Source organism: Eleutherodactylus coqui, chromosome 6 (genome assembly GCF_035609145.1).
Source record: "Eleutherodactylus coqui strain aEleCoq1 chromosome 6, aEleCoq1.hap1, whole genome shotgun sequence".
NCBI classification, from domain to species: Eukaryota; Metazoa; Chordata; class Amphibia; order Anura; family Eleutherodactylidae; genus Eleutherodactylus; species Eleutherodactylus coqui.
This window is the reverse complement of record NC_089842.1, coordinates 69439580-69511668: the sequence shown is the minus strand read 5'-3', so window position 1 is coordinate 69511668 and position 72089 is coordinate 69439580. Positions and strand designations below refer to the sequence as shown.

Below are 72089 nucleotides of genomic sequence, written 5' to 3'. Positions count from 1 at the left end.
CTATTTACGCTGATGATTTCTTCTATGAAATTCATCCCAGAAATGCAAGGGTTAAATCCTGCAGCAAATTTACTTCAAAAACTGCTATCAAATTCCCACCTTAGCCTGCTCTCACACAGCCCGCTTTTTACTGCGATTATCGAGGCTTTCCAAGTTACAAATCAGCCCCATTTGCCCACCTCCATTTGAAACCAATGGGAAACACTTGTGTTTCTCTGCCGCATGTTAAACATTCACCTAAGGATAGCCATTTCCCAGAAGTGATGAGGTGTTTTTGAATTTAAAAAAAAAAAAGCCTCGCTTCAATGCGAAAACCGTGCTCGCCCGTGTAAATGTAGTCTTTAGGCCTCCTCCACACAGGCGATAGCAATTTCGATGCGAGAAAAATCACATCGCTGCTATGCGCTTTTCTCACCTCAGAGATAAGATTTTCTTGCAAATCGCATCGCATGTGGTCTCAATTTTCTCGTGCATTTTTTATAGCGCAAGAGAATTATCAGGCAGGTGTGAAGTGAACTGTCTCTGATCCAGCTTCTCATTCTTGTTATACCCCTGTGCAACTGTTACTTTGGGTGCTGCGCACATGAAAATCTTCTCAGCATGCCCCAAAGAATGGGCCAGGTGCCCAACTCCGCTACCATCAGCTGATTGTTTACTCCTGGAGTTGACATTTCCTGAAGATTGCTGCTGTAACTCCTTACAGTTCTTGCTTTAGGCCGCCTGCACACGGGCGGAAATCCCGCCGCGGGATTTCCGCCGCTGAAAGTTTGCATAGGAGTGCATTACAGTACGCACTCCTATGCAGACGGCGGCGGTTTGGCCGCGCGAAATCTCGCGCGGCAAACAAACCGCGGCATGTCCTATTTTTGTGCGGGGCACGCACTCACCCGGCCGCCGGCTCCGGTCTGCGCATGCGCCACAGCCGGCACATGAAAGAGCTGGGGCCGCCAGGCGCGGGAGAGTACGCGCTCGTCCCTGCAGGCGCTCGGGTCGGGTCCCGCGGCGAGAATTCTCGCTGCCGGATCCAACCCGCTCGTGTGCAGGCGGCCTTACTCTCCGGAACCTCCCCCACCCCCCACACATAGCTGGGAAATCACCCCTCCCTTCTGAGGCTCAAAAAACCCCAGCCTAGAGAATTTGCATAGATCTCCATAGCAGGTGGAGTTTTCTTGCATAGCATGTGTGTCGTTAGTGGCTGCTATGCGATTCTAGAAAATTGCAGACTTCATTGAGAAACATGGGCTACAAAGAAAAACTACAACATGCAAATCATGGCAGTGTAGCGCAAACAAAAGACTACATAACATTGCATGTGTGGAAGAACCCATAGCATTGGCTCTACAAACATGCGATTTCTCGCAGTCTCGCAATGCGAGGAAATCGCCCGTGAGGAAGAGGCCTTAGGCCGCCTGCAGACGAGCGGGTCGGATCCGGCAGCGAGAAATCTCGCCGCGCGATCCGACCCCAGAGCCTGCAGGGGCGAGCGCGTACTCACCCGCGCCTGGCGGCCCCGGCTCTTTGATGTGCCGGCTGCCGCGCAGCCGGCGCATGCGCAGACCGGAGCCGGCGGCCAGGTGAGTGCGTGCTCCGCACAAAATTAGAACATGCCGCGGTTTGTTTGCCGCGCGAGATTTCGCGCGGCCAAACCGCGGCCGTCTGCATAGGAGTGCGTATTGTAATGCACTCCTATGCAGACTTTCAGCGGCGGAAATCCCGCGGCGGGATTTCCGCTCGTCTGCAGGCGGCCTTAGGTGTAGATTTGGCCACGGTGGTTTTCCCATGTAATTGTTACAGGTTTTCTCTTGCTGAGTGCCTGCAGCGATTACGCTATGCGTGAAGCCAGCCTAAAAGACATCCTTAGGGCTTAGTCCCATGAGTGTACATCGGCCGGCATACGCTTCCAGCGAAACAGACCCTCCCTTTCCCTCCCACTCACTGGCTCTCTGCATCTCTCCTCCACTCATGTTTGCAATAGGAGGGGGGTGGAGCTAAGCTCTGTTCCGCCCACTCCCATTGCTGGCTATGGACAAGGGGCGAGGAGGGGGTAAAAGCTTAGCTCCACCCCCATCCACTCCCATTGCAAACCGCTCGGAGGGGAGGAGAGAAGCAGAGAGCCGGAGAGTGGGAGGGACAGCGTATATCAGCTGGGCGTGAAAGCCCTGGCCAACATACGCACGTCTGAATAAGCCCTTAGGGTGCTTTCACATCTTGCGATCGCGATATTGTTGGGTTTTTATATTGCAAATGTGAATAGGACTTTCTAATGTTAACGCATCGCACAAAAATCGCAAAGCACAAACTTGCACTAAAAAAAAAGCACCGATATCGCAATGGCAAGTGGGAAGGCACCCTTATCCCTCCCTGTAGAGACTTGGAGTTTGCACAATGCCTGTTGGGCAGATCCTCTTCTGTGTATCTGACTTAGGGCTTATTTTTAGGAGCGTATATCGGCCGCAATTTTCACGGCTGGCTGATATACTCTACCATCTCAGCTGTCTTCCCCCTTCCCTCTCTCTCACTGGCTCCCTGCCTCTCTCCTCCTCTCCAGCTGTTTGCAATGGGAGGGGGCAGAGCTTGGCTCCTCCCCTCCCATTGCTGGCTGCGGACAAGGGGCGATGCTTAGCTTTGCCCCATCCCCTTCCATTGCAAACAGCCTGAGGGGAGGAAAAAGGCAGAAAGACGGTGAGGGGGAGAGAAGGGGGATGACAGCTCAGATGGTAGCGTATATCGGCCATCAATGAAAACAGCAGTCAACATACGCTCCTGTGAATAAGCTCTTACACCTGTGTCTCTCCAGCATCCTGCTCCCAACTTGTAATGTTCTATGCAGCTATAGTTCCTGCTCTACATGAGTATTCCGCATCTTCATGAATGCTGGACCTGTATTGACAAGAGTTTCTGTCTGCAAGCAGTCATTTTTCCATTCCACATGCAGCCAGAAGCTGGAACATTATCTGATAAAAAGCAAGGTAGGAAATAGCCTAGGAGGAACTAGAACATTCTTAACATACATACATACATACATACATACTCCTGCACAGGAGCTTGTATCGCTGGCTCACAGCGGGGCGGCAGAAGCTGATTGCAGTTCCCGCTCCCCCCCATGCTGCATAACCGATTAGTTTAACTATGACAGTGCAGTGTAAATAGCAGTACTGAAGGCCACTATGTTAACTGAATGGAGAGGGGCGTGGGGAGTGAGAACTGAAATCTCCTCCTGCCACCCCGCTGTGTGCAGGAGCACGGGAGCGTGTATGTGCGGGGACAAGTGTCAGGCATCGTTCGACTGACATTCGTCCCGTCTAAATAGGGCTTAAGGCTGGATTGACACAGGTGATAGTGATATCAGTCTGAGAAACTCGGATTACTATTGCACCTGTAAACCTGTGATTTTTGATGCAAGCATGATTTTTGTTTGCTCCAAAAATGCATTGCGTCTATGTGAGAAAAATTGCAAGTGCTTGCGATAGTTTCAATAGTAAGAAACAGAGGGTCGCTTGCACGGCATGCAAGTTCAATGGGATTTTTTTTTTAAGATCACATAGAAAATAATGGGGGATTCTTTGTGCAGAATCGCTCAAAAATAAAACGTTTAGGCCTCATGTCCACGGGGAAAATAAGAATTAAAATCCGCAGCGTTTTTCCCGCACACGGATCCGCGCCCCATAGAAGTGCATTGGTAGATAAATACATGCGGATGGTAATTAAAAAATTTCTGGAGCATGAAAAAAAAATTGACATGCTCCATTTTAGTGCGGATCACGCATGCAGGAGCTCATAGAGCACATAGCTCAATTGATCTCCCGCATGAAAAATAAAAGACAATTCAGTGCATCCGCAGCCCAAATCCGCAGCGGATCTGATTTTCCCAGTGGACATGAGGCCTTAGTGATTTTTGTTCATTCTTTTATGTGAATAAACATATTGAAATTTTCAGATGCGAGTTCCATCCATATCGCAATAGGACAGAACTTGTGCATGAAAAATCACCTTTGTGAATCCAAGCTACATTCACATGACCCTTATGCACAAAACTCACACAAATATGATCTCTATTGTTCTGAATGGAGTTACACACATGAGCAATGTTTTCCCTCACATCGATGCTGCAAGGTTTTAAAGAAAAAAAAATTGCTGCATTATCCTATTTTCTCGTTTCTTGTTGTCAATGGGACAGTCAAACACTGCACGCCATATGTTTCTCATTGAAATAATTGGGAAACACTTGCTGAATCCATTCCATTTGTGATGTATGGTGTTCTATATGAAAACAAAACCATTAATAATGTATATTTTTTGATATTTTCTTCAATACTGTACAATGGTGAGATTTAAAAAAAATGTGGCAAAAAATGAATTCTGTGCTTTTTATCGTATTTAGGGTGCGGGCAGACGAGCGCATAAATGGCGCGTTTTTGCGACCAAACGTATATACGTGACCATCTGAGGCAATGGTTTCGAATGTATTCGTTCACATGGGCTATTTTACGGCGCATAAAAACGGCAATTCGAAAAAAAACGGAACATATGCGACCGAAATACGCGCCAACGCATATTCGATCGCCGAAAAGACCGTTTGCAAAGTAGGAACAAACGAAAATACGCTTTCTAGCTCTGGTCGTGATCGGTGAAAAACGATCGCTCGGGCGATTATACGTTGCGCTCGTGCGAACGTAAATACGCCTACGCTCGTCTGCCCGCACCCTTACTTTGTATTGTAAACGCTTTCCTTGAGTGGCAAGGAGCATGTTTCTGCAGATGAGGATATGGCTTGTCAGGAAAGAGTTAAGAGTTCAAATTAAATGCAACACCACAAGCCTAATGGACCTTTCACACATGTTGAAGTTACGCCGCAGGACGCAGCCAAATCTAGAAGCTCGCAACGCACAAATCTTGCCCAATTTTCTCGGCTGTATGAAAGCAGCTTCAGTGCCTATTGCCTTCAGAAACCTTTGTTGATGACTTGCCTGCTCTGCTGGTAGTCCATGATGTCTCTCCTGTTTCTTAAGACTCCTGGAATTTTTTTCAGGATTATCTCAGAAGATCAGACAATTATTTTTTGGTGTCTTTACCATCCATCCCACTTTTACATTTTCTCCAGCATGGCATGATGCTAATATATATTTTTTCCACTTAGTAAGGGCGCCCACCCACTGGCGATTTTTTTCCCTGCGAAATTCGCAGCATTTTTTTCTCTGCAGGGGTCTATGGGACTTGTAATGTTAAAATCGCGATCGCGCAAAATCGCGATTTCGCGGTAAATCGCGATTTTAACATTACAAGTCCCATAGACCCCTGCAGAGAAAAAAATGCTGCGAATTTCGCAGGGAAAAAAATCGCCAGTGGGTGGGCGCCCTAACCCTCCTTTTTTGGAACAAAATTATGTCCTAGGGCAGAATGAGGAGGCGGAGTTTATTACCTACAATTGTTCTTCTCTGCCATCCCTCTGATCCGCTGGTTCTCATTCCTGTTTTCAGATGTCCAAGATGGCTGAGATACTCTTCAGACTACCTAATCCCCACAGTCTCAGACTACTAATACACTGTACTGGTTCATGTGATCAGCACTGATCAATCAGAGAGCAGCACACAGTGTGTATTACATAAGGTAGAAGCGCAGTACACAGAATGGCCTATAGGGCGCTGTAGACATACATTTTTGCAACTGAAATAAGAGAGAGATGTGAAGTGAAATAAAGCTGGTGAAAGCCAGAATTTCAAGTGATCCAAGTCTTCGGAGACTTTATGCACACGGTGACAACTGCCCTGTATGGAAAAGATGGCGATTCTGTAAGCGTGTAACGCCCAGGTTACCACAGTAGTTAGTAAATTGCTGCAGCCATCTTGGATGGCCAAAAACAGGTCTCAAATCCGTCAGATAGGAGGGATGGCAGAGAATAACTACTGCAGATAATATCCCCCTCCTGTCCAGGGACACGATTTTGTTCCGAATCCTGAGGGTCAATATAAACAACCGTAACATTAGTATACTTGTTTTGTAACATAGCCATTTACATAATGTAATCTGTAAGATTTGACCTCTGCCAAAGGTTGCTGCTGCTTTTGTGGTTTGTTATGGCGCAGCTCAAATTTCAGTGCTTGAGGATAATGCAAATACAATGGATCACACGGCGATCACATTGCAGCATAATTTCCCAAGTGAATAAAAAGTAATGAAAAATCCTAGTAACTCTCAGGGTTGAGCTGGACAATGTAGTGTGGAAATAATTGCAGACTTGTCTTGTAATGAGCTGGGATGGCAGGCAGCCTTGGTGATTTCCAATCCCATCATAATGCTTCATCAGAGAAGCCATTGAACTCAAAGTGTACCGTGCTGAGTGCCACGGCATTTTTGGTGTGGGCGTAATTGGTGGTTCCAGTCATGGAATCCCATCAATCTTATCGCCTCCCATGTTTCACTGATATGTCAGAAGATTCTGTAAACTGAAATTACATTTTAGTGCCAAATACATGTACTTTTTTTATATAATAGGCAGCAAATATGTTTACCTAGAAAACTACTAGATTGTATTGGAAAAGGGCAGTGCCCAATTTACATTCCATGAGGCAATACAGACTGTCTTGCACTATATAGAGAATGCCCATCAAGTAGGCTACACCTAAGGGCTCGTTCACAATGAGCGCTGTCTGCACGCAGTATGGGTGTGCACAGAATGCGCTTCTATAAGAACTAGAGATGAGCGAGTATACTCGCTAAGGCTAACTACTCGAGTGAGTAGTGCCTTAGTCGAGTATCCTCCCGCTCGTCTCTAAAGATTCGGCTGCCGGCGGGGAGGAACGGAGGGGAGATCCCTCTCTCCCCCCTGCTCACCGCCGCAACTCACCTGTCACCCACGCCGGCAGCCGAATCTTTAGAGATGAGCCGGCAGATACTCGACTAAGGCACTACTCGCTCGAGTAGTTAGCCTTAGCAAGTAAGCTCGCTCATCTCTAATAAGAACCAATGGTTTGCAATAGAAGCATTCACATGGAAGAATGTTAGATGCACTAAATTTGCGCACCTGCCAAAGATAGGACAGGTCCGTGGTGCGCGCAAAGATAGGACCTTTTGGGAGCTGAAAACCATGCACCACGGATCGTGTGAATGGGCTAATTCAAATAGCTGAAATTAACCTGTTTACAAGATCTTTGCACGCGGCTATACTGCACACCCACAGCACTTGTGTGAATAAGGCCTAAAAGTGTTGTGTTTATAGACATCATACATCATAGAGTCTCTCAAACCATGTGCTACATGGCTGGCCACCATTTAATACTTTTTGGCCACTGCAGAAGAAAAGCCTGGTCATATTTGTCTTCACTTGACAATACAGTACACTAGAAATGAGCGAATGTACTCGGTTCGGGTGTTTTTGGACCCGAGCACCGCTTTTTCCGAGGTAACTGACTACTTGGACGAAAAGATTCGTGGGGGCGCCGGGGGTTGCAGAGGGGAGTGGGGGGGGGGGGGGGGGGGGGGGAGAGAGCTCCCCTCCCTGTTCCTCACTGCTCCACCACGCTGCCCCCCGAATCTTTTCGTCCGAGTAGTCAGTTACTCGGAAAAAGCGGTGCTCGGGTCCAAAAACACCCGAACCGAGTAAGTTCGCTCATCTCTACAGTACACTTATCTAAATGTTTCCTTCAGCAGGTATCTTCTCCCCAATACCTATAGACACAGGCCTACTGCGCTTGAGGCCTTTCTCACACTGGCATTTGCAAAAACGCTGCGTTTACTGCGTTTTCAGCAATGTTGGCATGTGTTTTGACAGCATTTTGGCTGCATTTTCAGCACCCCTATAAAAACGCAGTACAAAGTTGTGCCGCATTTTCAGCAGTTCTGAAAATACAGAACATTCATTTCAATGGGAGACACACAGCTGAAAACGGCCAATAGAACATGCAACGCTGTCAAAAGCGCAGCATTGAAGACGTTGCGTTTTCAGCCTTGTGTGAGCAGCCCCATTTAAATGAATGCGAGTGTTGTACAGCGTTTAATACAGCGCTAAACGCTGTACAAAAATGCCAGTGTGAGGGAGGCCTAAAGGTAAATCAAGGCCCATAATATACTGATACTGTGACAATATTTGACCTTCAATCTAAAACTATATAGTACATACATAGATAGGTCCACTCTCAAATAAATGCAGGAAAATTAGAAGCACCAGCTCACCAGATTCTCTTTGAACCTCCTATTAAAACGGCACGGTTCTCACTGACCCAGTCAGTAATTCCAAACCATGTAATCATACAGCAAAGATATGTCAAAGTAATTTGTGAGCGCACACAAAAAGTGCTTTAGTACGAGTTTATTCTGTGTTCCAACTTTAGGCCTCATGTCCACAGCCAGGTTGGATTACGACTGTGAAATCTCGCAGAGATATCAGACCAGTTGACCCCCAGAGACTCAATACTCACCTGTCCGGATTCGCCGCAAGTGTCTTGGCCGGTGAGTTGGCACAGTGCAGGGCATGATGTGCCGGCGCGGGGCTATCAAGCAGATTTCCGCGAAACTTCCGCAGGACGGATGGCTTCCATTGATTGCAATGAAAGCCGTTCATGCAATTTTTTAAAAATTTTTCTTTAAAAAATCTTCTTTCCAAGATGGCTGCCGCTGGTCTTCTCCCATGGTGCACTGTGGATGTTCTTCTGCTGTCTGAGCTCCATTGCCGATTCCAGCCACCTCATTGGCTGATCGGCACCATGTGACGGGGGCGGGGCTACGTGATGACGCTGAGAAGGGGGAGAAGCCAGGACACAGCTCGTGAGCAAGGACCTTCCAGAAGGGGATTCCTTTCTGCGCAAGCGCGACTGTTCCGGCGACCAGAGAAGCAGTTTGCTCGTCGCCATGGAGACGGGGACGCCAGCACCAGGAGGGGGTAAGTGTATAACTTCTGTATGGCCAATATTTAATGCACGATGTATATTACAAAGTGCATTAATATGGCCATACAGAAGTGCATAACTGCACTTGCTTCTGCGGGACAACCCCTTTAAATTGAAAGATACAACTCATCCCACAAGAAACCAAGCTTTCACACAACCATGTTGTTGGAAGAATAATTGTTAATATTTTTTTTCTTAGATGAGGATGAAAAAAATTAAAGCGAAAAAGGGCTGTGGGGGGGTTAATCATTCTGTCAATACTTTGTATAGCTGGTATACTGTGCCAGTGGTGAAAAGTCCTAAAGTAATGGCCGATTGATTCATCAGTCTTGTACCAAATAATATTGTTCTGTGTATTTATAATAATGTATAGCATTAGGCCTCATTCACACGACTGTGAGCGTAAAATGCTGTGTTGATAACGCAGCATTTTACCAGCCAGTGCAAGCTGGCTATCGCTGAGTATGGCAGCGAGTGTAACTGCACACAACAGCGTATCTCACGCCACGCACGATGTCATGCGCAGTGTGACTAGTTTCTTTCTTTTAATTCCCTGCTCTGTTTTATAGTGGCGTTGTGTATGTATTGTCACCCAACACGGAAAGTTTTGCATATAATACCCATAAATGTGGGTTCTATTCCTGCACGTCTTCTGTCCATCTCGGAATTGAAAATAACTCTCATTAGAAAATACAGAGGTACATAGAGTCGCTGTCATTTCATACCATGTAGCTGTTGGCACAGTTGCACTGAGTGTCCCTTCACATGAACGTATGCGTTTTTATGTTGCCCCCGCAATCTCCCACAAGCAATAAAAAAATAAAAAATCAATTTAACGAAGACTCGCAGCACATCCACTGCGAAAATCTGCATGAAATATCCACGTATGCCTAAGGCCTAAGCCCTTAGGGTGCATGAGGCCTAAGCCCTTAGGGTGCATTCAGACGATCGTATATCGGCCGGGTATTCACACCGGCCGATATAAGGCGTCTCTCTCTGCAGGGGGAGGAGGCTGGAAGAGCAGGGAGCAGTGCTCTGAGCTGCTGCTCCCTCTCTACCCCCTGCACTATTTTTAATGAGCGAGGTGGGACAGGGGCGAAGCTAATTCCCAGAACTTAGCCCTGACTCCTCTCATTAGAAATAGTGCAGAGGGGCGGAGAGGAGGTGCAGAGGAGACAGAGAGGGGGCGGGAGCAGAGAGACGCCGTATATCAGCCAGCATGAATACTCGGCCGATATACGGTCGTCTTAATGCACCCTTAGATATACTGTGTGGTTGGTATAACTTGGAGGAATCAAGCACATGTAACACATCATGACAAGGTGTTGCAAATGCTGACTATCTTTATTATTCATTCAACAGTTTAAATATTATTTTAACCCCTTCCCGCTCCATGACGTACTGGTACGTCATGGCATGCTGGTACTTCGCGCAAAATGACGTACCGGTACGTCATCGGGATAGCGCGAGATCATAACTGATCTCAAGTGAGAGAATTAGATTACGTACGTAAAATTTGGACGCTAATTCTTTTGCGCATAGAATTGAATAATCGAGTTGGGACCCATTAACTTTTCCTATTTATGACATAATCAATGCTCGTGCCAAATTTCACGTTTCTATGACACCGGAAAGTGAGAAAATTACATTCCGTACGTAAAATTTGGACGCTAATTCTTTTGCGCATAGAATTGAATAATCGAGTTGGGACCCATTAACTTTTCCTATTTATGACATAATCAATGCTCGTGCCAAATTTCAACTTTCTATTACACCAAGAAGTGAGCAAATTAGATTCCGTATGTTAAATTTGGACGCTAGTTCTTTTGCGCTAGAATTGAATAATCGAGTTGGGACTCCTTTACTTTTCTTATTTTGGACATAATCTATGCTCTTACCAAATTTCATGTTTCTACGACATTGGGAAGTTGGAGAATTAGTGGCCAGTCAGTCAGGGCTTTCGTCTTTTTATATATATCGATCGTGCGAGATTTGTGTGTTGCGAGAGGCACAAATCTCGCCATAATATGAAACCTATTCTTTTGAATCAGTTCATTCACACTTGCGATGTTTTCCTGCATGGTACCGCATTGCGATGCTAAGCAGGAAACCCATCGCAGCATGTCCTTTTTGCGATATCGCCCATTATTTTCAATGGGCAGGTAGCAGCCGAGCCGATCCCATTGAAACCAATGGGAGAGCACTGCGATCCCCTGCCTAAGAGTACGTTCACACATATTGGAAAAGCTGCAGATTTTCTATAGTGGAAAATTTTGCAACAAAATCCACAGGATTTCTGCATCATCGATGTGGCTTTTGACATTCAATAAGCTGCCTATCCGCAGCCCATATACAGCGCTCCCCCTTGTGCTGGATTATGGTTTTCTCCAGCAGGTTTCTGGGTATTTTGTAGCTTCCGAATTGTATAGTGTGCACACATCATCGACCAGATCAGACACAAATGCTGGTCTAAAACCGGGAGAGTCTCTACAATGTGTAAAGGCTCAGGCTTTTTATTATAACACATGATAACCGCCCTTTAATGGGCGTGCAACAGATTACATCAGTAACATATAGGATTCTCATTTGTTGGATCATATAGAATCCCCCCTCCTTCCTGCCCACCTTCTCTCAAGTCCAATGTATAAGCAAGTCTTTGTCTTACGTACTTTCAGTTTTGAGCACATGTTTGTATCGCTTTGTTGTGAGCTGGATTATGGAGAAGTTTCTGTGTGGAGGATGGGAAAGGACTGGGAAAACACTCAGTATTGAATACAAGCAGTAACAACACTGTGATTTAACTCTTTCCTTATGCAGCAGAGTTCCACATTAGGCTGAAGTCACAAAACACACATAATACGTCTAATTTAGTACAAATCGATAGACATTTTATACTAACTAATCCTCATGTCTATCACACCCTCACCTCGCAATACTTTGCACTGTTGGGGCACCCTGTCACCTGACAACCTCTAGTGAGCGCCGCACCGATGGTGTAGTGATACAGACGTGGCCACCAGTGTAGCGCTCACTAGAGGCTGCCGAGGTGCACTGCAAAGCATTGCGAGGTGAGGGGGCGCTGTAGCTGTTGACATCGGCTGCGAACAGGCAGCTGATTCAGTAAAAATCTGCACATTTCAACTAGAAAAATGTGGAAATGCTGGAGATTTTACTACGGCGTGTTCCGCTGCAGAAAACGCTCATTTCCGCCATGTGTTGACGCACCCGCTGAAAGGAGACTCTGGGTGCAGCATGTAATTTCTCATTGCATTGAATCCCCATGGGTTTCACAATCTCTGCTTGCTGTGATTTATTATGAACGTTGTTTACTTCCATGGATAGAACGGTCCTGCACAGGCGGAGGGCAAAAAGGTGCCTGACCATTTCAAAGGGGAGAGGGAAATACAAATAACACTACAAATAACACGACTCACTTGGCGTTTTTTCACATTCGTTTGGCTGACGTTCTTTATATTATAATCACTGTATATTATAGATTTGAGGTGTGGGGGGGGGGGGGAGTAAACTGTACTTGCTCAGTTCATGTGGATTCTATTGTGTGAAGCATATATCTTCCTGTGTGTAATGTAATACAGCAGACACTGACCCCCTATATACTCGCACTGACCCCGTGTATACTCGCACTGACACCTGTATACTCACACTCCAGCCCTCACCTCAGATATTGCTGTACTCATGAGGTAACTGCGCGGACACCTGCGTGAGGGGAGGCTGTGGAAAAGGCGCCAAGAACGCTAGCCAATCAGAAGCGAGAAACAAACAATTGACTGCCGCGGCAGCCAATGATAACAGCGGATCAGTGAGCCGCCCGAGGGCTGTACTAGCGGCAGGAAGATGCGGGCGTTGGGCGCTAGACTGGCACTGCGGGGGGCAGGTAACTGGCACCACTGATACAGCCACAGTATATGGTAGTATACCTCCCCGTAAACAGTGCATAGGGGTTCTCTGTGTGTTATACAATTAGTGCTCGTCAATATTTACATAACTGAGGACTACAGGGCTCAGCACGACCCATCCCTGAAGTCTGGGTAACGCGCACCAGTTACATGTGTAGTGATAGTCAGTGCAGCTTCCATGACATTGTGCTATGAACAGAGCCTTGTGAGTTGTGGCCTCGGTGCCCAGGTACATATAGTGCCATGCTGGCAGCATAGTGTGCCCAGTAGGTTGCTTTATAGGATGCACACCTGATGGCACTGCTGTTGTCAGTCAGCCAGCGCAAACTAGTGCAATTTAACCCCTTCCTGTTGCAGAGACTTTTCAGCCGCAATTTTTTTTCATGTCAATCTCTTCCAAAAAGTATAGTTTTTTTTTTTTTTAATTATTATTTTTTTCATTGACATACCATTCTGAAGGCTGGTTTCTGCAGGATGTGATGTACTTCTGTAATGGCACTATATAATAAACTGTATAGTGTATTGGGGAGCTTAAAAAATGGGGGTGAGAAGAAAAAAAAAAAAAACAGTTTTATTTTTGTTTTCTCTCTTTTGCATTTCATTTTTACAGTGTCCAGTGAAAATAAAATGTACGTTTTATTCTGTGGGTCTACGATTATGGCAATACTCAATGTATATAGTTGTTGTTATCCTTTTACTACGTTTATAGTTTAACCCTTTTAGGCTGGGTTCACACGGGGCGTATTCCCGCCAGAAATCCCGCGGTTTGGCCGCAGCAAAAGCTGGGAGAACCGCCGCGGAAAAAGCCGTTGCGGCCGGCGCTCCCATAGAGGAGAGCGCGGCCGTGACGAAAGTAAACAAAAAAGTTAAAGTAAATAGACATCATGCTGCATCTTTTGAAACTGTGGCCACCGCAGCCGCGGTTTCAGCCGGACATACCGCAGCGGATTGGCTGAGAAATCTCGTCCACATGGCTGGCTAATCCCGAGATTAGCGGCCGTAGGCGGATTTGCCGCGGCAAATCCGCCCTGTGTGAACCCAACCTTAGGGATAGAAAAAAAACTGTGTGTATTATATTAAAATTTCCGTTCCCACCTTCCAAGAACCACAGCCTGGGTTCTCACGGGATGGAAATCTTGCAGCTTGGCCGCACTGAAAAACCACGAGATTTTCGCAGGATAAGTGCAGCTTTAAAACCCGTGGCCTTTAGCTGCAGGTTTTGGAGTGGCTTCGCTATCTTTCGCCATAGGAAGGAGCGAGGCCGCTGTGGAAATTAAAAAAAGAATTGACATGCTGCGTCTTTGTTTTCCGTGCAGCTTGTCTGTTTCAGTGTGGCTTGGCCGCAGTGTATGGACGAGATTTTTGCAAAATCTCATCCACTTTGCTGGCTAAGGGCGCCTTTAGAGGACCGTATATCGGCCAGGTGCTAATATACGGCGTCCCTCTCTGCAGGGGCAGGAGGCTGGAAGAGCCGGGAGTAGTGCACTGAGCTCCCACCCCCTCTCTGCCCTCACCACTATTTGCAATGGAAGGGGGTGGGGTGGAGCTAAGTTCCGGAACTTTGCCTGCTTCCGCCCCACTCCCTCCCATTGTAAATAGTGGCGAGGAATGGAGAGGGAGCCGGAGCTCAGTGCACTGCTCCCGGCTCTTCAGCCTCCTCCCCCTGCTGAGAGGGACACCGTATATCGGTACCTGGCCGATATATGGTTATCTGAAGGCGCCCTAATTCTAAGATTAAGAGACGCGGGCAGAATTGCCGTGCGGACACCCCGCAAGGTAATTGTGTGGCAATTCCATCCCGTGTGAACCCATGTTATATTCTTATTTATCCATTGACATAGCTGTATGAGGGCTTGTTTTTTGTGAGACGAGTTATGTTATTTAACCCCTCAACCCTTTCCAATCCAATTTGTATCCTGGTTTTCCTAGGGGGCTTACTCTTTTTCTGCCGTTATACAACGGTGCTATATGCTGGCTAAAGCCAGTACTGCATGCGGTGACACGTTGGATAGGCTCCGACAGCAGAGAGGCTGGCAATATACAGTAAGAGAACCCCGATGGACGTCTTCCTTCATCAGAGCTGTACAGCCTTAAATCTTAATGTCTTCAGACATCAGACAGTGGATTGGAAAGGGTTAAAGGGGTTCTGACATTAAAAAAAAATGTGTACTCACCTTGCCTGGCCCTGCCCGATCGGCAGGCATGTCCCCTCCAGCCGGCATCTTCTGTGCCTTTTAAAGCAGAGCAGGAGCGGTCAAAAAGACCGCTTCCTGCTCTGGTCCATCCGTCAGGCACTTCCGAGGTGAACGGACGGACCGCACAGTGCTTGCTGTGGGTGGCCCTTCCGTCCTGCTGAACTCCGGAGTGCTGCTCATGCGCAGTGGAGACGCAGCCCGTCCTGACTCCTGTCAGAGGGCACCTCTCCACCGCGCATGCGCGCGATCCCGGAGTGGCGCGGCTCGTGCAGACAGAAGAGGAGGAGCAGCGCCTGCTGGGAGATGAGCCCCCCCCGATGTCAACAACAACAGAAGAACAGGTAAGTGTTATCTTTTTATGCTTTAGCAGCCATTAAACCATGGGTTCCCTGTGTCCATTAGGCAGACCAGGGAACAATGGCTGCTAAAGCATAAAAACATTATTTGTGTCAGAACCCCTTTAAGCCTCATGTCCATGGGGAAAATCAGGCCCGCCGCGGATTCTTCATGCAGAATTCCGCAGCGGGTCCCTCTTTTCCCGGGAACATGAGGCTAAAAAAAAGATTAAACTTACCTGTCCGGATGCTGCGGATCTTCCCTCCGTCGCGGCCGGATCTTCTTTCTTCAGCCCGGCGGATGTGCTCGGCACGCTGGCAGTGTGCCGCGCGCATGCGCCGGGCACTTCCACCGGGCCGAAGAAAGAAGATCCGTCCGCGACGGAGGGAAGATCCGCAGCGTCCGGACAGGTAAGTTTTCATTCAGGTACTGGTGTTCCGCGGATCCAGACGGCTTCCATAGGCTTCAATAGAAGCCTGCGGGAGCCGTCCCCGCGGGAGACCCGCACGGAAATGGAGCATGTCGCATTTTTTTTCCCACATGCAATCCGCACCTGAAAGGAAAATGACATCCGCATGTATTTACCTGCACGTGTCTAATGCATCCCTATGGGCGCGCGGATCCGCGTGCGGGAAAAACACTGCGGATTTTAAATAACAGTTATCCCATGGACATGAGGCCTTATTGATGCAGCCTTTTTTTTTTCATTTTCATTTTTTCTTCCCCCACACTTTAAAAAAAATCGTAACTCCTTTATTTATTAATCGACGTTGCTGTAAGAGGGCTTGTTTTTTGTGGGATGAGTTGTTTTTTAAATGTTACTATTCAATGTAAAATTGCAAGTGGAGTAAAATGGGGAAAAAAACAACATTCCGCCATCTCTCCATAAGCTCTCCCCCCGAAAGTAATAATAATAAAAAAAAAAAACAATACTCCACTATCTACCAGCGTCTGTGTCCATCGCGTTGGCTTCCAGCGCTCCGGCAGACTGCAGTCCTCAACGCTGACAGGATTCTCTTCTGGTGATGGGGCTTTGAACACCCCCGCCTCCGGTAAGCGCTGTGATTGGATCGAGCACCAGCCGATCAGAGCCGGTGCTCGATGAACCAATCACAGCGCTTACTGGAGGCAGGGTATTCAAAGCCCCGTTACCAGGAGAAGAGAATCCTGTCAGCGCTCAGGACTGCAGCCTGTCGCAGAGCTTGCTACGAGCACAAAGGACACAGTTGCCGGGGGCTGGGTAAGTATAAGACACCCCCAGAAAATAAGACACTGTGCTTCTTTTGAGGCAAAAATTAATATTATACAGTGTCTTATTTTCAGGGAAACACAGTAGTAAGGCATGTAAGGAGTTAAACGAATGGAATCAGAGTTGTCTCTGATTCTTGTTGTCATAGGTGAATGTCCGCTGTAGAACACTGGCATTCACCGCCTGTGGAGTGGGCTCTGCTCTTGAGCCTGTTCTATACACTTACCTGTGATATGTGACATATACGGACATCACATGTCAGGAGGGGTTAATGGGGATTTCTGAAGATGTAGGTCAGAGCCCCATGAACCTGTGCACATTTATTACACGGATGCAATCGTGTTATTTCATAATACAAGAAAGCATATAATTGGGGGACACAGCTGAAAACTGTTGGTATAGCTACTGCCACTAGGAAGCGGACAGTAAGCAGTGTTAGCTCCTCCTCCTGCAAATACACCTCCTTCAGTCACCAAGCTAACCAGTTTTAGCTTAGTGTCCCTAGTAGGCAGAGCTCTCCTACCATTGCTCTTCAGTGATTTCTTCCTGAATTTGGGAATACAAGGCTGGCATTAGATACTCCCTGTTACCCCACTGAGGAGGTAAACACTCTGTTGCTGGCCCTCAGAAGGCAGGGAGGCACGGTCAACGTTGGTTTGGATGTCACCGGACAGCCATAGTTATGCAAAAACAAAAATCAGAACTGCTTCTTCTGTTGTCACAGTCCTGATCCTCTCCGCTCCTGGAGCCACCAGGACTGCTGCGTCCATACCCCTGCAGTCCCAAGACTTCTCAGCTCGAATGATAGAGGTTCACCGGAAAAAGGAGTTTCTTCTGCTGGCTTTAAATTCATTTTAATAAAAAAGTTGGATATGTCATTCTATTGTCTCACGACTTTTATTGGAGAATGGTGCCAAGATACCAGTTTTGTTTTTGCATATCTAGTCCGCCCACAGTTGATGGTTCAACCTAGGTTTTTAGCACCTCCATTGCTTTTTTTTCGCAACCCTCCCCAAGGCTTTTTGAATCCTGGTCACATATCTGGCACTCATTCTGGGCTCCATTCCTCGTTGGGACCACGGTCCCTTACTACTCCCGCTCAGGGGGGAAGACCCAGGAAGTTAGGGCCTTGCGGGAAAGTCGGCTATGTTGCAGTAGTGGCAGCTGCTGAGGCCATTCACGGCCCTCCTGGGCATCTCCAGACTGAGGGCCTCTGGTACTAAAGGCAGGCGGCACCTATTTGTGGGCATCTAATAGCTGTTTTCCTCAGCCTTCGGCACCATGGATACAGGATGTCTGTGGACATCATCGTGGATGCCTGCGGTACTTTCTGGGCCTCAAGCCCTACTTTAGGCCCCTGCTTTGGATTAGTATCCAGCACTTCCATTGGGCAGGCAGACGGCATCTACTCATTGCAGCCACATGTGCTGGGCGTCCTGTGGCTGTCTCCCTCTAACTTCAGCACAGCACTTGCTGTGCATCCAACGTACCGTTTGTGGTATTCACTGGTGCAGATTGTTTTGCTGCACACTCCCTTTATTGGGTGGTATTGCACCTTACTAAATCGTCCACAGCCATCATGAATAGACTGGACTGCTCTATCAGTCAACTGCCACCAACAAGTCTGACGATGATGATTTTACCACACATGACCCTCCATGAGGTAGATTCCAAAAACTGACTAGGCCTTCCTGCTCGGAGCAATCTTCCAGTTATCTTGCATTGTCATACCACACTCCCTCCAGGGGTACTGTGGTGAAAATGTATAATAGTGGCTATTTGCAGCCCGCCATCTTGTGTCTTTGTAGCCATGAATATAAACTATGATGATTGTATAATTTGATTTTCCATGAGTGTATCATTGTATGGACTATGAGCCTCTCTGTAAAATACCTGTTGAGCCGGGTTAATTCAGTGCTAACATCACCATTGTCTAAAGTAAAGTGGTTGACCAGACTTTATTACACTCTAAATGTGGCCACTTTTCTTTGGATGTGTGATAACTTCAGGGAAACAAACCTTTTGTTCTTAAAGGGGTTGTCCCGCAGCAGCAAGTGGGTCTATACACTTCTGTATGGCCATAATAATGCACTTTGTAATGTACATTGTGCATTAATTATGAGCCATACAGAAGTTATAAAAAGTTTTATACTTGCCTGCTCCGTTGCTAGCGTCCTCGTTCCCATGGAGCCGACTAATTTTCGCCCTCCGATGGCCAAATTAGCCGCGCTTGCGCAGTCCGGGTCTTCTTCTTCTTTTCTGAATGGGGCTCCGTGTAGCTCCGCCCCGTCACGTGCCGATTCCAGCCAATCAGGAGGCTGGAATCGGCAATGGACCGCACAGAAGCGCTGCGGTCCATGGAGACAGAGGATCCTGGCGGCCATCTTCAGCAGGTGAGTATGAAGACGCCGGACCGCCGGGATTCAGGTAAGCGCTGTGCGGGTTGTTTTTTTAACCCCTGCATCGGGGTTGTCTCGCGCCGAACGGGGGGGGGTGTTAAAAAAAAAAAAAACCCGTTTCGGCGCGGGACAACCCCTTTAAAGCATAGTAGATGACTGAGCTATTTTATAGTGTCTAAAGGTTGATTTAGACACAACGATTCTCGCTCAAAGCCGTCTTTTAAGCGAGAATGGTTGTGCCTAACTGCACTGACACCGTGCAGTTTTCGTTAACCAGTCGCTGATCATTCTCTTTCAGCATGCTGAAAGAGAACAATCGGCCTTATATAGTATTATCGGCCTTAATAGTATCAGATACAGCTGATACTATTGTTTCACCTGGTATCCTACTCCATGAACACAGGCATAGAGAACAATACAGCTCTATCGTGCATAATACGTGGTAAAATAATTCTTTGTTCTTTTTTATGTGCGTATTATACGCAATGAATATATGCAAGTGTGAGTGTACCGGTGAAAATCAATGTATTTGAATTGCACAATTTACCGTGTACTACGCAATTCAAATACGCTCGTGTGAGCCTGGCGTAGGGCGAAATATGAAAGTTTCGTCACACAGGTTTTTTTCCTTTTGAAATTTTTAGTATGAAAAAGTCTATAATAAAATGCCTGAAAAAATGCGACACCCAGAGCGTTTTGTAATTTAGAAAAAAAAGGCAGTGGACCCAAAAACACAGCATAATTTAAGAGAAAAGTGGCAATTAATAAAAAAAAGCCATGTTTGTAGCTTTGCATATTTTCCTATTACCGTATATACCGGCGTATAAGGCGACGGGGCGTATAAGACGACCCCCCAACTGTCACCTTATACGCCGGTATACAGTGGAGAAAAAAAAATAAATTCATTACTCACCTCCCACGGCGTTCTGTCGCGCTCCGGCAGGATGTCGCTCGCTCCGGCAGGCTGTCGCTCGCTCCTCGTCCCCGGCGCAGCATAGCTTTCTGAATGCGGGGCTTGAAATCCCCGCTTCCAGAAAGCTAATACACACGCCGGCAGCCATGACATCATTGAATGGCTGTGATTGGCTAAAGCACACGTGGCTTCAGCCAATCACACTATTCAATGACATCATTGAATGGGTGTGATTGCTAACACGTGCGCCTTCAGCCAATCACAGCCATTCAATGATGTCATTGAATAGTGTGATTGGCTGAAGCCACGTGTGCTTTAGCCAATCACAGCCATTCAATGCTGTCATGGCTGCCGGCGTGTGTATTAGCTTTCTGGAAGCGGGGATTTCAAGCCCCGCATTCAGAAAGCTATGCTGCGCCGGGGACGAGGAGCGAGCGACAGCCTGCCGGAGCGAGCGACATCCTGCCGGAGCGCGACAGAACGCCGTGGGAGGTGAGTAATACATTTTTTTTTTTTTTACACTTTTTTTTTTTTGTATTACCGGTGCATAAGACGACCCCCGACTGCAGAGCAGATTTTTCGGGGTTCAAAAGTCGTCTTATACGCCAGTATATACGGTAACTTACATCAAACATTTTGACACCGTGTTTTCTTGCAGCAAACAACACCAGCATTTAATGTCGCAAAAACTCAGCTTTTCGGAAAAGACTGTGGGTGACATTAGCCATTATTCTTTAAAATTCTTCAAAAGCTTCTGGCATATGAGATAGTTATGTGAGTAGTGACTCCGACGCTAAACTAACTGACCACTAGAACGAAGGGGCTCTGGTGGTCTGCCGAGCAGCGCCCCCCCTCCCCCCTGTTAGATTGAGGAGTCCCTTGAGGAGCTGGTATGAGTGGTATGCCCCAGACAGGGATATTGGAATCTTATGGGGCTCTGTTTGATATGTCAGACGTTTATTTCCTCACTGGTTCTACTTCTGCTCTTTTGAATTTCCATATAACGTTGCAGTTCTTTCTAGGACTATCAGGCTTTCTGAAATATTTGATGCCGCTTTTGAGTGTCCTAAGCGAAGAGCTTTTTAGGTATTTTATTTTTTTTTTATTTTATTTTCTTTATTAAGGAAAATTTGCACAGTACATAACAAGCTCTTGTAAAAAATAGACTCAATATTACATGGAATGCATGCTGTGCTATAACTTACTAAGATATAATAACATAACATTTTCCTTGTATATTTTTTCCTTGTAAATAACTGAACTTATAACCAGTAAACCAATAAACTTGATCCGCCCATGCCGATTGATTGGGCTTTTTGTGAAATAAGGCTCTGCTCTTGCTATTTGTTAGGTAGACGGGAGTTCAGGGGTGTATGTAGGGAGGGGGAGGGGGGGGGGGGGGAAGAGAAAAGGGGTCCGAGTTTGGGAATTCAATCCGCGGATAAGGTGGAGTTGGTATCCAGCCATATATCCCATATTTTTGGGAATTTGTTTGGGCATCCTCTATTTTGGTAAATGATTTTTTCGTAGGAGATTACTGTGTTCACCGACCGAACCCAGCACGAGATCGTGGGAGTTCCTGCCGCCATCCAGTAGGTGGCTATCGTTTTGCGTGCCAGAAATAAGATCTTCTGTAGAAAAACGCGGGTGTGATGCGGCCACTCCTCCTCCTCCAGTAGGCCGAATAGGATCGTCTTGGGGTCCATCCCAATATTAAGGGGGGATGGTAATAGTGAATTTGTAAAGGATACAATCTCAGACCAGAATCCATTTACCAGAGGGCAATCCCAAATCAGATGCCAAAAATCAGCCTCTGGCTGACGGCATCTGTGACAGGAGTTTGACGCAGAATTGCCCATTTTATATAGACGGCTGGGTGTGAGGTATGCTTGGTGGATAATATATAGCTGAATCAATTTGTTATTGACTGCAGGGAAGACTAAGAGATGGGATTCTAATATGTCTGACCAGTCTTCCGGTGATGAGGACGGGATGGCAGTCTTCCATTTATCATAAGCTGAGGGCGGGTTATGGTCGGTTTTTGCTGAGAGAAGGTGCGTATAAAGCACTGAGATTAGGCCCTTGGGTCCCTGGGATCTAAGAATGCCGATTGTGGCGAATTTGGATATATTCGTAGAGGTAGGTGGGAATTGGGAGTTCAGGGCATGTCGCAGCTGAAAGTATCTAAACAGTTGAAGTTGTGGGGACTGTATTTTTTCCCGTAGTTGGTTGAATGTAAGGAGGCTCCCGTCCGCATAGACATCTCCCACCGACACCACCCCAAAAGATCTCCAATATTGGGGGTCTGGGACCGACTGCAAGGCCTTAAGGCCGGGATTGTTCCATAAGGGAAGTTCACACATTACTCCTTTGTACTGTTGGATGGCCTTAGCCTCCTTCCACACCTTTAGGGCAAGTTTGTGAAGTGGCAATGTATCAGAGGGATTGGTATGTTCTGGAAATTCTAGGAAGCTTAAAAGGTTGTTACCTTTCACTTGTTTAGCCAGGTATTGGTCAGCGACAGGCATTTCTCGTTCTAGGAACCAGCTCCGGACGTTACGCAGCTGACCGGCTAGGTAATATACATGCAGGTCTGGAAGCGCCATTCCAGCCTGTTCCTTCGGTCTCTGTAGGATCGAAAGACTAAGCTTTGATCGTGTGGAATTCCAAATAAAAGATATAATGAGGGAGTTGAGGGCCTGGAAGATGCGCCTGGGTACAATTATTGGCATATGCTGTAGTATGTACAGACATTTAGGTTGAATGGCCATTTTTATCAGGTTTATGCGGCCTGCTACCGATAGCGGTAATTTAGACCATCGCTCGAGTTTATTTTTGACAGTTCCCAGCAGTGGGTCGATATTATCTTTTATGGCGTTATTTTGATTTCGGGACATGTACATACCTAAATATTTGAATTTGGAGACCACGGCTAGATTATATCTGGCGACGCACGGGTCTGTTATTGGGTTAAGATTTGTATATAGAATTGTGGACTTGGGCCAGTTAACGTGTAAACCAGATAGGTGGGAAAATTTGTCGATTTGGGACATAGCGTGGGAGAAGGAGGTTGTAGGATCCGACAAAAATAGAATTGTATCGTCCGCGTATAAGCCCACTTTACTTTCAAGGCCCGCCCATTTGATGCCAGTTACTTCAGGGGTACTTCTCAACCGAATTGCCATGGCTTCAATGGCTATAGCGAATAAAGCCGGGGACAATGGGCAGCCCTGACGGGTGCCTCTTGCAAGGCGGAACTCGGTGGATGGGATGCCATTTACTATTACGTTAGCGCTTGGTGATTTATATATGGTCTTGACCCATTGTAAGAATTGGGGGCCGAACCCAAAGCGAACCAGGCAGGCCTCGAGAAAAGTCCACTCCAACGAATCGAAGGCCTTCATTATGTCTAGTGAGACCAATGCCCAGGGCATGTTAAACTGTTTGCCCAGTTGAATCGCTGTCTGTACTCTCCGTATGTTAATTGTCGTGGACTTTCCTGGCATAAAGCCAGTCTGGTCAGGGTGTATGATTGATAGGATTACTTGGTTTAGTCTTGTAGCCAGGAGTTTTGTTAGGATTTTATAATCGGCGTTTACCAGAGATATGGGCCTGTATGAGCTACAGTCTGTAGGGTCTTTGTCTGGTTTCAAGATAACTATAATAGACGCTCCATAGAACGAGGGTGGGAGGGATTGGTCTAGTTGGGCCTGTTGCAGTGTTTCTAATAACAGCGGGGCTAATTGCTCGTCATATTTCCGATATACTTCAATCGGGAGGCCATCGGGGCCCGGGGCTTTATTAGGTGCCATGTCCCGGATTGTCTGTCGAATTTCGTCTAAGGTGATTGGGGCCTCCAGGAATTCCACCTGTTCTTCGGACAGTGTTGGAAATGTCAAGTCGTTCAGGTAATCTAGGATATCTGCTTTAGTGAAGTTCGTGGGTGAGCTATACAGGTTAGCGTAAAATTCTTTAAAGCGATTTGTGATGGCTGGGGCATCGGTCAGCTCCACACCATATTGATCTTTTATCTTAAGGATTGTGTTCGAGTGTTTCTCGTGTTTGATCAAATTGGCTAGTAAATGGCTGGATTGGTTACCCAGTTCAAAGTAGTATTGCCTCACAAAGAATAATTTACGCTTAGCCTTGGCGTGTATTTGGTGTTTGTAGAGGCGGGAGCAGCTGAGCCATGCTTCTTTGTTAGAGTCTGTGGGATTATCAATATAGGTCTTTTCTGCCTCAAGTGTCTTAACTTCTATCTCTCTGTCCGCCTGGGCTGTCGTTTGTTTGATATAAGTAATGGCTGATTTAAAGAACCCCCGAAGGTATGCCTTAAGGGTGTCCCACCTCAGAGCCGGGTGGGTGTTGTCGTTATGGGCGTCTAAAAAGAGGGATATATGGAACGGGGTTTGATCGTCTGGGCCTAGAAGTTTGAGCCAGAACGGGTGTAGTTTCCAGGTGGGGAGAGTTTTGAGTTGGGGAAATTTCAGTGTTAGAAGTATCGGACTGTGGTCCGATATTCCCCGCGGACAGTGTGTTACATCTGAGAGATACACCGCCACCTCCCTGGAGCTGAATACATAGTCAATTCTTGAAAGGGAGTTATGACCCGGGGAGTGGCAGGTGTATTCCAGGGTGTCGGGGTGACGCAACCGCCAGAGGTCGACCCAACCTACGCTCTCGGTCATCTGTCGGAGGGAGGAGTTAGTGTTAATGGTTATGCTAGCCAGGGCATTAAATTTGTCCCTGGTCGGGTCCATTACCTGGTTAAAGTCACCCATACAGAGTACTCCTACTGAGGGGTATTGGTGTGCGAAGGTCACGGCCGCCTGAAGGAGGGAGAGATTATTGTGTGGTGGGTTATAGATGCATAATATAACATAGGGTTTGGAGTCTATTTCGGCGTACATGAATATTGATCTACCTTCCGAGTCTTTGCGAACATTAATAGGGTTCCATCTTATAGAGCTGTGAATAAGTAGTGAAACGCCTCTGGAGGAGGAGGTGTGAAAGGAGTGGGCCGCCCACTGTACCCACGGCTTCTTAAGAGTATCTGCCCTGTCTCTGGTGAGGTGGGTCTCCTGCAGGCACACGATATGGGGGTTGGTTTGTTTGATATAGGAGAAGACTTTCCTGCGCTTGAGGGTTGTACCGAGACCACGTACGTTCCAGCTAAGGAATTTTAAAGACATTGGTGTCGGTGTAAATATAAAACTCAATCGGTGTCCTTACAATCGGGGGGAGGGAAGGGAGAGGTCCCAGCGAGCGCAGAGCAGTAGGGATCATCGGCATAGACCGTTCAGAACAATTAACAACAACAATTGTCTCAAAACAGTTCAAACCTTTAGCTATCAGCATCCTGTCTGATTATGAACGTAGGAATCCTAAATTGGGTTCCCGGTAAATCTAAAGACAGGAGGCAATGAAAAACTTAAGCTACAAACTATCGGTAGGTAGCTGGTGTTACTGGGGGGGAAAGGATCCCAATGGCCTATGGGTGGCTGACTATATCTGGTGGATTTAAATTATCAAGTTGGAGTAGCGTTGAGGCCCGGGGGGGTCCCGGGCAGTAGGTTCGCGGCGTGGACGGCCGACACACCACCAGTAGGTCAGGGGGATAATAGAGCTTCCCAGCCACATTTCAGGTTAGTATACATATTTATGCATGTTATGGGTTAGTGCATTTGGTGACACCGGGTGCATTCTGAGCCATTCCAGAGCTTCAGTAGGAGAATGCAGGAAGATTGCTTTTCCCTCTGCGACAATGCGCAGACGGGCCGGGTATGCCATAGAATAAGGAATGTTTCTATCTTTAAATTTCTTTTTGACCTCCATGAAGGTAGCTCTTTGTTTTTGCAAGTCCGCAGAAAAATCAGGAAAGATAGATATCACTGAGTTATTATGTTTAAGTGGGCCCTTTAATCTGGCTTGACGCAGGGCGGCGTCGCGATCCCTGCAATTAAGAATTCTTGCTAGGAACGGGCGTGGAGGTGCGCCCGGCTGTGGTGGTTTCGCCGGGACGCGGTGGGCTCTCTCCACGGTAAAGTGAGTAGAGAAGGCGTCTTCGCCCAGCAATGATTTTAACCAGTTCTCCGTGAACAGTTCTGGTTGTGAGCCCTCTGTCTTCTCAGGTAAGCCGATTATGCGTAAGTTGTTGCGGCGCGCACGATTTTCAAGATCATCGGTTTTAGCTTGGCAGTATTCCGCTGTTCTTATGGCTTTTTTTACCGCTGCGGGGATTGGACGCAGGGAGTCCTCTACACTCGAGATGCGGTCCTCCATTTCCCGCACCCTGCCGCGCATATTTTGTAGATCTTGTCTCAGGAGGACTACGTCTGATTTGACCTCTTCTATCTTGTCTGTGAGGGCGGACTTGCAGGTGTTAATTGCCTCCAGGAGCTGGCGCATTGTTGGCTCCGGTGGCTGCCCAGATGTATCATCGGTTTCTTTTGTTTGGGTGGGTCGCATCGCTCGAGGGGAGTGGTCTGGAGTTTCGGTGCGTGAGAATTCCTTTAATCTTTCCGCCGCGGAGCCGCTTTTTGCGCGTGTGCTCATGTTCACGGGCAGTTATTTAACGTGTTTAACTGGAAGCGTAAGTGGTTTTTTGGTGGTGTAAGCGTATGAGTGTTTCTGAAAAAAATAGCTTGATTGTAGGGCTGATTAGCCTATCAGATATTTTGTGGAGGTTCTCCAATGTGGGTAAATGTTGTCTATGACTCAGGTCAGTTCGGGTGGTTCGGCCGGGAGGCCGTCGAGTCTTGTCTGTCTCCCCTATAGCGAATGGGGGTCACTGCAGGGTCACCGGGGGGGGGGGGGAGTCTTAAGATGGTGGGGGACTATTATATGTTGTCTCTCTCCGGGCACCCGGCGTCCAATACGGCGGTGTGCCGTTGCTAGGTGTTGTCCCCCGACCTTTGTCCCCACTTACAGTTTGTCGCCGGCTCCGCTGGGCCGGTTTACGGTCGGTGGGTTTCCCCGCTCCTGGCGCCCAGTCGGGTGTAATAGGCCGTGCCCGCCGCAGCGGTAGGGGTGTCCGATGGTTGGATGAACCGCGGTTCCCGGCGGCTCCGTGGCAGGGGAGCAAGTGTTGGCGCCCCTCTTTTTGGCTGCGGCCGGGTCGCTCAGCAGTTCCGCCTCTCCACCGCAGCAGGGGGGCTCGGTGTTGCCGAGTCGCCGGGGGTAATGTGGCTCAAGGTGCCGTTAAATCCAGCTGCAGGCGCCGGAGTTCGGTGTGTTGCGTCCTCTCTACAGCAGGGGGAGGGCGCCAGCCGGGCCGTTCGGACCACCAGGTAGCGGTCCTCCGCGGGTTATATGGCCGCCGGATCGTTTCAGGAGGAGGATAGGCGGCTCAGCCGGGCATGGGAGGCCGCGGTCTCGCAGCAGGTGAACAGCCCCGTCCTCCGGGTAGTCCAGGAGCGCGGGGGTTAATGGAAGTTCGGCCGCCGGCGGCACCCGCGGCACGTATCGGAGGGCAGAGAGGCCGCCCGCGCTCCCTCCACGTGCAGGCACGGCAGTCCAGCAGTGTCTCCCACAGCGGCGGCAGGAAGGCAGGCTCGGGGAGAAGGTAAGCGGTGATGTGTGGGAGCGTGCGTCCCTCCGCAGCTCCCGGTCGGGATGGTGAGCACTTACCCCGCAGCCGCGGGGGAGGAGGGGGGGGTCTCGAGCGGCCGGTCCGGACCGACGGGTCGGCTCCACGGGCACCGTCTCGTGCTCGGAGGGCAAGGAGGAAGGGCTGCCTCACCGCCTAGCTTGGTCCGCAGGTGGAGATAGGTCTCCGGAGCCGCCGCTTCGGGTGTCGGCAATGGCGGGAAGAGAGCAGGGATTTGGCGCGGTCTCACCTCCGGGCCGGTCCACTCCGCTTTGCAGCACGTTTATGGGGATTAGTCTGCCCCAGCTCCGTCCCGGTCTCCTATGGCAAGTTTCAGGGGTCTTGGATTTCCAAATAGGTCACCCTAAGGCCAGGATTTTAATAGGATTGATATATCCCCTGGGAAGCTCCTTTCACGTGCGACTCTCCATGTTGGTCGCTGGCCACGCCCCCCTTAGGTATTTTATTTGTTATTGAACATTATAATTGTCTATTATTTCAGCAGTTGCAAGGGGAGCAAGCTTCTCCTCTCAGGCAGAACTGGAGTGCATCGCTCCTCTATTCCATACTGTGCAAGAAACTCCACAGCCTATACCAACCCGAGTCACAGGAACCATCCCAAAATGGATCAGAGGCAGTCTGCTGCGCAATGGACCCGGCAAGTTTGAATTTGGCAATGACGAGTAAGAATTTATTTATATACTTATACTGTATATTAACATGATGTGCCTTCTTGTACCTACACAGCCTGGTTCTCTCTTGAGCCAATGTCCAGCTTGACATGACTCTCAGGTTTGCTCTACCATCTGCCTCAGTGTCCCTTACACTTAAGCTGCCCTCAGTAGGTCCGTATTCAGGCAGTGAATATTATGGACTATGCGTGAATGGACCATATCTGGTGAATTTCACATTGAAAGTGGTGCAATCCACTCTGAAAATCCCTAACAAAAATTATCATGCTGCGGATTGAAAAATTGCATTGCAGGTCAATTATTTTATTTTTTTTTTTGTGGAAAAATTCCACCCATATGGATAAGATTTGCTAAAACTTCATCCACATATTTGATACTGTGAACATTAATGTTGCAGATTTTACCTGCACAAATCTAAAGTTTCCGCAACGGGTAAACTCATTTTTGGGGTTGTTATTCATTGTCAAGCCATTACACACTATGTACTTTTTTAATAACCATACAGCTGACTGTGCTATTCCAGAGGCTATACTTTCTATTTATTTATTTTTTTCTACAACAGGAGCACATGGGCAACGTACGCCACTGTATGTTTGAAAAGACTATAAGGAGGGGCAGGTTTAACCCCTTGAGTGGCACGCCCGGAAATTTTCCCGGATGAGCTCCACTGTCCATAGCGATATAGCCCGGAAGATTTCCGGGCTATGGATCACTATGGGAGCTGCAGAGCACAATGCCACAAGCTGTGACAGTGTGCTCTGCCTGCACAGTCCCACAGAGAACAAAGCAAGGGCTTTGAAAAACCAGCAGAAGATATTGCCGATCTGCCGGCAATCTCCTGCTTCTAAGTCTCCTGCTTTGTTTATAGGTTGCCATAGAGACCATCGGCTTGTCAGAAGCAAGCCGATGGTCTCTGTGGCAGGGAGAGCTAGTGCATGGCTGTTAGAGGACAGCTAGGTACTAGCTCTTACAGCAGAGATCAGAGAAAACCTCCGCTCTGCTGTGTTAACCCTTTGCATGCTGCAGTCTATGTGACTGCAGCATGTAAAGGGCTGTCACTGCAGCATGTAAAGGGCTGTCACTATCGGACCCCCGGAATGTGATCAGGGGGTCCTGATGGTTCCCTGTGGAAGTCCCCTAAAGGGACAAAAAAAAACAAAAGTAAAAAAATTATAAAAAAAAAAACACTTGTCTCCCTTTACTTGGTAAAAAAATCAAAAATAAAATCACACATGTGGTATCCGTGTGCGTCGTAATGACCCAGAGAAGGAAGTTAATGCATTATTTAACCGCTTAATGACATGGCCCCTTTTTTTTCTTTTTTCCTCATTTCTTTTTTTCCTCCCCCCTGTTTAAAAAATCACAACTTGTCCCGCAAAAAACAAGCCCTCATATGGCCATGTCAATGGAAAAATGAAGAAGTTATGGCTCTTGAGACACAATTGCAAAATTAGTTGAAATTCAATGATTAGACCATTTTTAAATACCTGCCCTGGTGGGTCTGACAGGGTGGTAGGAAACCCGCCACTCAAGGGGTTAAAGAGAAACAGATGACCTGTCAGATTTTCTGTATGTTCAACTATTCAGTTTGCTGGGCACCATCATTCAATTTATCAACTGGCTCGATGTTCTTGTGTTTCAGATATAATCATTGGTTCGATGGAATGGCTCTGATGCATAACTTCAAGATTGAGAATGGCTCTGTCACCTACATGAGCAAGTTCCTTCAGAGTGATTCTTACACCACTAATAAGCGTGCAAATCGAATTGTCATCTCAGAGTTTGGTACCATTGCAATGCCAGACCCCTGCAAGTCTATGTTTGATCGATTTTTGTCTAAATTCAAAATCGGTAAGTTAACTATTTGTCTTCACTGCTGTATGAGACAGATAACATATCGCAAATAAAAGAAATTAAGATGAGAATTTGCATATAAAAATAGACATAACTGTGTTATCAATAACACTAGGGCTTCACAGCAACACAAAGCTGCCTGCAGTTTGTAAAATCGATGCATTACAGTATTTCCCAAAGGGAAATGAAGTTGCACAGAATCTTGCAAACCATTCTGTTTATCTGTTCTCAATGGAATTGTGTTTTTTCACAAGGTTTTCTGCAACTTTCCTTGATTTAGGTAAAAATTAAAGTCACCCATGAGCTATGGTAATGCTGTGATTTTACATAAATTGCAGATGGCACCATGCAGACACGGAGCCCTAGCCTAAACGCTTATAAAACATATACCTAGGCATGCATGTGCATGTAATCTAACATTAAAGCATCCAATACACTAACAGATGTGTAGGATACACTATTCCTGGCAATTAGAATAGTTGAATTTTGTCACAGGACCTTGTAAGTTGTAATTTCAGTGCTTTCATTCACATGCACTTATTTTGCGCATGCTTTTATGTTGCACAAAAAAGAAAAAAAACACAGCTTACTCTTATTTTGCCCGCATTTCTGCAGCACAAGAGTACATTGTAGTTAATGGGCTTGCGTAAGTGTGCATGACATGCAGAAACCCTGTATATTCATGGCACACGTACGCACAAAATCAATATGATTTTGTATGTATTTTTGTGTGCAAGTACGCGGTGTTTACTTGTGCAAATGCCCGTGCCAAGGGGGAAATACACTTACAGCCATGTGAAGCTAGGCTTAATTAAATCTACCGTGTTTTCTGGCGTATAAGACAACCCCCCAACTGTCGACTTATACGCCGGGAATACGGTGTAGGGAAAAAAAATCAATACTCCCCTCCCGCAGCGCTGCTGCAGGCTGTCCCGCAGCATTGATGGCTGTGATTGGCTAACCCAGAGCCAGCTTTCATTGGCTGACGCCGCACTGAGTTAGCCAATCAGAGCATTCAAGCCCCGCATCCAGAAAGCAGTGCTCTGTTGGCGAGGAGGACAGCCTGCAGCAGCACTGCGGCAGATGAGTATTGTTTGTTTTTTTTTCTTTTTTTACAGCTTATACCCGGCGTATAAGACGACCCCCGACTTTGGAGAAGATTCTCCTGGGTTAAAAGGTCGTCTTATACGCCGGAAAATACGGTGTTCCACAACAAATTTCTGCGGATTTGTAGGCCAAAGGTTCAACATGCTGCTAGCGTGGTGTCTCTAATAAAGTGGCCATTCAGTGTGTTATATGGAAGAGGATGATGGCTTTCGAACTCTGCTGATTTTGCCTTGCTAATGGTAGAAGAAAGAAAGATCGGGCAGAAAAAAAACATCTAGTATGTATAATCCGATCTATGCGTGCTTGCACAGTAAAATCATACGTCTGATGCTTATAAAACGAAGAATAGCAAACAGGAGACGTTGGTCTTGCAAGCACTGAATAGATATCAGTCTTTCACACGGTGTTTCTCAACCATGAATGCCTTGTGTTGTATGGATCATACTTGGGTATTCCCTGGAGAACATCAACAGCAAGAACTGTTGCTAATACTGTAGGGTTGGGATAGTTAAAAAGGTTTCCTATAAACAGTTTTTCATGAGTTCTCCCTTGTTGAAAACAATTATGAACTACTGCTCTAATACCTTGTTTCTTGCATTGCCAGTAAGCAGCAGGATAGGGAATCCTACTGTAGCTTATTAGAATGTGACTAGTGGTCACACAGTCATTTAGCAGAGTTACTGTTGGACAATTCATGCATTATGTTTATTGCTAATATTTTATTTGAAGTTGAGCTTTTGTTCACTCTGATTACTTAAACCCATGTTGATCTCATTTTTCCTTCTTCAGTTTCAACCGACAATTGTAGTGTGAACTATGTACTGTATAAAGGTGACTATTATGTCAGCACTGAAACCAATTTTATGCGGAAAGTGGATCCTGAGACCTTGGATACCTTGGAAAAGGTAATGCTTAGCAACAGTAAACAATTACTTGTAACTTTGAAAGTATGCCCATATAATGTGCAATTACTGCGGAATTTCAGCATTGAAAATCCACAGCATTTATTGTACATGTGGATGTGCTTTACCGAATCTCATTCACATGATGTGGAAAATTTTTGCACAGAAGCCGCAGATTTAAAATCAACTGCAAGTCAATTGTTTGCAGGGGACTTGAGCGCAGGCTTCATTCTTTGCAATAAAAAGGGTGAAAACCAAAGCAAATGTGCACCAAATACTGTGACAACATTTGCACCATTGTGTGCAGATTTTACCGATGTGGATTAGCTGCGGGGTCACTGTGTATTTTTCACTGTGGAGAATCCACCTCATTTACAGCCCGTGTGATCATGCCCCAAAAGTATTTTCACACAGTGTGGACTTATTAAATCCACAGCACTTTACAGTACAGGCAGTGTGAATGAGAGCTCAAGAAATTGACATGCAGAGCAGATTTTATATCTGCAGCATGTCAATTTATTCAGCGGATTTTGACATCAGATTTCACATCTTCAAATAAGCCAATGAAATCTGTCAAATTTGGCAATGGATCTTCCATTGTCTAAATTCTGCTGTGTGTGAGCTGAAATGAGTTTTTTTTTAGGTCTGCATTACACTTTACCTGCAGCCTAAGATTTCTCACTCTATAAGTTGTACCTGTCCTAAATGCCAGCAACTCAAAGGCAATGTGTAACGTGCATAATGCAATCCACTTCTACTAACTTACAGCACACTTCTGGATATTTAAACCTGACAGCAAAAAAGACTACCAAGTCTATGGAATGCACGCCAAATAGAGGGGTCAGAGCTGTCAGAACCCCAAGCAGTATATTTCAATGTCACAGCAATAGAGCGGCAGCATCCCAGACGTATTTGCAAAATAGTAATTTATTCCTCCATATGACTGCTACGTTTCGACCCTCTTGGGGTCTTTGTCAAACACCGTTAACAAACTCTGAAAAGAGTCAGATTTTTGGCCAGCACAAAGAGTGGTGGTAACCAGGAAGCAGGGCGAGTATTAACAATACAGCAGCTGCTCCCTGTCACCTCCCATAATGGCACTCTAAATTCATATTGCATTTAGTTAGGTGATAGGTTCCCTTTAACTTTAATTTATGGGAATGTTCATATGCACAAACACTCTGTAATATGTGAGTAAGCTTTTATTTAGAACACATTTTATATATCTTTTCAACTAGCTTCCAAATGGACAATATTTTGTCATCGGTTCCACCCCCAGTTCAATGCAGGATTCACTAGATAGATGTCTGTCCAGCTTCTGTTTGAAGACTTCCATTGAAGGAGAACTCACCAACTCCAGTCGCAACCTATTCTACTCATTGATCACCCTCACTGTTAGAAAGTCGTTTTTTTTCTAATGTCTAATCTGTGCCTCCTCCCTTTCAGTTGCATCCCATTGCTTCTAGTCTTTCCCTTTACAAATGAGAATAGGACTGATCCTTCTGCACTGTGACAGCCCTTCAGATATTTGTAGACAGCTATTAAGTCTCTCCCTAGCCTTCTTTTTTCAACCTAAACATTCCCAGATCCTTTAACCGTTCTTCATAGGACATGATTTGCAGACCGCTCACCATCTTGGTAACTCTTCTCTGAACTTGCTGCAGTTTTTCTATGTCTTTTTTAAATTGTGATGCCCAGAACTGGACACAGTATTCCAGATGGGGTCTGACTAAGGAAGAATAGAGGGGGATAATTACCACACGTGATCTAGACTCTATGCTTCTCTTCATACATCTCAGAATTGTGTTTGCCTTTTTGCTGCTGCATCACCACACTGTTGACTCATGTTTAGTCTCTGATCTACTACTGCACGCAAAAAATCAGTGGGGCAGAGGAATCCAATTTATATTACTAATTTTTCACTAGTTAGATTCCTAAAATTTACCTTTAATGATATTAGCTAAAACATGTATGGGTTCAAAACAAACATATAAAAGAGATAAATAGATATGTTAAGCAAATACCACGCTCATCCTACTTGCTGTGAAAGACCCTACTATAGGGTTAAATAGAGAGACATGCACTATTGCCACATGTCCTGCCTACCAAGTTTCACCCTTAGCATAGTAGTAAGATAGAAAAAAGAAGAGAGATGGAAGATTTATAATAAGCCAGTATACCCTAAGCAGATAACTGGTCTATGTGTGTCGGCAGAGTTGCCCCAAAAATTGCCTCATGAATTGCCTTTTATTAGCAAGAAGAAACCAGACATTCGATTTTTGTACTGTCTGATACCGCCACGGGCAACAGAGATTTAATAAAGACCTTTTGTTCTACTATAGGGGATAGCCCCCTACAGTATTATAGCGGTTTATGTGTATTATTAACACTGGCCAGATGGTTGTGTTAAACTCCTGCTTTCTGACTTAGGCCTCATGTCCACAGGGAAATTTGGGCCCGCGCGGATTTTCCATGCAGAATCCCGCAGCGGGTCCCTCCTTTTCCGCAGACATGAGGCCAAAAAATAGATAATACTCACCTGTCCAGACGCTGCGGGTTCCCGTCCGTCGCGACCGGATCTCCACCTGCACGGATTTGTTAAAATAATTTTGCCAGTGGACATTGGGTTCAAGTTTCTAGGTATACCTTCTGGAATTTAAGTCCTTGGTTCCCACATTCTAAGTTCCAGGTTATGTGTATATGCTCAGGACCCTGATGATAGAGATTCCAGGTTCTAAATACACACAATTATAACTCTAGGTATAACTTCCTAATCTTAGCTTCTAGGTTGTCAGACTCCAGAATTACAAATTCTCTTTTCTGGGTTCTGTTTCTCTAGAGTTCAGATGCATGCTTCAAATTTAGGTTTTGCTTTGTAGTAACTAGAATCCAGAATTGTTAGGATGGTTCTAGACTCGGATTCTAGGCACTGAGTTCTACATACAGGGTCTAGACTCAAGATTGATGAGACCATGCTCTAGATTCAAGTTCTAAGCTTATATTCCAGATTCAGGTTCTATATTAATATTCTAGGTGCAGTTCTGGGTTCAAGTTCTTGATTCTAGATTCAGGCACTGAGTTTTCAAAAATACCTTCTAGATTGAGGTTCTAGAATCGGGTTCTAAGCTCAAGATCTAGGTTCTAGATTAGGGTTCTAGGTTTGGCACGTTTCTGTTGATCTCTCAACTCCTCAGGAACCCTACTTGCAAATGACTTGACCAGTAAATAGTTTTTAGTACTCTGGTAGTAGATACTAAAAATCTAGAGTAGAGAAGAAAATGTGAAGGTAATGAACAAAAACCAAGCAGCACCCATGCATCGGAGCAGTGTCCCTTGCTGGATCTTCCTAACGTATTGATTCAATAACCTAGGTTGAGCCTAAATAGGAAGGTGCTGAACCAAATCCATTTAGCATCTACATATGAGAGCAATATCCTTGGCTAGTTCTCCTACTAGTCTCATTAGATAATCTATGCTAGGTAAACACTCTTCACCTGGACCCAATCGCCCAGCTTAAAGACTACAGAGCCAAGACCAAAAAACAGATGTAGGACCTTGCATTTCTCCTTATTATATACCATTCTGTTAGTCTCCACCCACTGTTCAAGCTTGTCTTCTATAGTGTTAGCTATCCCTCCTAGCCTAGTGTCGTCTGCAAATTTGATCAGTTTCCCCTCAAATTCCTGCTCTAGGTCACTTATAAAAATGTTGAACAACACTGGGCCCAGGAGAGAACCTTGTGGTACCCCACTTGACACATTCGTCCACTTGGATTTATAGTCAATTTTGACCACTCTGAGTACGATCACTCAGCCAGTTGTGAATCCACCGAACAGTTGCCTTGTCAATCCCTTTTTTGGTCATTTTTTTTCAATAAGGATTGTGTGAGATATTTTGTCAAATGCTTTACTAAAGTCAACATGTATTACACCTTCCGCATTCTCCTGATCAAGCCAGTCGGTGATTCCGTCATTGAAGAAAATTAGTTTAGTGTAACATGACTTGTTTGTTACAAACCCATGCTGGCTCTGGTTAATTAGTCCATTCCCTTTCAAGTACTTGCATACATGCTGTTTAATAATTTGTTCAAAGATCTTTCTCATTATAGAAGTCAGGCTCGCAGGCCTGTAGTTTCCTGGGTCTACTTTCTTCCCTTTTTTTGAAGATGGGGACAACATTTGCCCTTTTCCAATCTTCTGGGACATCTCCTGTTCTCCAGGAATTTTCAAAGATTATGGCAAGTGGTTCAGCAGTTACCTCCGCTGCTTCCATTAGTATCCTAGGATGTAATTCATCTGGATCTTGAGACTTAAATGCATTTAAATTAGCTATGTGTTCCCTCACCATCTCTCTGCTTATAGATAGCCTGCATTCTTTTATTCCCCCAATAGCACAGGGAAGATAGTTGATGTTTCATTTACTATCTAAGGGAAAACAGATACAAAATAGGAATTTAAAAGTTCGGCCTTCTGAACATCATTCTTAAGCAATTCACCATTTTCATCCTTATCATCTGACTTTTCTTTTGCTTTTGAGATACCCCCTTAATCCTTTTTATTGCTTTTACCTTATGTTGCAAGCCTCAATTCATTATTAGGATCCGGCATTGCCTGCTAGGCAGTGAACCCTACGTCACTAGTTACGTAGCGTACATTGCCCTGCCAGAAGCAGAATGCCGGCAATGTATGCTTCGTCACAAAAAGAAGAGGATGCGGACAGCTGTTCCGGGGGACAGGAGGAGCCAGGAAAAGATCAGTGAGGTGAAGATCTGCTAAGAAGGCTGCCTGGGAGGAATATGTAAGTATAGAATTTTTTTTTTTTTCCAATGACAGAACCACTTAAAGCTTTGTGTTCACCGATCCTGGTCTCTTTAAATGCTTTCCAATCTTACTTTTTCTTTCACTTTGAATTTAGTTGCAAGGGTGAAATCTGGTACAAATCCTTACCAAAATTTGCAGCAAATCAGCGACGTGTGATTTGTGCTGTCTAGTAGACAACATTAATAAATCTGGCCCACTGAGTTTTGTTTCAGTATACAGTACCATGTGTATATATGTGGTGTGTATATATAGATCCATGATGCCCAGGTAGGAGCCACATGCTGTCCTCATGCCTCTAATCTCTGGATTATGCACTAGGGAAAGGCATCTTGATAGGGCAGTGATGGCGAACCTTTCAGAGACCAAGTGCCCAAACTACAACGCAAAACCCACTTCTTTATCGCAAAGTGCTAACACGTCGGGGGGCGGGGCTTATCACGACGTATGATTTTACCCCCGTCGTTCTAAAAAGGACAGGGCTGCTTCAAAATAGACAATGTGCAGATTTTGACTGCTGTTTGGATGCGGAAATGCTGCAGAATGTCCTCAGCAGAAATTACTGTGGAAAATTCTGCAACATATCTGCATCCTAAAAGCAGTCAATCTGCCAATTTCCGCCACGTGTAAACATAGCTCAGCAGTAATAGTGACCCCATCCCAGCAGCCCCAGCGATAATAGTGACCCCCCCACCCAGCGGTAATAGTGACCCACCCCTCCCTCCCAGCGGCCCCAGCGGTAATAATGACCCCCAGCTATAAAAGGGACCCCCACCCCACTGCGGCTCCAGCGGTAATAGTAACCCCTACCCCATAGCAGCCCCAGTAGTAATAATGACCCCCGCAGCGATAATAGTGACCCCCAGTGCATTAGGGACACCCCACAGCGGCCCCCAGTGCAGTAGTGACACCCCACAGAGCCCCTCCTGAGACCCACATACTTACCCCCTCCTCCTCCTGGAAGCTCAGCTCCTCTTCTGGTCGGCGATGGGCCCGGCACGCATATTAACTTTTTCTTCCCCACTTCTACCACAATAGGTAATTCCCAGCAACCTGATTGGTTGTTTGGGTTGGCGAATTCACCAAACAACCAATCAGGTTGCTTGGCATTGCTGATTGCGGCAGAAGTGGGGAAGAAAAAGTTAATATGCTCCCGGCACACACTGTGACGTCGGTGTGCTACCGGACGCTTCCTTCCCCGGACGCTCTCGCGGAACCAATTGGTAGGAGACGTCGGGGGAGGTGGAGGAGGATCCCGGCTGCACACTGAAGTCACAGTGTGTGCCGGGATCAGCGCGGCTAGCAGCGCTGTTTGTGAATGCCGGCAGGGGAACTGCGGCCCCTGCTGGTATTCACATGTGGTGAGCGGCCGATGGCGGTGCGTGCCAGTAGCGAGGGCTCTGTGTGCCGCCTCTGGCATGCGTGCCATAGGTTCGCCACCACTGTGATAGGGTGTACCTGTCTTCCTCAGGATGGTGATTAGACACAGCTGATCTTGGATGCTGAGATTGCTATTTAACCACAGGGAACATAACAGAAAGCTCTCTTATTTCCTCCTCCTGGTTTCTTTCCTACTTGTGTATTTGTGCATGTTTGCCCCTAGTTCCAGACCTGAATGATTCTGATTTGCAGCCTGTTGCTAGAGTCAAGAGTGGCATTTGGGGTTCCAGTAATGTTTCAGATTGGCTGATGTAGCCAAATACAGTAGTGTTATCACAGCAGCAGTCGCAATCCACACGGGTTTAACTCGCAGCACACCTCAGGGTTCTTCAAACCAAACCGAAAAGGGGACTAATAAGTCCAACGGGTGCACGCCAGCAATGTGGGGGTCAGAGCCTCAGAAGACCCCCCAAAGTGTATCACAGTATCTCACAAAAAGGTTTGTGGCAGCATCCAGGGCGTAATGCAAAAATAAATAATTTATTCCTCCAAGAACATGCTACGTTTCGACCCTCATGGGGTCTTTCTCAAGCATAGGGATATCATTCACAAAACAGCACTATATAACAAAACAATCCATATACCACCACCAATCACCCTTACAGATTCCCATGTGTGTGCAATAATCATTACCTTCAGGCTCAACCTCCCAGTCCAGTAGTTTTCCATTACCAATAGCATGGGGCATGGTCTCCACGGCTGTCTCCATGTGCAGTATCCACCACTAATGACCGGCGTTTGTATCGACCTACTGCGCATGTGCGGGAAATATCCGTTCCCGCAAGCACTCTTTATGCCCTCTGAGCGACGGGATTCATCCAGTGTAGCGCTTCTGCGCGATTCTTTACCTTAAGATATCGAATTTTTGGATCACAGCAGCAGTCACCTGCTTGATTTGCTTTTACTTACAGTGACATGGTGACAGCACTAGGTGGCGTAAAAAAAAGCACATCTATGTATTATATCCTTATCAGAGCCCAGATAATATTTATTCTAAACTGTCATCCAAATGTTTACCATATAATTGTCACTGTATACAGGTTGACTGGAGCAAATTTATTGCTGTGAATGGTGCCACAGCTCACCCCCATTATGACCCTGATGGCACAGCATACAATATGGGAAATTCATATGGAATATCTGGTAAGTAATCCAGATCTTTGACATTACAAGGTATATAAGAACATGACTGAAGCTCATAGCACGCTCTGTACATGATGAGGCTTCCATTTTTCGGTTTCTTGCTCACCAGGGTTATTGCAGGAATGACAAGATTGTGCAGCAGATGTGTAATAAGACAGTAGGGCTGCTGCAGAAATTCAAATCTCTCCCTGATGGCAGATAATATTAGAAATGCTATTATATCTTAAAGGGGGTCTCTGCATTTGAACATCGATGGCAAATATGCGATTTAATTTATAATCTGGTGGGGGCTGAATACTGAAGCCACTCTATAGTTTTTACAATCACGGCACCATTCTCACTCATGCATTGTGTCTGCTGTTTAAGCTAAACTCCATGGTCTGTCTTCACTGCAAGTGTAATATTTGTGGTTTCATATCTACATATAATAGTCTTGTATAAAGATGTACTGTAGATATGATTGGGAGAAGTAAAGTATCCTATGAGGACTTTGTACTTGCATTGCCCAGGTGCCATAGTAGAGCAGAGTGACAGGCACTTGGCCATAAAAGGGGGGCAGCGTAAGTAACTGACAGTTGTCAGTAATAGATGGGGACTGACATGAGAGGTGACCAATCAAGTTGCAGACATTATGTGATCGTACCCTAAGCTTCTAAAGGGGGTATTCCAGGCAAAGATTAACATTTAAAAAATCTAATGCACACCATCACAATAAGTCATTTTGTAATAGTAATCGTAATAAAATACTGGTATTTAGGCGCTTCTCTCCAATAAATTCCGACAGACAATGGGATAAAATTATACAACTATTCTTTAGATCAATTAAAACCAGCAGATACGCGTTTCTGGGTAGGCCTCTTCACCAATCAGGCTAATTTGTTGGTTTTAATTGATCTAATTAAAAGAGAAGTTGGATAATTTTATCCCACTGTCTGTTTCTCTTCAGCTCCTTGAGGCCTCTAGGCCCCGGACATCTTACCAGGCCCCAGACCCTTAAACACACAGTTTGCTCCACCCCTTTTCTACTATTTTGTAATAGGGTCACTGTACCTGGTCCAGCTACTTTCTTCATTTTCTATTTGTCACATTACCCTCCGGATGAAAAATATCTCCATTTCCTCTGACAACTTGTCCGCATTTGCTCCTTTTTTTTTTACTGTCCATAACTTCCAACATCCTATAAGCAGTGCATCCCAGCAGGTGAGAGGGACGTTGGCACTAGTAAGTTGTAGGACCTGTGAGCTGTGGGCGGAGCTACAGTGCTGATCGGTAAACAAGTTCTATGCATGCTAGGAGTTGTAGGTTAGGCCTCCTTCCCACGAGCGTGACGGGCTCCGCCGCGTAATATTCCGCAGTGAAGCCCATCACGGCGCCCCCCAGAGACCCCATACTTACCAGCGGAAGATAGCGTGAAGACTCTTCCCCGCCCACCGCCGTTGCGTCATGTGACACGCCCACCGCGTCACATGACGCGGCCGGCCGTGTCACGTGACGCGCCGGCCGCGTCATATGACGCGCGGCGGTAGGCGGGAAAGCGTTTTTTCACGCTATCTTCCGCTGGTTTCAGCGGGAGATAGCGTGAACGGACGGCTTCCATTGACTGCAATGGAAGCCGTCAGCGCGTACACCCGCAGCAAATAGAACATGCTGCGGGTGAGGACGGGAGATTTCACGGTGCGTAATTCCGCGGTGGAATTGCGCATCGTGAGCATTGTGCTATTAGGTTCAATAGAACCTAATAGCAGGGGGCAACGCAGCGGATTTTTGCCGCGGATTTACGCGGCGTAAATCCGTTCGTGGGAAGGAGGCCTAACAGTCTGTTGTTGTGTTTACTCTGGAAGTGATGCATATAAACAAAGCAGCTGCACAGGACAAAGAGGGTCCATAGCAGCAGATAAAAGGTGCAGGCTGCCACTAATTAGCTGTCCCTAGTAGATTTTCGAATTTTCCGAACTTCCATTTTTTGCTCGGAAAACCTCTTTAAAAAGGTCGATGTACATGGAATTGAGTCAGTCTGGCTGTTAGATAAGGCTAATTGCACACGAGTGAGTGCGATATTGGGCCATGAAACTCAGCCTGATATCTCGCTCGCCAACGTGTGATTTTTTTTTTTTTCCCCACGGATCGAGGCATTTTTGTGTTAAAAACGCCTCTCATTACTTCAGCAAAGTAACGATCCTCAATGGGAAGCCTCGCATCGCACTTGCGTGCATCTCACACGCCATACTATGCTTTGCCAGTCCTATTGAAAACAGTGGGTGATGTGATGCGAGGGAACGCCCAATAATGGAACATGCCGCAATTGTTTTCCCACACCATGATGCGATGCTGGAAAAAAATCGCTCATGTATATGACATCATTCAAAAGAATAGGGTTCATGGTCATGTGGGATTTGTGCCTTATCACTATGCACAGGTCTCATGCAATTTTCTTGCCTGTGTGAAAGCGACTTCAGGATGACGAGAGGCCCGCGGCAGAGGAGAAATAGAGCAGCACTGAAGGAAGCTGAATAGAGGAAGAGGAGCATCCCAAGTAATTATACGTCAATAGAGCAAACTGAGAGGAGTATTATATACTCCAACCATCCGATGCTGACAAAACTGATTGGGCAGCATCATCTTAACCCCTCCCCTCGTTAAACACATACTGGCTAAAGACAAAATTGACTTTATCCCTCTCCTAAGTAGATTCAAATGTTTGCTGTAACATCATCTCTCTTTGGTAGGGTGCTTCTAGATGGAACGATTATTATCGGTCACAAAATCATTCATATGAATAAAAGTAAGTGAGAATTGTGAGGTTCTCATTCTGACATTTTTAGCCGGCATAAAAATCAGCGCCAACTTGTTCAGTTGTCGGAGTATTTTAAACACTGACTCAGGGTTTTCACATAGGAATGTGAAACACTGACTAATAAGTAATCGATAATCATGCGGTCTAAACAGGCTGCCAGAATTCGAATAAACTGGTGATGATGTCACCAGCTCGTTCACTCGGGCAAACCAGAATCGTGAGATTCTCATTCTGTCTAAAAAGGTCATTAACCATTAAAAGGAATCAAATCCACAAGATTACTTTGCTTCTCTTACTTAGTTACATTTTGCTCTAATGTATAACACGTTACCAACATTTTTCTTGTTTCTGTGCAGGAACACGTTACAATATTATCAGGGTTCCCCCTCAGAAGACAAGTGCAGGGGAGACTCTGGAAGGGGCACAAGTAGTTTGTTCCATCGAGCCAAAGGAGAAAACAAAACCTTCTTATTATCACAGTTTTGGTAAGAACATCCATGCAGTATATAGTACTAGGAAAAGTGCGACACTGGTGTGAAAAGAGGATATTGTGGGTTCCGCAAGTCAAACAAAATTTGGTAGTCGATGAAGAACAATTGGCTCAAATATCTTCAAAAGCAGAATTACTAATCCTCCTGATAGCTCGCTGAAAAATAAACAGACAAAACTTATACTGAAAACCTAGTCTATGTACTTCCTCATTCTAACCCATTACTTCTTAAAGGAAATCTGCCACGTCCTATGAACCTCATAAACGTATATCCTGTGCTCATACGAGAAGGGCTGTGATTTTTATACTCTCCTTTCTCCCCATACCCTTACTGTCTGCCAACATAGCCGCCACTTGCTGCAATGAGCAGACTCCTCTTTATTTCCTATTGTTTTGTTTTTTGTTTGTTTTGTTTTTTTTAAGGCAAAACTTGATTTCCGTCACCATATTCTGAGACCCAAAACTTAATTTAATTGATTGGGTTGTGTGATGACTTGTTTTGTGCAGCGATTTCCAAATCTCGCAACATCACGTGATAGAAACAAATCGCAGATGGGAACTAAGTAATTGAAAACCATGAGTTTCCTAATTCTGCATTTTCTCGCACTCTCACAATCTCACAATTTTCTTGCTGGTATGAAGGCAGCCTAAAGCAATACCAGAATTGCATTTTTTCCATTTTACTCCTCCCAAAATGGTATAAAATACATCTTGTCCTGCAAATAACAAGTCTTCATATAACTGACTGGAAAAATAAAGTTATGGCTCTTGGAAGGTGGGGAGAGGAAAAATGAAAAACAAAAGATAATAAATAAAAGTTGTAATATACTTCTTCTACATCTGCTAGTGGTAGTAAAGCTACTACCGTAATTCACCTTTTCTGGAGGTCACCACAATACCCTTCCGTATCGCAATGCCTAAATGAGATTAATTAGCTTGATCATGTTTAAGAAATATACAACTATTTCCAGCTGTTCCTGTTCATATTTTCAGTGCATCTGTAAACCCTGCAAAGTATTTTGCATGTCAAATGTGTTCCTTTTGTATTTCTCTCAAATTCCTAATAGAAGCACTATGACCACCTTTCTTCTTAGCTTTTCACACAGCTCAAAAGTATGTTATGTCATCGTATTACCTGATCCCTCCAACACTCCCCTCTTTCGCTCACTCACTTTGCCACTTTCCTACCCTTCCCAGCAACTTTGAAAAGTTTTATAGTTTCAATTCTCTGACAATGTGATGCAAAATTAATAAATACATAATCACTAATGTTACATTCTTTAAGAAAAAGAACTTTAAATGCTATGGACAGCTTTTGAGGGACACTTTTTTCCACTTAAATGTTTGTATTTTAAGCTGACAATCATTTTTGCAATACAGTTTAATTAAAAGTTTTGCACCATTTACCTTCTGCAGCTACTACATATCAATGTATATAGATATTGCAGTCTTAAGCCGCAATAGGAGATCCATCAGTGAGGCTAGCCTGATGGCTTAGTCTACAGCCCTTATCTCATCTCTTCCCTAAGGCATCCATAGCCTTGAACTTGTAGTTTTCTGTAATCATAGAATGTAAAACATTTCAAATGATTTGCATTTATCATATATTGTATGAAAATTTGCCAGTGATATTCTAAGCACTTCTATAAAGTACAGGTTTAACCCTTTCCCACATAGTAATAGTGTGTCATGGGAACCACATTGTTCCTGCTAGCCGCTGTAATATTGTGTCAAAATGATGGATTAAGCTCTAAAGCTATGTCTCTACCATCACTTATAGGAATCAAAATGGCTGGGATTGAAGATGCTGTGGTCAATGCTGACTACAGCATTTAAGCACCTAACGGAGGGAGAGCTTCCTCAGTCACCACATCAATGTGATCGGGGGGGCACAATGGGGTCTCATTGTACTTGGACGCCTGGCAATAGTCTCCAGACCTGCCATGCCTATTTAATATACAGTAATACTAAGAATACACTGTAATACAGAAGTATTGCAGTTTTATATAAGTGATCAGAGCATTTTCAAATTCCATACAGGCTGAACTGGATGGACATTTGTTTCTTTCAGCCTTGCATACAATGTTATTTATACTGGGAATTGAAAAAACGTGAAAAATGAAAATTAGAAAGTGAAAAAAATTCCATATAAAACAAACGTAAAAAAGAAATACATAATTGGTTTAGATGCATCCATACTGTAACAACCTGTACAATGAAGCAAATGCAATATTTCTCCTGCATGGTGAACATTCTAAGAAAAAAAAAGAAAAACAAAATGCCGTTTTATGTTCATTCTGTCTCCAAAAGTCAGTAAAAAATGAAGACTTTATATGCACCCCAAAATGACACCAATGAAAAGTACAAGTTGTCCCACATAAAACAAGCCCACATGCACCTCTGTGGATGGAAGAGTAAAACAAAATGTCACGGAGCTTTGAATTCAAAGACACAAAAACTAAATTATTTTCAAAAGTGTTTTTAGTTTGCGAAATTAGAAAAACCTAAGAACAAAACAAAATATAATTTTGATATTTAAAAAAACAAACAAAACTAGCACATATGGTCGTGTCAGTGGAGAAATTAAAAGGCTTGGCTTGGAGAAAGCATCACTGTGTCATTAAGTACCAAACTAGGTTGTGTCCCTAAGGGGTTAAATAGTTATTTGATCCTATTTTTGGACAGACTTTTAAATACACACAATGTCCCTGTGATAATACTGAAGGTGATAGGAGTGCGAAGAGCAAATGAGATAAAACATCCTGAAGTTTTTCACTAATATCGAAGTTAGATAAAGTTAGTGTTTAATGTACCCTAGAGGGCAGCACTGTGCAACCGGCTGAGAATTTGCTGATGATGAGGCTTTACTCTTCCCATACCTTTTCATCTGTTCTCAGTGGAGTTCATTTTTGGACAAGTCAACACGTTCTGCTGAGCTGATGGCAGAATCTTCGTTTTGTTTTTCGTAGCATTCTCATTGCAGTAATTCCTTGTATCTTCTGTGTGCACTCCCAAAAGCCACTTGGATCATGTGTTTTGCTCATTTCGAAGTTAAATTTAACAATATCCAGACTAAGACTATTCTTGTGAGTGGCATCCTGCCATGTAATTTTATTTTCACAGTATGAATAAGTAGTTGCAACAATTTAACACTTGGGGTAATTAGTCACTCACTGGGATTACCATCTTCCTGCATAAGATTGTTGGCACACAAAGTAATTTACCTCCACACCAAAGTTTATTTTCAAGCCTGGTTACTACCAGCTTAATTGTGCTTTACAGCAAACATTTTTCCACGGCACTTTGCATCAACATGGTGCATAAACAATAAAAATAAACCTTTTCCTGAAATCTGGCCCCCTAGATGCTCAAACATGCCGGTATAGTGGCATCTCTGCTACACAATGTATTTACTTAAACATCAGATTTTTGTAATATAGTGATCACATCAATATAACATATGATTTTATTTTTAAAGGCATGAGTGAGAATTATGTGGTGTTTGTGGAACAATCTCTGAAACTGAACATATCGAAGATACTACTCAGTCAAATACAAGGAAAAGCTATTTTGAGAAGTATAAGCTGGGAGCCGGAGCAAAATACTGTATTTCATGTTGTTAATAAACACACTGGAAAGGTACATTCTGTACATCTAGAATCTAATATCATGGCTCAATATTTATAAGTGGGCACAATGTAATGGCTAGTTATAGTGTTTGGCAAATAGTAGATTTTGTCATAAAGGCCTCCCAGCAATCTGATAATGATGTTTTGCTCTGAGGATAAGTCATCAATATCTTAGTCCCAGAAAACACCTTTAAAATTTGGCACAACCCCTGTAAAGAACACTATAATATCAGCAATGATGAAAAATTAAAGTAAATATAGGTCTTTAGAAGGGATATGCTGAGATTTAAAAATGGCAGGGGGGCAGATAAAAGTTTAAAGAAAAAAAAAAAGCGATATTAACCTGTCCAATGGCCTACCCTGTACAGCGTCACCTCTCGAGCCCCTTCTGGTCCAATCTCAGAAGTGACTGCAGTGGTTACATGCTTGCTCACCAAGTAGTTGTCTTACCGGGCATCTGGATGTGAACGGCATGTGACCACTGAGTCCAGTAATTGGTGATTGGCCATGCGACCAATGAACAGCATGTGACTGCTGCAGCTCCGTCCGAGATAAAGCCGGCAGGGACTGGAGTGATGGCACTGGACAGGGAAGGCCATTGGCCATTTTTCTTTATTGTACACCTATTAGGACATGGGAATCCACAGAGATCATGAAGTGCAAATCAAGTCACAGGCAGCCTGCTTTTGTATCCAAGTTAAAGGGGTTGGCCGGTTGACAGACCATCTTTTTTTTTTTTTTTTAAAGAATAGACTAGAATGTGTTCAAATAACAAAACCAGCAGTACTCTGCTATCCGCAACTACAGCACTTCGTAGTACAGCACTCACATACCTCTCGGTCTTTGTTGTGGAATGGATACCACCTAACTACTGATAAACTGCATGGTGGTAGCCGTTTCACAACAAAGACCGGGCGGACCATAAAGCTGCAGTGCTGGATCACTGGGGCTGAGGATGCCGGAGTACCATTGATTTTGTTTTAACACTTCTGTAGCTATATTTAAAAACATAATAATCTGGCAGAGGAATCTGATCTTGTTTTTATAGTGTTGTTTCTTCACAGAACTTTTGATAGTTTTAGTAACAAATCGTGTATGATTCTTAATGTTTTGTTTAGAAACATTTCACGACTTTCCACACTAAGGCTTTTGCAACATTTCATCAAATCAATGCCTATGAAGACCAGAACTGCATTGTTCTTGACCTCTGCTGCTCGGATGATGGAGGAGCTCTAGAACTTTTCCAGCTACAGAATCTACGCAAATCAGGAGTTGATCTGAATGAGGTAAAGATGGAGTCAATTTATGCTTTGTACAGTACAATCTGACAATACAGGATATTATGATGGGAAAGCAGTTTATAGTATTTTGAGGTCATATTTTATTAAAATGGAAATGTAACATAGTATATAAGGCTGAAAAAAAGATATATGTCCATCCAATTCAGCCTATTACCCCCCAGTGTTGATCCAGAGGAAGGCAAAAAATCCCAATGAGGTAGAAGCAAATTTTTCCTATTTAAGGAAAAAAAAATTTCTTCCTGACTCCAATCTGGCAGTCAGGAAAATCCCTGGATGACTGACCCTTCTGAAGTCATAAGTGATTGATTATAATATATGATATTGTATTGTTCAAGAAAGGCATCCAAGTCTCTCTTGAACTGTTTAGTTAGTTCACCATCATCAGGTCATCAGGCAGAGAGTTCTATACTCTCACTGCTCTTACAGTAAAAAAAACACCCTTCTATGTTCATGTAGAGACCTTTCTTCGTCTAGACACCCTTATTACAGTCACAGTCCAGGGTATAAATAGATGATGAGAGAGATCTCTGTATTGTCCCCGGATGTATTTATACATACCATATTTCCCTGAAAATAAGCCCCTGTCTTACATAAATTTTTTGGCCCAAAAGAGACACTAGGTCTTATTTTTGGAGGGTGTCCTATTATACTTACCTAGCAGGCTCGGTCCGCGTCCCTCCCACTGCTCTCCGGAGCTCTGGCAGGCTTCCTGCGGTTCTCGGCCTCCCAGAGGAGATTGTTTCCTGGTTATGGGATTCATAAATCCCGCCTCCATGAATCAATAGCTCTGATTGGTTCTCGAGCGCTGCTCAGCTAATCAATGCAATGCACAATGAACCAATGCAATGGCTGTGATTGGCTAAGCAGCGTTCGAAAACCAATCAGAGCCATTCCATTTATTACTTTAGTTGCCTGCCTTTGAACCTGCTCAAGCTCTGATATGGCCTTCTTGAGTAGCGGTGCCCAAAACTGTTCACAATATTCTGTGTGGCCTGACCAGTGACTTGAAAAGTGGAAGAACAATGATCTTGTCATTTTCCCCTATACATTTTTTGATGCACCCCATGATCCTATTTGCCTTGACAACAGCTGCCTGACCCTGATTGCTCCAGTTAAGCTTACAGTTAGCTAAAATCCCCAAGTCCTTTACCATGTTGGTTTTACCCAGTGATTTCCCATTTTGCGTGTAATGGTGACCTATATTTCCCTGCCATGTACATAACCTTACTTTTATCAGTGTTAAATATCATCTGCCACTTTTCTGCCCTCAACTTATCCATATCCTTTTGCAATCACATTCTGTCCTCTCTTCTGTTAATAACTTTGCATAGTTTTGTATCATCTGCAAATATTGGTATTTTACTGTACAATCCTTCTACCAGGTCGTAAAAAATATACATTAAAAAGAATAGGGCCCAAAACCAACCCCAGTAGTACTCCACTAGTAACGGTGACCCAATCAGAGTATGTACCATTTATAACCACCCTCTGCTTTCTATTACTGAGCCAGTTACTTACCCGCTTACACACATTCTCCCCCATACCAAGCATTCTCATTTTATGTAGCAACCTTTATGTAGCACAGTATCAAACTCTTTTGAACAGTTCAGATACGCAAGATCCAGTGACTCTCCCTGGTCCAGTGTGGAACTTACCTCCTCATATAAGCCAATCAGGTTGGTTTGACAGGAGCGATCTCTCATAAACTCATGCTGATATGGAGTTATACAGCTATTTTCCTTGAGGTTCTCCTGGGTAGCAGCTCTTAGAAACCCTTCAAACAGTTTACCCACAAGAGATGTTAGACTTCCCTCACACAGGTGTTTTTGTACAGCGTTTATCGCTTCCTTTTCAGTGCTGCGCTAAACGCTGTACAAAGCTCCCATTCATTTCAATGGGGCTGCTCACACAAGCATCAAAACAAAGCGTCTTCAACGTTGCACTTTGACAGCGATGCATGTTCTATCTTTGCCCGCTATCAGCTGTGTGTTGCCCATTAAAATAATGGGCTGAGGTTTCAGCACCACTAAAAATGTTACACAACTTGTAATCATGTTTTCGGCAGCGCTAAACGCAAGTGCTAGCTACACTACGTAAAAAGGAAAAATCAATACTTACCTAGCAGGAGCCGTCTGGGTCTCTCCCGCTGCTCTCCGGAGCTCCGCGCAAGCTTGCAGGCACTTGTCAGTGCCGACAGAGCATCTTTTGCTAGGGACTGGGTTTGAAGACCCCCGCCTCCAGCAAGAGATTGCTCTGATTGGCTGACCCTACAGACTCAGCCAATAACAGCCAGCGCTCGATGAACCGATCAGACATTCAATGAATGGCTGTAATTGGTGTATCCAATCAATAGCTGTGATTGGTGCATCCAGAGTTGGCTCTGATTGGCTGAGTCTGTGGGCTCAGCCAATCAGAGTGGTCTCTTTCTAGAGGTGGGGTGTTCAAACCCTGTTACTAGCAAAAGATGCTCTGTCGACAATGACAAGTGCACGGAAGCCTGCCCGGAGCTCTGGAGAGCAGCGTCAGGGACCCAGACGGCGCCTGCTAGGTAAATATTGATTTTTTTTTTTTTTTTATTTTTTTTTTTTCAGCTTCCTTGCAGCATTTTCACCCATGCTGAAAACGCAGCCAAAACAATGTAAAAAATGCATGACAGTGCTGCTGAAACCGCAGTAAATGCTGCGTTTCTGCAAACGCCTGTGTGAGGGAGGACTAAGACTTACCGGCCTGTAGTTTCCAGGTTTACTTTTTGACCCCTTTTTCGAATATCTGCACTACAATGGCTATGCTCTAATCCAGTAGAACAGACCCCGTCACTTAGGGGGTCCTTATAAAAGACAGACCCTTGTTTCTAATTTTTATTACCCAATTCCCTTAAAACCCATGGGTGTGTGCCATTTTTAAGACTGCTCTGCACATCTTCCTGGTGACATTTAGTGGAGAGTTTACTTTATCACTCTGCATCTCATCTGACATTTCATTTTCCTCTGTGAATACACTGGAGAAAAAAATATTTAATAGATTTGCTTTCTCCTTATCACCCTCATTATTTATTAAAAGTCCAACATTTTCAGCAGTAATCTTTTTTTCTGTTTGCAATTGAAGAACAGTTTAGGGTTTGTTTTACTCTCTTGGCAAGAAGTCTCTGTCTCCATCTTTGCTGCTTTTATCTAATTTTTATACAATTTATTTATGGTGGTTATATGCAATATTATTACAGTGCCAGGTGGGTGGGCTCAGCTCCCTGTCAATGCACGATGTCAGTAGATGGAGGAAACGTAACATCGTTCGTTGACAGGGACCTGAGGAGACTTCCAACTTGTCAGATTGCAAAAGCCAGGAGCTGTAACCAATGGAGGTCAGTTTGGAGGAATGTGGGGTTGTACAAATAAAAGAACAGATGCAATTGTCAGCGGGGCTGCCAGCCCAGCACATGAAAAAGTACATGACAATTTTTCAAGTTTTACTGCTTTTCTGCTTTGTAGACGGTCAAACAGTTGGCAAAAGCTTACCCACGCAGATTCGTTCTCCCGCTGGGCAGCTGTGTCAAAGATGATGTGGCCATTCAACCTTTAAACTATTCTTCTGCTACAGCTACAAAGCAAGGGGATAGGAAGGTAGGTAACCCATCAGATATGTTATACTAATGTAAAACATGGTTTGTATTGACCCCTGTTCTGTTACATTATCAAGTGATTGTTACTAAAAAAAACTATAAAAGCAGTAATTAAAATAAAAACTTGGATTTTTTTTCATTGCACAACAAATAAAAAAAAAATGCAGCATATTATTTAGGCAATCTTCAAACAATCATTGTGGCTTCCATTTAAACCTTTCCAATCCAATTTGTATCCTGGTTTTCCTAGGGGGCTTACTCTTTTTTGCCGTTATACAACAGCGCTATTTGCTGGCTAAAGCCAGTACTGCGTGAGGTGACACGTTGGATAGGCTCCGACAGCAGAGAGGCTGGCAATATACAGTAAGAGAATCCCGACGGACGTCTTCCAACATCGGAGCTGCACAGAATGAAATCTTAATGTCTTCAGAGGTCAGACAGTGGATTGGAAAGGGTTAATGGAACTTAAGATGCCCTGTTGGATCCGTGGAGGACAGATACCTCCAGGATCTGATGCACCCTAGTGCACTTATAATGGGATCTGATGTATTGGCGGGAAAAATAACCTTGCAGTAAGCACTATTTTTCCCATGGAATATGATGGACTCTCCCACAGAGTTTTGAATGTAGATGTGAACCGAGCCTAAAACTGGTACATATCAAAAGTGGAGCGCTTGTCTATGGCAAATAAACAGATTGCCTCTTTCAACTGCTATCAGTAACTGTTCCACTTTTCCTCTATCTCAATTTTAACCCCTTAAGGACCAAGCTGTTTTTTACCTTAAGGACCAGACACTTTTTAGGGATTTTACCCATGTGGCGGTTTTACTGCCCTATTTTATTTCCTTTAGCTACCAAAATTATTTTTACTGCGTTTTTTTACCCATGACATATAGGGTGATTTTTTTTAAAATATCTTTCACAGATTTTTTTCTTTCCGTTTTTTTAGTTTTATTGGCGGTAAAAAATTTTTTTTAACATTTATAGTTATTTTTTTTATTTTGTATATTTTTGCTAAAATAAAGTATGGGAATGGGTTCCTCTATTTTGGACGTTTTGATATATAGTATGTATGGTTTTGGTTTACAGGGCGCATACGGCGACGGTTTTTGTTGGCGTCGCCTTTGTGTTATTTTCTTTCTTATGTATGTATTGTTGTTTTGTTCAGTTATTTTGTTTTACTGATGTATGAAATTACGTTTTTTACTATCTGTGTCCCCCTGGACGTCATGTAAGACCTCTGAGGGACATTTACTTTTTTTTATTAGACGCTTTCCCACTGTAGCTGGGGCATCCTCAGGAGCCCCAGTTACAGGGAAAAACAACCCCTGTAGTGACATTAGTCACTGGCAGAGCTGGACAGGGTTTACCTCCAGCTCTGCTTTAGCAGGGAACCCAGGCGGTCACATGAACCCCCGGGCTCCCAATGTGAAAGTTACAGTTTACTTTCACTTTCAGTGCACAGTGCTCATTGAGCGCTGTGTACTCGGGGAAGCAGAAGGCAGAAAGGGTTAAAAACTCCTCCTGCCTTCTCCAGGTTATCAGCTGATAACTCGTTCCTGCCTCTGATTGATTGCAGAGCCAGGAGGCTTAAAGCACCACTGTAATTTTACTATAGGCGGTGCTTTAAGCCCAGGACCAGGCGCTGTAAATTTACAGTGCCTGGTCCTTAATGGGTTAAAGGGGCTTCACGACATTTGTAAAAAAGTGCCTTAGGGTAGGTAATGGTATATAAAAATTAAATGACCATTACTCATAAAGGATAACATGTGCTTACGATTTTGTAAAACTCCATCCAGATGTTGCCCTTGCTCATATTATTAGTCACCGAGGCAGTAATTCTTCAATTAGTCACCGACGAAGAACCTGTTAAAATTTACTAATAATTTCTAATTAGTCACCGACGAAGAACCTGTTAAAATTTACTAACTTTATTAATGAAATCTAAAAAAATGGACAGAACAAAACATATATAGTGAAAAATGGGAGCCTCCGGAAAAGGATTTTTAAGGGAAATTTTATTCCTTGGCTTCCCAACCAGCTAACCCGTTTTTTTCTCATGACCTTGATATTGAATGGAATACTGGGTATCAAGACCACTTAATGAGTATTTGTACCATATGTGGAATGATAACCTCCATTCATTAATCCAGCAGGGTTATAGAGTCGGGTAAGGCAAAATCTATTATTTATGGTTTCAAGGAGTTCCCCTTGGTTAAGGACTCCAGGACTGATAAAAATTTCCAGAGAGTCAGAAGGCAGTGTATTGTATGTGTCAAACTTATCACAATACTGTACTTTCTTGATCTAGTCAGAGTCCCCTATTCATAGTCCATAGAAGGAGAGCCAGATGTATAGTGTTCATTCCTTGGGTTCAATTACTTTATTCTATGATTACCCTTAAGGAATAATGAACGTACTTTGTGAACATCCAGTGCTAACATTAACCCCCAATCCTAGGATGGTGTATTGGAGAGGAGAGGGTTAAAGGGAGATTAGAGCCACTAATACGGATATATGGATTAGTACTCTTGTAGTGCAGCCAAAATTGCTGGAAAGGCAATAAATTTGTGTGTTCTTAAGAAAGAATTTGAGAGACTTTAGAAATTGAATGCATACATATGACATAAACTACAGAAAAAACATGTTAAATTGCTGTATTCAGGGATTCCACCATGTACATGTAGTAAGATATTGTGGTTTCTTTCATTCAGATTTGGTGCACTTATGAAAACCTCCACGACCACACACTGGACTCATGTGGATTGGAGTTCCCACAAATAAATTATGCTAAATATAACACAAAGAAATACAGATTCTTCTACGGTTGTGGCTTCCAGCACTTTATTGGGGATTCTTTAATTAAAGTGGATGTGGAGACGAAGAAAGCAAAGGTAAAAATAAGTGGAATTTACTGCATGGACAGCCATTCATTCCCATTCTGATGAGACAAACCTTTAAGTATTCCTTAATTGGAATTGTGTGTTGGAATGGGTACAATAAATCACTGAGATGTCGTGGTCATACGTGTCTTCCTGATGACAAACCTCACAAGTTCCACCTTTCCTTAGATAATTTATCTCATCATGAATTTTATAATCCTTTATTCATTATAGTTAATTCTTAACTTTTGCATCTTGAATATTGCAGGTGTGGAAGGAGGATGGGTATTATCCCTCAGAACCAATATTTGTGCCTTATCCAAATTCTGTCGAGGAGGACGATGGTGTCATTCTTTCAGCTGTTCTTACACCCCACAAGGTACAGGGCCAGAATTCTCTCTGAATTTTAAATCTTAGTAAAAAGTGTAACAATCTCAATATAATCACATTTAGGTTACTAGAAGAGTCAATACTGTCTACAAAGTATGGACAATGTATGAACTGAGCCAATAGTACAGTATTGATGCTGCCTCTTTTTTAATCCATGGATGCGCAAAGGGGTTGTGCTAAAATTAATCCCTTCTCTACAGTGTAAGGGATAACTTTCTTATCGGTGGGGTTCCGACTGCCGGGTGCCCCTTTGATCCAAAGAGCAGGGGTCCCGAAATTCTACATATGATTTCAGTGGATTACAAGTTCAAGCCACTTCATGCATTTTAGTGGTAGTCCTGGAAATTGCGAAGCGATTGTACTTGACAGTTTCTAGTGCTCCCTTTAAATTGAATGGAGGGGTATTACATTTGCACAAACTCCACTCCAATCATGTGGGGGTCTATGGGATAGGGAATAACTTTCTATCTTGGCACCACCCCCAGGGGTTGTCTTTTAAACTATCAAAATGGACGCTGCCTGGAGCCTATGAGAAACCTGTCCTAGAATCTAATTGTGACACAGATTGATGAAACCTGAGAGTAAGGGCGCCCACCCACTGGCGTTTTTTTTTTTTTCTTTGCGTTTTTCCTGCAGAGCCATTAGAATTGAATGTACTCCTGTCCACTGGCGTTTTGCGTTGCGTTGCGTTTTTTAACATAGGAACTGTCAGTTGCATATGTGTCCTTATTTTTCTCCTAATGCACCCATGAAAGTCAATGGAAATTAATGGAAAAGCTGCGAAAACGCGGCGTTTTTCACGCACGAAAATCGCAAACGCCAGTGGGTGGGCGCCCTAAGGGGGCAGAGCTGTGGACGATTCAGAGCCTAATACCACTTTGTTTCTTCTGGTTAGCCTGACAGTAACCCACCGCTCTCCCCTTCTTCTTTGATCTCACTTACTCATTCTAGTTACATTCTTAAATGGGTTTCTCACAGATCGCAGAAGGAGACCATTTTGTTAGGTTCCTAGACTACCTCTTTAATTTGGTTGTCCCAAATGGACAATCCCTCTTAAAATGCAAGCCTCAGAAGTGATCGGCTATTATATTACACACAACACCCATTCATATAAATGATCTTGTCCAGCCTGCCAGAGATGGAAGGCATTCTTTGCAGGCACTGTGGTTGCTTAAAGACATTTGTACGCCTCTTTAAGTTTACTTTCTGTCTTCCACCTAAAATCTTACATCAGGCATTGACAGGCACAGGTAATTTGATGGGTGGCGCAGTTGGTAAGGTAGACAGTTTTGTTAATTAGAATAGGACAAGACACCTCAAAAGTTGTACAGATGTAAAGTGTCTGGTTTTTCAACAAACATAAAAACTGCGATCTTTATAATATATCTTCATTAAAGGGGTTTTAGCACTAAAGACAATTATGTCTTATCCACACAACAGGGGATAAATCTGTTGAGGGCTCATGTCTACAGGCGTATGTGTAAAAGGCTGTTTATCTCCCCGCAGCGTTTTACCGATTTTTAAACATCTGCTGTGGCAGCAGAGACCGCGGATGGCTGCCACAACAGCCATGACTTTTTTTTTTAAATTCTCTGCTCTGTTTGAGTGGGGATGAGTATGAAAACACTGCCCCTACGCAATGTATTGTGTATGGACAATATTGCATTCGCAGCCTATACAAATGTATAGAGCTAACACTGTGTGTTTCACAGAGAAATAGAGCATGCTGCGATTTATTTCTCTTGTGTATTGATGCGCAGTGTCTATACACATGTGCATAGATCAATGAAAAGTCATTTGACTTTCATTGACCCTATTCACGTAATGCACTGTAAAAAAAAAACATCGTGCATATGAGGCCTAACTGATGTTGAGTCTTATATGGGTTGTATGTATTTTTATTTCATATTTTGCACATAAAAAGGTGTTTTTCTCTCCTGGGCATGTGGAACTTTGATGAGGGTCACACTTTTTTTTTTTTCCGCAAATTTTTAAATTTTAAAAAATCTTTGCCTTGCAATTGAACCGAACGTGGTGGAAAATCCGCCGACAAAATGTCTTCAGTTTGCATCAATTTCCATCAGTGTTTTTCAATGCATCACTGGATATTCTGAATGATAAATAGAAAAATGATCATGATAGGTCCTTTAACTAATTAAGGGCTCAGTCAGACTAGCATGTATTTATGCGCACATGTGTGCGCACAAAACAGCGCGTCTATTAGAACCATTGGTTCCCTGTGGTGTGTTCACATGTCCATTTTTTACAGGCATGAAAATACTTGCACCTGTAAAGATAGGACATGCATGCACTGCATAGGTCTGTGCTCCGCAAGCATCCATGCAGGGAATTCCCTCATTACTGAACACTGTGATCGCACCATAGTGTTCAGTGATGAGGTGACTCCCTGCGGGGATGAAAGATTTCCTTGCCACAGCTGTGGCAGAGGACCGTGATGTTCTCCCATTGCTTTCAATGGGGTCCGCTCGTCTGACCGAGGCCTTAGGACACAGTCCTTTGTTTTTTCTCCCCACTTTCAACCTTAAATCATAACTCTTATTTATCCATCGTCATAGCTTGTTTTTTGCAGGACAAGTTGTATTTTTAATGGTACTAGTTAATGTACCATATAATGTACTAAAAAACTTGTGTGGAAAATAGAGTGAAATGGAAAAAAAATGCAACTCCGCCATCTTTGAGTGTATCTTGTTTTTATGGTGTACACACTGCAGCAAAAATGACGTGATCACCTGGTCAGTACGATTGCTACGATACCAAATTTATATATAATACGTTTTTTTTATAGTACAGCAAAAAAAAATGTTTGGAAAAAGTTATTTTCTGCCTTCATAACTTTTTTTTTTTTTACTTTTCTGTCAACGTAGCTGTGTAAGAGCTCATTTTTTACGAGACATCCTGCAGTTTCTTTCGGTACAATTTTGGAGTACATATGACTTTTTGATCGCTTTTTGTTAATTTTTTTATTGGAGACAGGGGTTGACAAAAAGCTTAGTTTTCATAGAATTATTGAATGGTAGAGTTCGAAGTCATTGGGTCTAACCCCCTGCTCAGTGCAGGATTCACTAAATCATCCCAGACAGATATTTGTCCAGCCTTTGTTTGAACACTTCCATTGAAGGAGAACTCACCACCTCCCGTGGTAACCTGTTCCACTCATTGATGACCCTCACTGTCAGAAAGTTGTTTCTATTATAAAATCTGTGTCTTCTCCCTTTCCGTTTCATCCCATTGCTTCTAGTCTTTCCTTGTGCAAATGAGAATAGGGCTGTATTAGGGAAATATCCCTAGTATGTCATCCTGCGTCCAGATTGAAGTGAATCTGCAGATTTAAAAAAATAATTAAGTACCAACTGGTAGAGAGAAAATCACATACACACTCTGTCGATAGCGTACAAATTATCTCTGAGTTTATTGCATCTTTTTATAAGCATAACACATAAAGTGACCTTGATTCTGTGCCAAGCATTACATACACCTTTATTATTCAATCATTTCCTTATCTGTCAGCTGTCAGTTCAAAGTCTATTCTCAAAATATTCATTTCCCTATTTCTTAGCTGTTTCTACATCTTTATTATAGTCATAAATATATTTATTCAATTTATCACCTGAAGCTTTATCATATCAGCCTCATAATTCAGTATCAGCTGTTATTTATTAGTATACGGGGTTATCCTGACCACTTCTCGTGGGATAAGGTCACAGTAACCTACATGTATCAATTTAATGGGTAATACAAAAAAATGATCAGTCTTTTAACGGTAGTAAAATTTAAAGGTAATATCACACAAAATGGAATCGTGAACAATTTCCCTCCATAGGCTGATCCCTCTGCACTGTGACAGCCCTTCAGATATTTGTAAACCACTATTAAGTCTCCTCTCAGCCTTATTTTTTGCAAGCTAAAGATTCCCAGAACCTTTAACCGTTCCTCATAGGACATAATTTTCAGACCGCTCACCAGCGATACTAAATATGTTTTTGTTTATTAGTTTGGTTTATTATAATTATGGGGAAAGATTGATTTTTATTTTTTTAAACATTTCTTCCTTTTATTTTTTTTTCTAATAATTAATGTCTTTTTTTTTTGTTTGTTTTTGTTTGTGTTTTTTCACTCAATTTTGGGTTATTTTTTAGTATCCAGGATATAAATTTGCAATTGTTTTATCGCTCATGCAGTATAGTACCATAGTATTACATTATGCTGCGATCTGACACATTCTACCAAGCCATGCCACAGTGGCAATCAGCTATGACAGTGCTGGAGGCCTCCAGAAGGGCATCTTGTGATAGCATCAGGGGGACCATGCTGGACCCATGAACTTCCATCGGTGGATTTAAATGCTGCTGTCAAAATTGACAGCGGCATTTAAAGGATTAACAGCTGTGATCGGCATTCACACTATTCGCAGCTGTTGCCGGTGGGTGTAAGAAACAGTCGACACCTGCATTGTATGAATCGAAATCGTCTCGCATTTTCCCTTCATGCAACCACCGAATGCACAGGGTGCAACTGTACTGTGTCGTTAGTGGTTAAAAATAAAATTATAATTGCAGGTGTGATGTGGACTGACACACTTTGATATCCGTTTGCATTGCACAGAAATAAATAAAATTCATTAGGTTATGTTTTGTTTGTTTTTTTTTATACTACAAGAAAAATGTGAACTCAACCTCATTGATTCATTAACCCGTTAACGCTACAGGATGTACAGTTACGTTCTGCAGGTTTGGGGTATGTTTGGAGGGGGATCGCGCTTTCCGGTTACTTCCTAAATTTGACACCCGCCTGCCACAGCTCCAATAAGCTGCGCCACTCATCGAGTTGTTAATCCGTAAAATCCCCGATCGATGTTCGGGGGTCCTGCACTGCCCACCACCTAATATCATTGCTTTCTATGGCAGCTGGGGGCCTTCAGATTGCCAGTCAGATCGCTGTATAATGTAATGCAAGTTCTTGTCCTCTGGGGACAAAAAAATCCTGTAAAAATTAGTTTAAAAAGTTTTATTAATTATTAAAAAAGGGAATAAAAGTAAAAAAAAAAACCTTTTGCCATATTTATAATAAAATAATTAAAAAATATAACAAAAAAACACATTTAGTATCGTTGTGCATGTAAAAGCCCGATTTATCCAAGTAACAAATTATTCACCCTGTGTAGGGGCCCAGAAGGTCCTACAGGATGTCAGACATCCACTAACCTTTAAAACCCCAGTTTATGTGCTCCTTGGGAGACATTTCTGGGGTTGTCTGTAAGAGAAACCCTGTTTCTCTCCTTTCCTCAGACTACGTCCTAATCTGCTTGGCAACGTTTGTTCCCTGATTAGTTACTGTCACACTGATCGCTGATTGAAAACAGAGCAGTGCAAGTTGGGATATGGGGAGGAGTTACATAGATTTCAGTCAAAAAGTTTGAGCGGGAAGTCCGTTACAGTCAGAGAGTCCATGAGAGAAGAAGTCTGTGCGTCGTTCAGTCAGTCACAGCTGGAGCATATAGAGAGTCAGTCAGCGAGTGTTTCAGGGAGGGAAAAAGTCAGTCAGAGAGTAGTCTGAGGAGAGGTACAGCCGCAGTCTGAGGAAAAGGAGTCGTAGTCGAAAGTAAGGAAGTTCAGGAAACGTCTCAATACCAGTGCAGTGAGGAGGAAAATAGGCTGGGCTCCTGCTACAAAAACAGTGAGTGTTATGAGCCTCTGTATTTTCCCTGGTTTTCCAGTGTAACAGCCTCCCCCTAGCCTCCATTACAAGTACAGTCTCACCCCAGTCTCCATTACAGACACAGACCTCACGTTAACCTACTGAGCACAACCTGCAGATACCTGGGACTGATGGGGATCCTGTTCACAAATAATCCTAAAGATAGAGAGAGAAAATGGCCGTTACTTACTAACTGAGGAGTGCATATAGATGCATCCTCCTCTCACCATGCAGGTAGCTGACTACCAAATGGAGGAGCGAAAAACACCTGTGCAGGACACCGATAAGACAGCCACTCACACTGCCTCTTGATAATGAGGGGGGTGGATGCTTGGCGTTTACTCCCACACATAGTGGATACAGGGTGCCAGACCGTTCTGATATATGTAGTTCACCATGCAGACCAGCAACCTATTAATGACGCTATGATAATTCAGCGGGTTGCCCTGCATTTTCAACAGTGAACCACATTGGTACTGCCACCCTGGGCTCCCCCTGGAGTCTTAAAGCCACACTGCGTGTGAATGATAGATAATAAATGCAAGGCATCGGTTGGATGTTGGCCAAGATACATGAGCCCACTAACCACTTCACGGTTCCTTGCGTTGTAGTGGGTCCCTACACTAATATAAATGCATCACAGAAGGGGAAATAAAAAATTTAAAACAATCACAGAAAACGGCCATTACTTACTGAGTGAGGAGTGCATATAGATGCATCCTCTCACCATGCAGGTAGATGACTACCAAATGGAGGAGCGAATAACCAGACAGCTGTGGGAGACACCACATGGTGAACGTCGTCAGAAAATAAAGTAAACAACGCCAGAATTGCACTTTTTTGGTCACTCTGTCTCCAAGAAAAAATGTAATAAAAAGTAATCAAAAAGTTGTATGGAGAAGCATTGGCTGGATGGGTTCTCCTATACATCTTAAGGATAAAGTCAAACGACTCTTACCATTAGAAAAGGGCAGGACGCAAATACAGTAAGATATGGTTCAAATGGTTGGATGCATTTGGCTTGGCGCAACTAAACTTGCACATTAGGTAAACTGAGTGTACTAGGCAAACAATATGTAGGGTATATCCTGGTCACAAGAGCAGCAAAAAGATAATATAAATTTTGTATCATAGTATTCGTACTGTAGAATATAGTTATCGTGTCGTCTTTGTTGCAGTGTGTACATTGTAGAAACAAGACCTACCCAAAGATGGCGGAATTTCATTTTTTATCCATTTCACTCCACTTAAATTTTTTTTAAAGTTTTTAAGTACATTAAATGGTATATCATATAGTACCATTGGAAAATGCAACTCATCCCGCAAAAAATACTCCTTAGACAACTGAGTTGATGGTTAAGTAAAAGAGTTAGAATTTTTAAAAAGGGAGGAAAAAACGAAAATAGGGAAAAAAACAAAAAACAGCCGCGTCCTTAAGTGATTAAAGGGGTTGTCCCTCTTATAGCTATTGATGACTTCTGCTGTTGAGGACCTTTCTTTAGCATATGTCTGCCACCTGGGAACCCCGGAGATCAGCTGTTCCCCTGCGCTGGTGTCTTAAGCCCCATTTACATAGGACTAACTGTCGGGCAATGCCCCATTTACATAGGCCTAACTGTTGGGATACTCGTCCCAGTGAAGCTCGCTCCTGTGCTGTCACACAGGAGCTGGCATCGCTGAAAGCGCTGCTGGCATGGAGGCGTGGCAGCCAGGGCGCATTCCCCCCCCCGCCTCACCTCCATACATTCACTGTAAGCAGGCAGTCATTCAGAACTCAATGACTGCTATTTATACTGAATGGCTAGTCGTTAAGTTTCTGCATGCATTTACACAGACAACTATCGTACTAACTCCCACGGGAGCAGCGGGATTTGAATAACTCTGAACGATAACCGCCCCTTGCAAAATGGCCTTGAGTGTATAGAGCTGTTTTGCATGTGTAAGCGCAGAGTTTTATACATTGCAGAGTGACTATTGCAGGCATTCACTTCAATGGGTCTCAGCTTGCAATATCTATATGATTTGTTAGGGCTCATGCCCACGCACGATGTGGAACATGCCAGCGGATTTCCACTGCGAGAGTACCGCGATTCAAAACAAAAAAAATACAGCCTGTGACTTTCTGTACGTAGGCTGACTGCAGCCTGTAAGCACATTGTCATTTTGAGAGACAGGAGAATGCAATGCTAGAGCTGCGGGAACCCAGGAGATGAGTATAGGATGTATTATTATTTTTACACACTGGGAGCAGGAATTTTACAAAAAACTATTTACACGGACAACCCCGTTAACTACATACCTGATAAAGAAGCGAAACCTTGAAACATGTTGAATGTATGGAAGGTTTTACTTATGTTTAATGAATCTGGTATGCTGCCAATTGATGTGGAGTCTATATATTATGTTCCCGAGGTGCACCGATTATTGACATTGGCCATTAGGAATGAGGGGAGTGAGTGTACAATTGCCCCATTGGATTGAGTAATTTCATTAATCATCCTAATACAAGTGTGGAAGTTCTGCTCTCCAGTCTTTGTTCTTTCTTTATTTGTACCAATTGCTGGAGGTGGGACAATCCCCTTTAAAGTTTACCTGTCATTTTAAAAAGAAAGTAAAAAAAAAAAGCAAACACCTAACATGTCTGAAGCTTTGTTCGCTTGGGGTGTAGGTGTGGAACCTCCACTGATCACTAGAAGAGAGGGATAGAACTCTTCTGTGTAGCCCACACATACCGAAATTAACTAATCTTTTTCTTTTTTATTTTTAGAATAAAAATATCTTCCTTATATTTTTGGATGCCAAAGATTTTACAGAAATTGCCAGAGCTGAAGCACCTATACAAATTCCATATGGGTTCCACGGTATCTTTCTATCGCAAAATACCTAAAAATAAATAAGGAAAAGACTAGAAGAACGCCTTACACTGGAAAACACTTTAATCACTGCAGCCATTAATTCTAAATACAATTTACTATATAGATTGGAATAAATGTCCTAATTTATAAATATTACTCATATATTGCAATTGTGACTAGTAGATTAATATCCAGAACAACTGTCAAAGGGGTTGTATGAGATTATGAAAACATGGCTGCTTGCAGAAACAGCATCACAAGTTTAATGAGCGTGAACTACAGTACCATACAAAATCTATGGACAAGGGCGGCGCTGTTTCTGGAAGGATGCAGCTATTTTTTTCCCATTTTCTAAAACCCTTTTAAATGTGGTCAGAGAAATTGTGACTTTTCATACACACCGCATCAGTCATGAAGGAGCCGTTTGGCTGGATCCATGCTCACAGATTCTGTTAAAGGGCTTCCAATTTGATTAAAAATTGCTGTTAGTGGGAAGGAATGATCTAAATGGAAATAAAAATGCATTGTTTTTCTTACACATTGCACACTTCTCCAGTCTTGCTGCTGTCATTTTCTCATCTAGACTTCGTTTACATTGGCTGTGGCAGTCACCGCTGCAGCCAGTCTCCTTCCCATGAAATGGAACATAACGTCCTATATACAGTGCGGGCATGTTTACTACAAGCTACATATGGGGCATCACATGACACCACTGGAGCACCTAAAGGATGCTGTTTGAAGCAGGCAAGATCTTTTAAAAATTCCGGTTGCGAGTAGGGGGACTTAAACCTTTTCAATCCGCTGTCTGACGTCTTAAGACATTATGAATTAAGGCTGTACTGCTCCGATGTTGGAAGACGTCCGTTGGTGTTCTCTTATTGTATATTGCCAGCCTCTCTGCTGTCAGAGCCTATCCAACGTGTCACCTCAAGCATTACTGGCTTTAGCTAGCAGATAGCGTAGTTCTGTAATGGCAGAAAAAGAGTAAGCCCCCTAGGAAAACCCAGGTTACAAAGTGGATTGGAAAGGGTTAAACCTGAAAAAAATGGCTCAGACAAATCTTTCAATTTAGGAGTAATGGAGTTGTGGCTATTTTTTATTATGCTTGTGTGTATCCATGCAGTGGGTGGGGATGCTCTTTTAACATCCACTCTGGATACATTATTATTTCGCATGATATCAGGGCCTCACCAAGGAGTTGTAAGAGTGCCTTCACACTGGCATGAAAATCATGCGAGATTTGTGCGTTTCCAGACGTATAAATCTCGCACAAATATGAACCCCATTCTTTTTCATACGCATTAGCATTTTTTTCCCCCTCATGGTACCGCAATGCTATGCAAGAAACAAATCGCAACATCTAGCTGCGAGATCTCACATTGCTGCACCATTGTTTTTAATGTCGCCTCCGTTAAAAGCAATGGGAGAAGTCCGCGATCCTCCTTATATCACCAATAATGACTATACAGTTCCTTGTTTGTACGACACCTTTTTTAAACTATCAAATGTTAATTTTCTGCATGTATAATGAATAAATACATAAAAAAAAAATATTTAACTTTTTTATGAGAACCAATAAACAAACCTATAGGTTTGTGTGTCTTTTGTCTCCAAAGGGAGGGTATTTATAGAGGAAAATCAATGGAAAGGAACAAGATCAATCAATCTACATAGTGTGGAATGTGAATACATAAATATTCAGGTGTGTGTTCCTCTTCCAGCAACCCAAGTAATGGATTTTTAGGATCTTGAGTTATAGTCAAAGAAGAAGGCAGAAATGGGAATAAAGAAAAAAAAGGCAATAATGTTAGACCAAAAATATACAATTATGGGTGGCTTCACACAAGAGTGTGCGTACATAGATGCGCACCCCTGTACACGCAAAAACATGCATGTATGAAGGTCCGTGCATTGCCTTTAATGAAGCTGCGGCTGCTGGTCTGCCAGCACCCCCTGAGGTGATTTTCAGGGAAGAGGTTTAAATATAAGCTCTTCCCTAAAAAATCACCCCGTTTAGAGTATGTATGTATGTATGTATGTATGTGTATATATATATATATATATATATATATATATATGTGTGTGATATATACATACACACACTATATGTATATATATATGTGTGTGTGTGTGTGTGTGTGTGTGTGTATATATATATATATATATATATATATATTCACACACGCATACCTGTCCGCCGCTGCCGTGTCCCCCATGGGGAAAAAGAAAGCATCGGCCGCATGTGGCAGTACATAGTAATATAGTATGTAAGGCCGAAAAAAGACATAGGTCCATCCAGTTCTGCCTATTACCCCCCCCCCCCCCCCATTTACCTTGAGGTACTCAAAAATAGTATCTTTTAGAAACACTTAAAATATTTTACCCACAATAGAAGTAAGACTGAACAGCCTATAATTTCTAAGTTCACTTTTTGACCTCTTTTTGAACATATGCACACGTTGGCTATTCGCCAACCCAGTGGAACAGACCCTGCCACTGATGATGATGTCCTCCATGAAGTGTCCGTTGACGGCGACACCCTAGCTTCTGGCATGCGTTCGTATCTGTGATGCAAAACTGAACCTTAAATGTCTGGTCACAGGTGCCACAGTATAGTCCACTAGAATTATAGGTGTAATTATAGAAAGGCTTTGAGCAACCAACGGTTAACGGCGATCACGCAAAAGTTGTAAAAAAGTAGTAGAGGGGAGATGAAAAAAGCCCCCAAAAGTGCCGGTAATAATGGCCGAACTGCGCATGTGCCTCCAAAATGGTGCATGCGCAATAGGAGCTAATGCGAAGTTGCCTTTGGCATAGTGACCTGCCAGGACCAAAGGGATTGATCCCTGCTGACATGGGTGGGTGTGATACACCTATCACAGCCATCCATGTCATTTGTTTAATACATTTTTGTGACAGAAGAGAAATAGAGAAAAACCGTCTCCGATACAGAAAGTGACATTTTTTTTTTCCGGGGGTTACATTATTTTTTAATTTTGTCTACCTCCAAAAAATTTTTTTTTTTCTAAAATTGAGCGTAGGCGTTACAGTGCTGAGCAAGCGTATGTACTATTCTTCAGAGGCTCTGGTAGCGATAACACAACTGAGGTGGATGAGTTTTTTTTCTGACAGCGACGACTGCTTCTAGCGCCATGGAGGTTCCGCCAATTTATTTTCACCCCACATCCATGAATTTACTGCGACTCCAGGCATCAATATAGACGTCGCAAATTTTGCCTCTTTTAATTTTTTCAATTTATTCATCACTGATGCTGTCCTTGTACGGTCAATTGTGCAAATTGAGGCCCCTTATTATTTTACTAAAAGATTTCCTTAAAAACATTTATACCCCAGAAAAAAATTTGTCTGTGGCCGAGTCGCTCATGAGCTTAAAGGACCGTCTATCCTTTCACCAATTTATACCCTCAAAACACGCTAGATATGGCGTTAAGCTATATAAAGTTTCTGAGATCGCAACAGGGTATACATCCAATTTTCTTATTTATGAGGGCAGGGACCGACATCTAAATCCCCCTAACTGTCCTGAAAATATTGGCATAAAGGGAGAGATCGTGGTAGCTCGTAGGCCCATTTTTAAATAAAGGGTACCACATTTATACGGATAATTATTACACTAGTATCCCACTTTATAAAGCATTACATGACTCAGATACAGGGGCCTGTGGAACTGTGCGCAAGAATAGGGTGGGATTCCCACAATCCCTGGAGTCCAGACACGTAGAAAGGGGGGCATCTTACGCACTGGCAAATGACCCCTTGCTTGCCATAAAGTGGCATGACAGAAAATATGTGTCAACTGTGCACACAGACACCTGCTTTGCAGTAAGGGAGAGGGTGTCTGCAACACAGAAAAGAAAAACGGTCTGTGTCTCGGACTACAATAAATTTATGGGGGGTTTCGATGTCAGACCAGGTGCTTCAGCCGTATTTTGTAAAGCGCAAAACCAGGGCAATGATATAAGAAGGTAGCAATCTACCTGATACAGATCGCTACGTATAATGCGCACGTGATTCATAAATCATCCGGGGGAATGCTGAGCTTCCTCCAGTTTCAGGAGCAGCTTATTGAACACCTTTTATTTGAGACCACCGCACCTCAGGATGCATTACAATCCGAGGAGGTGCGAAGGCTCACAGAGTGCCATTTTCATCACCGTATCCCTGAAACTGCCGGTAAAAAATACCCCTAAAAAAAGTGTCGGTTTTGTAATAAACAAGGGAGGAGGAGAGATACCCGATTTTATTGCCCCATGTGTCCATCCAAACCAGGCCTCTGTAATTACCCTTGCTTTGAAACCTACCACACAATCTTGGTATTCTTGTATCTTGATGCCACCAGGAATACCTGGTGGAGCAAAGATTGACAGGGGGTGACGCCCCCTGTACCTGATTGGCTTCCCAGGTTGTTGGGCACCAAGTCCTAGAAGGGCACTAAAGTTTGATAGCAACGTGACGGAGCGTCCACTGGCAGTGCAGCACCGCAGCCACAGCTGTAAGTCGCTTCCCCCAGCCTGGGCAGCAGGGACCCCAAAGGCTGCTTGTTCTGCCTTACCGGCAAAATGTCTTTTGATTGGCAGCTGTCAGCGGGGGACCGGCCAACACAGACCACACATGCGGCCGCCGGCACAGAGCTCACAGGTGCTGGCCGGCAGAGAGGGCTGAGGCGCCGGCACAGGTGTGAGGTGTCAGGCGGCGGCAGGGTGGCACGCATGGCACAACTGTAGAGCGGGACATAGGTAAGACGCTGCACTGTAGGGAGCTCACAGCCGCCCACCCGGATGGAGGGCTGAGGCAACGGCAGGGAGGGACTCTGGTGAGACGTAGCACTGTGTGGATCCATTTCTCATTTCTACCTGGCGTGGAGGGTTAGCCTGAGGGTAACTATACTTCTTAGGCTTACATTATGACATGTAAATGCTGCCATGTTACAGCGGTAACATGCCACCACTTAAAGGTAATAATGTAAGCCTAAGAAGTATTGTAACCATCAGGCTAACCCTCCACGCCAGGCAGAAATTGATCCACTGCCTGCTAGAACCTTCCTGCCTTTACCCTAATGGGAGCTAGGGGTGTGACAGGGGTGTACCTCCTGTCAAACCCTTAGCTTACGGAGGCGTCAAGGTACAATAATACCCACAATCTTTCACTATTTATTTTATTTAATATATAGGAAACGCCAAGGGGGAGAGTATTCTTTTATGGGAGTCATTTTTATTTTTGCTGCGCCCTGAAATCCAATAGGTGGTCCCTCCATTATAGGCCTAGCCATGTGTCATGTATGCAGATTGGGGCTATAATGGGGGTATTGCTGAACACAGAAGAACTAGCGCTATTAAATTTGAAGTGCGTCTCCCCAGTTTTCCCTGCTTAAAACAAAGAAAACAGTCATGTAAGTGACAAACTTATGAAATTTTATTTATTTTTCACTTGCTTTATAATAATTTTTGCAAAAAAAATGTGAAGTCAGAATGCTCAATACACCCTTAGAGGAATTCGTTAAGGGATCTAGTTTTCAAAATAGGGTCATTTGTGGGAGTTGTCTATGGTTTTGGCTGCTCAAGAGCTCTACAAGTGGGGCAAAGCCAGCGACTACTCCGTTCATTTTGGGCCCTTTTGTGCATCCAGACATAAGATTAGGGCCACGATGGGTATGTTTCTGTAAACATGACAAACAAGGGTATCCATTTTGGCCGCTCAACAGCTCTAAAAGCGTGCTATGGGGCCTAAAAGTCCTTCGAGGAGAATTTCTGCTCTGAAAGCCACCGACTACTCCTTTCATTTTGGGCCCCGTTGTGCATCAAGACGTAAGATTAGGGCCACAATGGGTATGTTTATGAACATGGGAGAAACAGGGGCATCTATTTTTGGGGTGCAAGTCTTCATTCATATGTACAAAAAAAGCTTTTTTTAATTGACAGTATTGCCAAAAAAAAAGAATCACAATTTTTTTCCTTTTGCTTTGCTTGAATTCATTCAAAAACTGTTGGGTCAAAATGGGTAGTACACCCCTAGATAAATTTGTTAAAGGGTCTAGTTTTCAAAATGGGGTAATTTGTGAAGGTTTTCTATGGTTTTGGCCACTTAAGAGCTCTACAAGTTTGCTATGGGGCCTAAAAGGCCCCTCGAGGAAAACTTCTGCTCTTAAAGCCACCAACTACTCCTTTCATTTTGGGCTCTATTGTGCATCCAGACATAAGATTAGGGCCACAATGGATATGTTTCTGAAAACAGGACAAACGGGTATCCATTTTGGGGTGTCAATCTTCATTTTCATGTGCACTATAGAAAAAAAATATCTCTTTAAAATGACATATTTGCAAAAATGGGAAATTTCATTTTTTTCTCTTCTAAATTGCATTAACTCCTGAAAAAAATGTGAGGTCAAAATACTCATGACACCCCTCAGTGAATACATTAAGGGGGTAGTTTTTAAAATGGGGTCATTTGTGGGGGTATTTATCATTCTGACACTCATGAGCCTTTGCATTCTTGGCTTGCTGTAGGAAAACAGTGTTCCTCAAAATGCTGAAAAGTATTGTTAAATTTGTACATCTAAATGGTTTAAAAAAATGAATGTTCTTCAAATTTGCATTCAGAATAAAGTAAATAGATGGAAGTATATATCTTAGCAAAAATTTGTACAGTATGTTTGCACATATTTGAGATTTTACAGTTGAAAATGTTCCCAATATTGGTACTTTTTATAAATATTCACAAATTCTATCGGTCTATTTTTTCCACCGATATGAAGTGCAATATGTGGTGAAAAAACAATGTCAGAATCACTTGGATATGTAAAGCCTTTACGGAGTTATGCTATGTTAAGTGATACCTTTCAGATTTCCAAAATTTGGCTCTGTCACTAAGGCGCAAACAGGCTTCATCACTAAGTGGTTAAATAGTCCCGGTAAAAAATACAAATCCTCCTGCAAAAAACAAGCTCTCGGACCGCTGTGTGGATGGATACATAAAAGAGTTAAGATTTTTTGAAAGTGGAGAGGAAAAAATGAAAATGAAAAAAGGGCTGCCTTTTTAAGGGGTTAAATAGTTATTTTTCACCATTTTTGAACAGATATTTAAATCAACACAACTTCCCTGTACTAATAGTGAAGGTGAAATGAGTGTGAAGGGTAAATGTCATGTATCATAACAATACAACATATTCAAGCTTTCACGGATTTTGAATTTAGCTGAAGTTAGTTTAATGTACTCTAGAGAGCAGCACTGTGCAGTGAGTTGGTGGTGTTGTGCACCTGTTAAGAATTTCATGATGGTGTGACTATACTCTAACAGAAGGACTAAATTTCGTTTTGCCAAAAAGATTTGACTTGCATACTATACTCCTATATGTGAACAAGCTTTCAGTAAACAAACATTTTCATTAAATAAATAAAGCATGTCCAAACTCTGAAGAACTTATGAGAACAGAAATTTCCAACGAATATGTAAATTTTATGTTCAAAGGATTTATAAAATAAAAAAAAATTCTATACTTACCTATTCCTCCTAAGGCAGTCATATCACTGATCTTCTAGCTCCTCCAGTCCCCTATGTCATGTCTCCACAAGCCATCTGAATCTTCTCTTTCTGGTGATGTAGCGTCCATTTGCTACATTTTACTTCCTGCAGGGCAGTGTATGCAATGTCACTAGTAACATAGCGTTTACTACCTAGAAGGAAATGCCGAATCCTCTGCAGCTTGTTTTAGCGCACAGGCGCGGAACATCGCTGCAAGTGTTCATATGCTACAATGGTCAGAATTAGCTCTCCAGTGCTAGTGCTGTGTTGTTTAGAACGGCTTATGAAAGGCAGGGCAGAGTAATTGAAAAAGAAAAATACAGATTGTACTGACAAAACCCCTTTAAGGATCAAATGTCACTCATGGTGTTGCAAGACCTTCAAGCATCTGTAGGTACTGCTAGTCATACAGTATCTCAACTTGTGAAATAGAATTGAATAGAATTTTTATTTTTATCGAATACTGTCACGAACAAAGTGTGGAAGATTTTCAGTCAATATTAGAAAAAAGAATTAAGAAAACTGTACAATGCAAAATCTAAATATTAAATTTGTCATACATAGAAAAACAGCCACTAAAGGAACTGGAAGAAAATCAGCATATGATATATTTTTTTGTCAGATAAAGGTGGAGCAATTGCTATTTGGATTCAGGTATATATATATTAAAGGGGTTTTTCCATTGTAAAGAAATCTTTCCTAACATACTTCTTGCTCCCCAGTAAGATTCCTGAGCTATACACTGCCTCCTCAATGTAAATCAGTGCCAAACAGTAATTTTTCCTTTACATTGTAGACTTTTAACTTTTGCCAGGGCAATAAAGGGCGGAAGCATGTGACTGCTGCACCAGGAGGCCACAGCATCACCACCAGCGCTCCTGGCATCAGTGTTCACATCCTGGCCACCATAATGCCAGGAGTCTGGGTGCATGATGGTCACAGCTGGATGGTCACCAGAAGTCACAGCTGGTGCCAGGGCCAGCTGTTAGCTGCATCCAATGGCCCCAGTAGAGGCGAGTATGTCCTTATTTTGTTATTTTAGGCACGGCCCATGTAGCGAATAGGGTTTTGTTTTGATGACAAATCCCCTTTAAGCAAGCTGTCTTTACGTTAAATGAGGAACTTGTATATAGAAAACAGAAAAGGGATCCTTTATCGGAAATAAAAACAAAAATTTAATAACATACTAGAAGAGGGAACATCTCTAGGAATCATCAGTCAGAAAAAAGCAAATGATTTGGTTTTCTCAATAAGGAGGTATTCTCGCTTCCATTAATATCAACAATAGAAACCTATGCAGAACTGATATCAAGCTGGTTGAAGAGTTACCTACAACTAATGGTCAAAAGAACACCAGGGTATATAAAGGACACAAAGCTTTAAAAATTACAGACACTATTAATCAGAAACCTAAGCAGAAATGGATAACATGCGCTATACATTC

The 72089-nt window shown here is 43.7% G+C and overlaps 1 protein-coding gene across 1 annotated transcript; it reads left to right on the top strand.

Annotated features, from left to right (window-relative positions):
* Positions 1 to 12714: 12714 nt before the first annotated feature.
* Positions 12715 to 63649, top strand: BCO2 (beta-carotene oxygenase 2). The gene is made up of 12 exons (XM_066606943.1): positions 12715 to 12777; positions 27982 to 28162; positions 29814 to 30022; positions 31922 to 32037; positions 39332 to 39434; positions 42585 to 42713; positions 46197 to 46357; positions 47466 to 47633; positions 51134 to 51265; positions 53979 to 54158; positions 54415 to 54525; positions 63019 to 63649. Exons 1-12 carry the CDS (start codon positions 12738 to 12740, stop codon positions 63136 to 63138), a joined length of 1650 nt encoding a protein of 549 aa, XP_066463040.1. The 5' UTR covers positions 12715 to 12737; the 3' UTR covers positions 63139 to 63649.
* Positions 63650 to 72089: the final 8440 nt, after the last annotated feature.

What these genes read in the sequence shown, in the direction of transcription:
- BCO2 (XM_066606943.1), top strand. Translation starts at nt 12,738, where the DNA reads ATGCGGGCGTTGGGCGCTAGACTGGCACTGCGGGGGGCAG. An exon ending in ACTGGCACTGCGGGGGGCAG is followed by an intron (nt 12,778 to 27,981) that starts GTAACTGGCACC and finishes CTATTATTTCAG; the next exon opens with CAGTTGCAAGGGGAGCAAGC. An exon ending in TTCTTATTATCACAGTTTTG is followed by an intron (nt 42,714 to 46,196) that starts GTAAGAACATCC and finishes TTATTTTTAAAG; the next exon opens with GCATGAGTGAGAATTATGTG.